The 72,089-nt window shown below is 39.0% G+C and overlaps 2 protein-coding genes and 1 pseudogene across 2 annotated transcripts in view; 1 reads left to right on the top strand and 2 right to left on the bottom strand.

The window, feature by feature from the left end:
* Window positions 1-8,762: 8,762 nt before the first annotated feature.
* Window positions 8,763-22,183, bottom strand: LOC120529907 (annotated as a pseudogene).
* A 31,635-nt stretch (window positions 22,184-53,818) lies between these two features.
* LOC120529908 (protein ANTAGONIST OF LIKE HETEROCHROMATIN PROTEIN 1-like) lies at window positions 53,819-55,511 on the top strand. Its single transcript, XM_039754117.1, has 2 exons — window positions 53,819-54,485; window positions 55,294-55,511. Exons 1-2 carry the CDS (start codon window positions 53,819-53,821, stop codon window positions 55,509-55,511), a joined length of 885 nt encoding a protein of 294 aa, XP_039610051.1.
* Window positions 55,512-56,289: 778 nt separating this feature from the next.
* Window positions 56,290-72,089, bottom strand: part of LOC120529909 (corticosteroid-binding globulin-like) — a 44,947-nt gene continuing 29,147 nt past the window's right edge. The window contains exons 7-10 of the mRNA XM_039754119.1: window positions 67,976-68,034; window positions 67,816-67,884; window positions 67,680-67,742; window positions 56,290-56,526 (exon numbers count right to left, since the gene is read on the bottom strand). Coding sequence (XP_039610053.1) covers window positions 56,290-56,526; window positions 67,680-67,742; window positions 67,816-67,884; window positions 67,976-68,034 — 428 coding nt within the window. The remainder of the gene's footprint in view (window positions 56,527-67,679; window positions 67,743-67,815; window positions 67,885-67,975; window positions 68,035-72,089) is intronic.

The following is a 72,089-nucleotide window of genomic DNA, read 5'->3' on the forward strand; positions in this document are numbered from 1 at the left end:
AAAGGTGTCATTTTGATTGAGTTGTCACTATAATTTTCTGGTAAGATATATAGTAAGTACAAATAAATATGAACACTCTGTTTGGGAAAGCCATACAGTGAATATCCAATATCCTTTTGGAGAACTGGCAGGATCAGGGCATCTGTAAGAACACCACCTTCCCTGACATTCAGGGAGTGGGTGTATTCAGCAGTTGTGAGTTTTATAGTAGCACTAAAGTTATATATTGCAACCCAGCCACAGGGGATGCACAAACCAGTGTGTTTCTTTGTGCCGGTCCCAAGCCCGGATAAATGGGAAGGGTTATGTCAGGAAGGGCATCCGGTGTAAAATTTTGCCAAATCAATATGCGGACAACAATACAAATTTCCATAACGGATCAGTCAAGCCCTGAGTTAACAATGACTGCCACCAGTACTGTTAGCCGCCAGGGTGCTGGCGGAAATTGAACTACTGTTGGCTGAAGAAGAAGAAGGAGAAGAAAAGGGGTGAGATGTGTCCAGAGGCAGGAGGAGAGGAGGAAAGTAAAGAGAATGGAACTGAGAGTAGGAACTTTGAATGTTAGCAGTATGACTGGTAAGGGGAGAGAGTTAGCAGATATGATGGAGAGAAGGAAGGTTGATATATTGTGCGTGCAAGAAACTAAATGGAAGAGGAGTAATGCCAGATAGATTGGAGGTGGATTCAAATTGTTCTATCGTGGTGTGGATGGGGTAGGAGTTATTCTGAAGGAACAGTATGTCAAAAGTGTTTTGGAGGTGAAAAGAGTGTCAGGCATAGTAATGATTATGAAGCTGGAAATTGGAGGTATGATGATGAATGTTGTTAGTGCATATGCACCGTAAGGTGGGTGTGCAATAGGTGAGAAAGAAGATTTTTGGAGTGAGTTGGATGAAGTGATGAACAGTGTACCCAAGGGACAGAAAGTGGTGATTGGAGCGGATTTCAATAGGCATGTTGGTGAAGGGAACAGTGGAGGTGAGGAGGTGATGGGTAGGTATAGTGCCAAGGAGATGAATGAAGAAGGTCAGAGGATAGTGGATTTTGCCAAAAGGATGGACATGGCTATGGTGTATACATATTTTAAGAAGAGGGAGGAACATAGGGTTACGTACAAAAGTGGAGAAAGATGCACACAGGTAGATTACATTCTATGCGGAAGAGTTGATCTGAAGGAGATTGAAGACTGCAAAGTGGTGGCAGGGGAAAGTGTAGTTAAGCAGCATAGGATGGTGGTCTGTAGGATGATGTTGGAGATCAAGAAGAAGAGGAGGAGAGGTAGGGCAGAGCAAAGGATCAAATGGTGGAAGTTAAAGAAGGAAGACTGCAAGGCTGAGTTTAGGGAGGAGGTGAGACAGGCACTGGGTGGCAGTGAAGAGTTACCAGACAGCTGGAAAACTACAGCAGATGTAGTAGGGGTGACAGCAAGAAGGGTGCTTGGCTTGACATCTGGAAAGAGGAAGGAGGAAAAGGAAACCTGGTGGTGGAATGAGGAAACACAGGAGAGTATACAGAGGAAGAGGATGGCAAAGAAGAAATGGGATAGTCAGAGAAATACAGAAAGCAGACAAGAGTACAAGGAGAGAAGGCTTAAGGTGAAGAGAGAGGTGGCGAAGGCTAAAGAAAAGGCATGTGATGAGTTGTATGAAAGGTTGGACACCTGTACCGATTGGCTAGACAGAGGGACTGAGCTGGGAAAGATGTGCAGCAGGTTAAGGTGATAAAGGATAAAGATGGAAACATATTCACAAGTGAAGAGAGTGTGTTGAGTAGATGGAAAGAGTACTTTGAAAGGCTGATGAATGAAGAGAACGAGAGAGAGAAGAGCTTGGATGATGTGGAGATAGTGAATCAGGAAGTGCAACGGATTAGCAAGGAGGAAGTAAGGACAGCTATGAAGAGGATGAACAATGGAAAGGCCGTTGGTCCAAATGACTTACCTATGGAAGCATGAAGGTGTTTAGGAGAGATGGCAGTGGAGTTTTTATCCAGATTGTTTAATGGTATCTTGGAAGGTGAGAGGATTCCTGAGGAGTGGAGAAGAAGTGTACTGATTCTGATATTTAAGAATAAGGGGGATGTGCAGGACTGTAGTAACTATAGGGGAATATATCTGATGAGCCACAGCATGAAGTTATGGGAAAGAGTAGTGGAAGCTAGGTTAAGAAGTGAGGTAATGTTTAGTGAGCAGCAGTGTGTTTTTAAGCCAAGAAAGAGCACCACTGATGCAATGTTTTCTCTGAGGATGTTGATGGAGAAGTTTAGAGAAGTCCAGAAGGAGTTGCATTGCATCTTTGTGGACCTGGAGATAGCATATGACAGGGTGCCTCAAGAGGGACAGTGGTATTGTATGAGGAAGTCGGGAGTGGCAGAGAAGTATGTAAAAGTTGTACAGGATATGTACGAGGCAAGTGTGACAGTGGTGAGGTCTGTGGTAGCAGTGATGGATGCATTCAAATTGGAGGCGGGATTACATCAGGGATCAGCTCTGAGGCCTTTCTTATTTGCAATGGTGATGGACAGGTTGACCAACGAGATTAGACAGTAGACCCTGTGGACTATGATGTTGGCTGATGACATTGTGATCTGTAGCGATAGTAGGGAGCAGGTTGAGGAGACTCTGGAGAGTTGGAGGTTTGCTCTAGAGAGGAGAGGAATGAAGGTCAGTAGGAACAAGACAGAATACATGTGTGTAAATGAGAGGGAGGTCAGTGGAATGGTGAGGATGCAGGGAGTAGAGCTGGCAAAGGTGGATGAGTTTAAATACTTGGGATCAACAGTAGAGAGTAATGATGATTGCGTAAGAAAAGTGAAAAAGAGAGTGCAGGCAGAGTGGAATGGGTGGAGAAGAGTGTCAGAAGTAATTTGTGAGAGACGGGTATCAGCAAGAGTGAAGGGGAAGGTCTACAGGACGGTAGTGAGACCAGCTATGTTATATGGGTTGGCTACGGTGGCACTGACCAGAAAGCAGGAGAGAGAGCTAGAGGTAGCAGAGTTAAAGATGCTAAGATTTGCACTGGATGTGATGAGGATGGATAGAATTAGAAATTAATACATTAGAGGGTTAGCTCAAGTTGGACGGTTGGGAGACAAAGTCAGAGAGTCAAGATTGCGTTGGTTTGGAAATGTGCAGAGGAGAGATGCTGGGTATATTGGGAGAAGGATGCTAAGGATAGAGCTGCCAGAGAAGAGGAAAAGAGGAAGGCCTAAGTGAAGGTTTATGGATGTGGTGAGAGAGGACATGCAGGTGATGGGTGTAACAGTAAAAGATGCAAAGGACAGAAAGTTATGGAAGAAGACGATCAGCTGTGGCAACCCCTAATGGAAGCAGCCAAAAGAAGAAGAAGATAAAATAACAGGCAGATGCCAAACCCTTTCTTGATTGCTTCCCATCTCACAATTATGTCCCCTGTTTAAATAAAGCAGAAACAGCAAATAATGTTGGGGCACCTGTAGGCAAACCCATATAATTGGAATCTCGAATTAGAAAAAAAAATGCGAGTGAAACCATTGAAAATAGAACTTTTTAGATGGGAGTTTGGCTTGGACTGCCAAAGATGGAGGTTCTGCTGGTTATGATGATTTTCATCAAGAAGAGATGGGCCTAAGCAGACGGACACTGGAAGTGACGTCAGTGGTGGGAAAGCCATCAATCTTCTGGGGCCTCATGCATAAACGGTGCGTATGCACAGAAATGTTGCGTAAGAACTTTTCCACGTTCAAATCGCGATGTATAAAACCTACACTTGGCGTAAAGCCACGCACTTTTCCACGGTACCTCATACCATGTCGTATGCAAGTTCTCCGCTCGGTTTTGCAGACTGCCGGCACCCAGCGTCAAAGTAGTGCTACTGTTCCTGTGTGCTTTTTTCTTTATTTTTTGAGCCACATTCCTGCCACGGCTATATAAATACACTGAAACTTACCGCATATTGTGTATTAGTGTAATGCATCTGATTGTAATTAACTTGTAACAATATAATGGTCCAGGGAATAGCAATAGTATTCCAAATACCATAACTGCTTTAACGTTGTTACTCTCACTGCACCTTTTTTTTCTTCTTTCAGCTGCTTCTGTTAAGGGTTGCCACAGCGGATCATCTTTTTCCATATTACTGTCACTGCTCCAGTCACAGTATTTATATCACTGTATCTGAGTGGGGAATCACAGCAGCAGCTGATTGGAAATAGAAATATTGGTATACTGCATCAAGCCCACCCTGACTCAGCCACGGCAAAATGTTTTCTTTGTACCTTAATAAGCTTTCATATGACACTCAGACGGTGGGCTACAACTCGCCTTTTCATGGCGACTTTGATATGTGACAACTTCTTTTTTATTTTGTGCACTGTGCGACTATGTCAGGCGATCAGCTTCCTTTTGTTCTTTATACCACTGTTTAAACCAACAAATGGTATGTTTTTCCTTGCCTCCATTTGGTATTTGCCGAAATTCTTCCATTTTCCCTCTTGCTTTTTCCATTGTCTTTTCACAGAAGGCTTAAGGGTGATTTATATTGATTTGCATATTCATAGAGGCGTAATTCTGGGAGGAGTTGGGGGCAGGACAGAAGGCGTGTGCACGAAAGATACTTTTCACGCTGACCGGGATTTATGGAGCGGAAGAACGTGGAAGTTGGAGTATGCACAGATTCCTGCATCTAGATTTTTCTGTGCGTAAGCACATTTCGTTTTTTGTGCTTATGTCATGTTATAGTGCGAATTCTACGCACGGCGTTATGCATGAGGCCCCTGGTCTGTGGAAGGAGGAAAAGAAAAGCTAATATTACATAGCACTAACTACTGGAACGGCTGAAAATTACCTGCACCAGAGCCCTTAAACTATCCCCAATGCGCATTCGTGTGACACCACTTAAAACAACACACAGATTAATCCAAACCATTTGGGCCTGTCAGCTTTCAGAATTGCATGAGTCTTAATAATGATTGTTTTACACATAATTTCTTCAATCACTGTCATGAACAGTAATAGAAGCAATGTCTTTTGGCTGGAGCACAATTATCTCTATATACTTAGTGAAAGCTGAAAACACTGGCATAGTTATTCAGGGAAGTGCATTACAAGTTGGCTTCTTTTAGTGACGGTTCAGGTTGTTTAATCAGTTCAGCAGTGCTGGGACCAAATTAATGCAGCTCAAACTTCTTCTTCCCTGAATATTTAATGATTGAGGCTGAGAATGTGTCAAAGCTGCAAGGAGAGAGTAATTTCCAGGTAGCATCAACATTTCTAGTCAGCAGGGGACACCACCAATACAACAAAGGAAAGGCTGGCACCAGGGGTGCAATGTTCAGAAGCAATTATCTAGCAGGACAATCAGAGGCCACTCTGTTTACAGGGAAAAGCAAAGATACAAAGGATCTGTCATTCTTTGGGTCTTATTGTGGGCAAATCTGGTAGATACCCCAAGTGTGAATGAACATTTTTTTGTATTTAGGTGGTGACTATGGCTTGTGATGTACTTTGTACAGACTAGTACAAGAACAGATGGAATCAGTCCTTAGGTTGTTAAGGCCTGTGCCTAACAACGTGATGGTGGTCCTCTGTCACCTATTCATTCTCTCCCCAAGGCTCCAGAAAGTGCTGCTGCTGTGGAAAACATCGTCCATTGTTCCTGTTCCAAAGAAAGCAGGCGCTTTTTCACCTGATGACTACAGATTAGTGGCATTTACATCTCACATAATGAAGACCTTGGAGAGACTGGTCTTGGACTGTATATGAATCCTCTTGTGGTAGATCACCGGGACCAACTGCAGCTTGCCTTTTGGACAAAGATAAGAATAGAGGATACAATCATCTATCTGCTTCACAAAGCTTATTCTCACCTGGACAAGCTGGCAGCATTGTGATGATTATGTTTTTTGAATTCTCCAGTGCCTTCAATACCATCCAGCCATCACTGTTAAGGGGTAAGCTTAGAGATATGCAAGTGGATGAGCCTATGGTGTCCAGGATAATGGACTATCTGCAGGGCAGATCACAGTTTGTGAGGTTCAAGGACTGTGTTTCTGATACACTAGAGCACCACATGGAACAGTCCTGTCTCCTTTTCTCCTCACTCTGTACACCTTTGACTACACATAGAACGCCAGGTCATGTTACTTGCATAAATTCTTAGATTATTCTCCACTTATAGGATGCATTGATAAAGAGGATGAGACAGAGTATAGGAGTCCAGTGGAGAAGTTTGTTTCCTGGTGCAAAGAAAATTGTCTGTATCTTAACATCAGCAAAAACAAGGAACTGGTGCTTTTATCTGTTTCTGCCGCTTGCTCCCTTTAGAGTTTATGTCCAAGGGAATAACTGTCTGAGTCTGAGGGGAGCAGGGGGCCAAACCACGCCTGTGGTTCCTTGCCAAAACACGCTGGTGTATGATGTAAGGAGAACCGACTTAAAAGGCAAGGAAGCGCGCAATTTAAAGGAAGAAGAAAGATTGTTTAAGAAGGAGCTGGGAAGGTGAATATAAAAAGAAAGCTAGCGGTAAAGCAAATAAGACTCCGTAACCAGGATGTTTGGGCGCACGGAAAAGAAGTGCAGGCTAATCAGGAAGGATCTTCGGAGCACACAGCTTTACTTTGCATTTTTGATGCAGACGTCTGCCATGGATGGACGTTAACGCCAATACACCCGGGACTTCAACTTTCAACAAAAGAGTTGTCACCAGGCCGGTGAAATCACTGCTTTTATATATATATATACAGTATAATGAGTGGAACATAACTGAATTGTACGCTGGATTTATCAGTGGACCTCAAAGGCCGTTTGGAATATAAACCGGGGAGCGTGTGGGGAGTATGTGTGTATAATTTATATGTGTGTGTGTATATACAGTATATATATATATATATATATATATATATATAGTTTGTGCTGTGAATCTGTTTGTGTTGAAAGTAGATAGGTGATGTATCCTTTTCTTTTCCTTTCTGTCTTTCTTTTCTGTTTCACCGTTTTCTGGGTGGTGTTTTATACAAGGGTTCAAGGAGGTGGGCATATTATTGTTTGTTTAGTTGGTACGGATTTGGGGAGGATTGCTTAAGGGGTGTTTATAGTTTTGTTTGATTGATTTATAATATATATTCTTGTTTGTTTAATTCATTTAATTGTTTGGGTGTTTATTTCCTTTTATACATTCATAAAGGACATCTTCTGCTGAGGAGATCAAATTGGGGCCAAGGTTCTGTCAAATCAGAAGTTTTCTGTCTTTTTAAATTTCCTTTCTTTATAGTCATTTTGGTATGTTTTCATACTATAGCATATATATGTATTTATTTATATATCTATTGTATTTAGGTATTTATTTATTCAAAGAGCTTCTGTGAAAACCCAGATTTCCTCCTGGGGACAAAATACATTTCTTTTAAACTTTTTAGATATAGTGGATTCAGAAAGTATTCAGATCCCTGTCTACATTGTTTATTGTGCTCTAGGTTTCAATTTTAAATGGATAAATTTACCACATTTTCCCATCAATCTACACTCAATAACTAAAATGGGAAAAAGAATTTGTTTTCAGAAAAGTTTACAATTTTGTTACTAATTAAAAATTGGAATTTCTCCTTTAAGTATTCAGACCATTTGCTATGGCACTCCCAATTGTAGACAGGTAAATCCAGTTTGCTTTAATTATCCTTGAGAAGTGTCTGAAACGTGCTTGGAGTCCAACTGAATTGATTGGGCATTGTTTAGACAGGCACACACCTGTGTATATAAGGCCCCACCATTCACTCTGCAGGTCTATACAAAACCAATTCATGAATTCCAAATAATACTTAGTAAACCTCTAATCAAATTGTGGTGATGCATATGTCAGGGCAAGGGTCTAAAATCCTTTGTAAAGCTTTTTGTGTTTCCAGGAGTACAGTGGTGTCAATAATTGTCAAATTGAAGAAGTTTGAAATCACCAGGACTCCTACTAGAGTTGGCCATCTAGCCAAACAGAGTAAACAGACAAATAGGTCCTTGATGAGGGAGGTGACCCATAATCCAATTATTCTAGCAGAGCTTCAGAGGTCCTCTACTGAGATGGAGGAACCTGTCAGAAGGATGATCATCACAGAAGCACTCCATCAATCAGGTGTTTATGTAAGAATGGCTAGACGGTAGCCACTCTTGAAAGGCATATGACAGACAGTCTGCTTGAAGTTTGTCAAACGGCATTTTAAGAGACAAAATTAAACTCTTTGGGTACTATACCAGGAAAGTATGAGGCCCTGCTTTATCTCTTCCTTCTAGCCATTTAGTTGTGTCCAACCCTTATATACTCTATAGGCCAGTCCTCACCAAGCTTCCCTGTTTTCCATGGCTTCTTTCAGTTACTTGATGCTCATTCCCGTGTCATTCTTGATGGTATCCAGCCAACGTGCCTTTGGTCTCCCTTTCTTCCTTTTACCACTGACCTTTCTAATAAGCACCTCCTTTTCTAGTGAATTCACCTTCATCACATATTTAAAATAGGTCAGTTGCCGTCTGATGATCTTGTCTTCCAGGGACAACTCTGGGTTTATATAATCAAGGACAACTTTGTTCGTGATCCTAGCAGTCCATGGCATTCATAGAAGTCTTCTCCAGCACCACAGCTTGAAGACATCTGCTTTTACGAGTGTCCATGTCTCGCAACCATATGTTGAGATTTGGAACACAATGGCAGTGATCAGTCTATGTTTGATGGTGACTGAGACTTCCTTGTACAGTACTTCCATATTTGGTTCATGTTCACAATGGCTGTGTGCCCCAGTGCTAATCAATGCTTGATCTCTGCTGTTGAACTACCAATATGATCAATGAGGGACCTAAGGAAAACAAAGCTGTCAACCACTACTGTTTCTTCATACTTGATCTTTATGTGGATATTCATGTTGCCGGTAGTTATGATCTTGGTATTCTTGATGTTCAGGTAAAGTCTCATCTTCACGCTTTCTTCTTTCAGCTTCAGGATCAGCTTCATAAGGTCCTTCTCACTCTCTGCCAGCAGGGTAGTATCATCTGCATATCTCAATTTTTACCCCAACACTTGAATAATCCAAGTCCAGCTTTATCACCTACCTAATAATAATAATTTCACCTGCTGCTTCATCACCTGCCTAATAACATCCCTACAGGGAAGCATGGTGGTGGCAATATGATGCTATGGGGGAAATTATCAATGGCAGAGACAGGGAGACTGGTCAAAACTGAGGGAAGGTTGAATGCAGCCAAACACAGAGAGATCCTTGAAGAAAACCTGCTTCAGAATGAATGCAACCACAAACTGTGGTAACAGTTCACCTTTGTTCATAGCATGTTTTACAGCTGTGTTAAACATATTATCTCAGTCTTCATGAGCTCAAGCACTTACTTGCAAGTTTGTCAGCATTTGTCATAGTGACCTCATGCTGTTCATATGGTAGAGCTCCGTGAGATCTGTGGACCACTGCAATGATTGTCTCACCTGTTATTTAAAGGAAATTACCAAACAACAGTTTGAGTCAGAACTGCAAAAATTACTCCACAAATTACATAGAGATTGCACTGTAACCTGAATTTTCTTTGTACCTAATGTGAAGTCACTTAATATCACATGGAAATTACTTCTCTGTAATTATGTAAAGTTACTGTTCTTGTGGATTAAAATGAAACCATCATTTGAAAAATTGTCATTTGGTATCCCTACATTACACATATGTAGTAACAAGATCAGGAGGAACAGAACATCAATTTAGAAAGAAATTAAGAAATGTAAAAATGGATAAATTCTTAGGAAAACAGCTGAATGTTTACAGAAGAATGGCACAGTGGTAGCGCCACTGCCTTGCAGTAAAAAGACCACAGTTTGTGTTCCATGTGTGGAATATAAATGTTCTCCCTGTGTCCATATGAGTTACCTCCCAAAGAGATGCATCTTACCTGAACTGGAATTGCTTAATTGGCCCTATTCTGTGAATGTGAATTTTAGGGTTTTATTTAATTCAATTAATGCATTCATTCACCCTCATTCTGTGATGGGATTAAATAGCACTGTTCTTTCATGTGAGCAATTTCTTTCATTCTTTGTCAGTAAAATTGATACAATTCGCAGTGGTATTATTCCAATTGATTATGAACTTCCTACTGTTAATCATGGTATTGTATTCAAATCTTTTGATCCTGTCTCACTTTCACAGCTAAAAAAGAACTATTGACACCCTTAAACCAGCTCCCAAGGGAGCTCGTAGTGGAAGCCTTTGATGTTTTAGGCCCATCTTTACTAGCCATTATGAATGATTCTATTAGTGTGGGGGTTGTGTCCTCATTTTTAAAACATGCTGCGTTGCGTCCCTGTCTAAAAAAGGCAGAGTTAGATCCTGGAGTTTTAGCCAATTTTCGCCCGATTTCCCAATTGCCATTTCTGGCTAAAATATTAGAAATAATTATTTATAATCAATTTGTTGATCATCTTAACTCCAATAATTTATTTGAGATCTACCAATCTGGCTTTAGGTGTTATCATGGTGTTGAGACGGCCCTCCTTAAAGTATTCAATGACATCTCTATTATTACTGACTCAGGAGGTGCTGCAATCCTTGTACTCCTGGACCTGACTGCTGCCTTTGACACTATTGACCATGAGATATTGCTGTTGTGGCATGAACATCTTGTTGGGCTTAAAGGGGCTTATCTTAACTGGTTCAGGTCATATCTAACTGGTACACACTGGGGTCTCTCTTTGAACTACCTTTCCTAAGGTTTCTTCCATTTTTCCCTACAAGGTTTTTTTGGGAGTTTTTCCTTGTCTTCTCAGAGAGTCACGGCTGGGGGGCTGTCAAGAGGCAGGGCCTGTTAAAGCCCATTGCGACACTTTCTGTGTGATTTTGGGCTATACAAAAATAAACTGTATTGTATTGTATTGTATTTTCAGTGACTTTAAATTCCTCTTTTTTTGTCTACTGCTCCTCTAAAATGTGGTGTTCCTCAAGGATCCATTTTGGGTCCTATCTTATTCTCTATATACCTTCACCCTATTGGAGCTATTTTTAGGAATTTTAACATTTCTTTTCACTGCTCTCCTTATGATACACAGGTTTATATTCCCATCTGCAACTCTGCAATAAATCAACTGCACAACTGTCTTTCTGAACTAAGACCCTGGATGGCTAATAATTTTATTGATCTGAATCAAAATAAAATGGAGGTGCTTATAGTGGGTCCATTAGCTAAAGCCCAAATTGGTCTTGGACTTCTCGGCGCTTTCTCTGTCTTTTGCAAACCTCAAGTCCACAATCTTGGTGTTATCCTTACAGTAACCTCTCTTTTGAGAAACAAGTTAATTCTGTAGTCAAGAGTTGCTTTTTCCAGCTTCGTCTATTAGGTAAGATCAAGCCTTTTCTATCTTCTAGGGATCTTGAGAAAGCTACTCATGCTTTTATCTTTTCTCTCCTTGATTACTGCAACTTGCTGTATTCTGGAATTAGCAAATCCTTGATACACATGTTACAGTTGGTCCACAATGCTGCCGCTCGCTTCCTGGTTTGGGCAAGAAGGTATGACTCTGTTTCTCCAATATTAGCTTCTTTACGCTGGCTGCCTGTCAGTTTTCAAATTGATTTTAAAATCTTGTTGCTTTTTTTTAAATCTTTACATGGGCTTGCTCCTGCCTATTTATCTGAATTATGTGTTTTACACCAGCCATCCAGAGTGCTTAGATCTTCTGGTCAGTTGTCTTTTGTTGTCCCTCGTACCAAGTCTAAAACCAAGGGGGACAGGGCTTTTGCAGCTGCTGTGAAAAGTGATGCGCCGTGAATACTTTCCGGATGCACTGTATTTAGGTGTTAGGCCGTACGTTTAAAGCTTACAGAATAAGAAACTAATAATCTTTAAGTATAGAAGAAGTTAAGAATCTTTAAGTAAAGAACAAGAAGTAAAGAACTTTTAAGTACAGAAATAACTAAAGTTTCTCAAGAAATGCTAAGTTTAGAGTTCTTTTTTGCCTTTTATTCTATGTGTGTAACTACTTTTTTCTTTATTCTTGTGTGGATAATTTGCTTTTAACTTTGATTAAATATTTTTAAATGAACTTTTAGACTTAGAGACTTTTTTCGGCACGCGTTTTATCCGTGCTTGATCTCGCGTTATACTTTGCCGACTACACTAGATTTTTAGAAAATCTTCTCATTTTTCAACATTTCTAAGATGAAAAAAAATATTTTGGATAGTTTTGCAAAGTGTGTTTTTATGGATTTGGAAATGTCAAAGATAATGCCTAAATTACAAGCTGATTCAGTAAAACTAAAGATGAATCCAACTAAGTTAAAGAATGACGGAATGTTGTTGCAGTCAGCATCATTCTCCCAAAAGGTAACATTTCTGTTTTTTCTGTATTTGGATATAAGTGTGTAGTTCTCACCCATTCCACTCCTTTAAACTCACTGACACAACAAGTTAAGGCTAGCTTTGAAGAAACACCATTAGGATCTAAAAGAAAAGTATAATTGGGAGTCACCAGCATACGAGTGAAAAATTAATGTTGTTTTCTAATGATAGATCTCAATAAAAGCATGCAATGTGAAAACAGTAAAGGTCCCAGTGCTGAGCCCTGAGAGGCGCCATATTAAAACTTCTCTATGTATTTGAATTTATTAGAAAAATAAGAACTAAATCAGGGAAGGACAGTGCCTGAGAGTCCACTGTAATTTTCCAGCATTTGCAATAAAATAGAATGGTCAATAGTATCAAGTGATATGCTTAAATCTAATAACATAATTACTTTGAAATTTCCTTCATCAGAGGGTATTAGGATGTTGTTTACATAACGGGTTAGGGCCGTTTCTGTACTATGACCAGTCCATACAATATTCTATGATCATATGACTATGAAGCCAGATTGGAATGATAATGTGTAGGGTGAAATTAAAGCTGAATGGGAACTACTTCTTTATTTTTTATGTAGAAAGGGTAAATTTGAAATGGGTCTGTAATTATTAGATGTATGTGAGGGTAACTCTGGCTTTTTTGGTAAATGTCTGATAACTGACACATTAAATGCATTAAGAATTGTGCCATTCAGTAATGAACTATTATTTGTAATGAACTGAGATGGTTTATAAATCTGGTGAGGGCCTCCCTTGTAGCAATCAGTTCTACCACCCATGTAGAGTCTCTTCCAGGCAGGAATCTTCAGCACTGCATATCACCCATCTTGAGCTTTAACATTTACATAACACCTTGACAACAGTTCCGTCCACTAGGGTTAAATCACAAACCTTTGGGACACTCAGATCTGGGGTTTCAGTGTGTATGTTCTCACCTATGATAAGGGGGTATTGGCAGTAGCAACTGTGCAGAGTTCTCATGTGGTGAAGCCACAGTGATGTGCACAATTTTAAGCTGTCTTCATATGCAACATATGCAGCATGTCACATTTTTAAAAAGTGTACTGCACTCCTCTGTGGTGATGTGAGCGAAAGGCATGATTAGAATTGATTTTGCCAGTGTGGTACAGCTTATATGCAGCTGCATTAAAGAACAGGTTTTATTTCAATATGGTGTTATTTTTATTTCACAATGCCATGTTTCCAAATGTCTCATTTAAAGCCATCACTGCTTATTTAAAAATGCCTCTCTTCATGATGGTCTTGCAATTTGTCCATCAAGACCAAACCTGTCTTCTTATATAATACGCTACCGTGGCTGCCCTTTTGTCTGTTCAGGATTTCAAATCTCCTGTAGCTCGCAAACCGTTTGACCGATTGACCTGAAATTTAGTACACTTGCTACATGACCTCTAATGTACGCTTCCGGGGTGAAGATTGACCTCCAAGGTCAACCCAGGAAGGTCAAGGTCAAAAATCAAATAACCTGTAGCCTGAAACTTGGTATACATATTTTACGCTGAAACTCTGCACTAGAGCTTTATATTAAAAGCAAAGAGTATTGGAATTATTATTCTTTTTATTTTTCTTTTATTGTAGAATGAACTCTCCTCAGCGCACAGCAGGGCGGCCGTGTGGCGCATATGTATGGGCGCCGTTCTCATCTCTACTACCTTCACTGTCACTTCCCCTACCTCTTCATATCTTAAATAATTCTTGAGGCAGATTGAAGACTTAAGTTCCAGCTTAAGTGAAAATTTAAGGAAAATGTACTAAATAATTGCAACACAAACACTGACTTAATCAGTTTTAACGTGAAAAGATGGCGACAAAAGAAGAGAAGAAGTGGGCCACTTGGGTGGAGAAAAGAAGAGCTGCTCAGGAAGCACCAATTTCATCAAACTCTGAGCAAACAAATGCTAAACGTACAGAGAAAGAGGATGAAAACTATGAATGCTCAAGTCAAGTGTATTCACTGCACATTATTGTGCAGTCCGCCGTTACTGGTTAACAAATAATAATGAAAATAAAAGGGATAGTAAGATTCTGGATATAGTCTTAAGACAAACTCACAGAATATCAGCCATGTCAAGGAGTATGGCCTGGGTGGTGTTGATCTAGCAGTCGGTGTTACTCATGAAGTGCTCTTGCAGATGTTCTGATGAAATGTCTAAATCTCCTCTTCTGACGTCACCACCTTACCACCTTCACCGTCACTTCGTCTGCCTCTTCATATCTTAAATCATTGCACACATATATGGTCAATGAAGGTCAAGGTCAAGGGTCAATGAATTATGGTCAACTCAAGTGTTATCGTACAGAGCGCCCTTACTGTCTAGTGAGAGAATAAAGGGAACCTCAAGGGGTAATACAGTTATTACTCATGAAGTGTTGTAGTAATGCAGTGTACATTAAAGAGAGATAAAACAGTTGGTTAAGTAAACAAACAGAATGTTCCATGAGAAATGCCTGTTAAAAGAAGACAGGCTGTTAGTCTATTCCACCTCCTTGATGTTTTTCTGACTTAATTGTTATATCAGATTTGACCTTGTCACTCTCATTCTGTCTTTGTCTCTTTCACACTCTCCAGTTAACCAAGAACAACTCACAACTTCTGCATGAGGCTATTTCTTCTCTCTCTGAAAGTCTCTTGTCTATTGTCTTGAATGTTCTTGGTGCTATTGAAATGTAGGTATGGCCTCCCAGTTCCTGTCAAACAGATCACTAACACTCAAGCATTTAGCCCACCAATCTGAAGAGCAGTCTGTTAACCACAATATGATAATATTTTAAGATGATTGATGATACACTGGAACTGCTTTGATGGATAATTGTTTTGTAAAATATTAATGTCGATGAAGAGGTTCAATTTAAGATCAATTGAACGAGTCACCTGGAATTTCCAGCCTATATGTTTTCTTTCAGAAATTTTCTGTGCAGACAGTCTTAAACTAATTATGACATATTCATCAATGTCAACATTTTGCAGGGCACTCATCCATCTGAACATTTCCAATATATTGTCAATTGATCTTAAATTAGCAGCATGCGTTAAATAATCTCTTTCTATTCAAACTTACCATCCTAAGGAAGGAAGGAGACGATATATGATTTTCTCGGAGACACTTTAATGAGACAAAGAAGTGAGACAAAAGGACAGATGTTGCACAGGCTTTTAAATGATCGACTTGCAGCATGACAAGCAGAACACACAGCTCAGCAGCGGCAGCAGCAATACAACAGCTGATCTGACCACATCTCCTTAGCGTGCATTCAGCCCCTTCACAACGAGCGGCAGAAACGCAAAGTGCCTGGCGCACAATGTGCCCCGCATTTGAGATTGGAGATTGTGGGGTGTGTGGGGTTTCAGCCCCCTAGTTAAGAGTAAATGACTAGCCAATTGGAAGAGGTTGATCTTGTCTTGATTGACAAGTGACGAAACCATGATGAAAAGAGGCATTTTAAAATAAATATTGCTGGTATTAACAGAGACATTTACAAATGTACTGCTCGGAGAACTCACATTGTGAAATATAAAAGGATTTTTAAACAAAACTGTGAAATTAAACATGTAATTATTAAATACCTAATTTTGTGCTAAAATGAAATTATGACATTATATTTCATAATAATTAGATAACTTTTCATTAAAATTAGAAGACTTTTTATTATGAATTTTTTCACAATTTAATGCCTCATTAAATATTATATATTCTAATACTTTTGCATGTGATTATTTATTTCATAATTACCATTTTATTTATGTCTTTTTTTTGGAAGAATAGTATTCAAAAATTGTTAGGTCTGTGTAGGCTGAAGCCAGCAAGTAGCTCTTTGTTTGCCCACTTTTCAGGCCTATTTTTGAGGTCTCACACCATTCTACCATGTTACTGTCTTCATATTACATCCATCATTACTAGTCCCACTTTAATGACCACATTACTTACTAAAGTGCCTCTGAGTAGAAATCTGCTGCATTCACTTACCTTATCTTTATTTCCTGTGACTCAATCCCATTTGAACACACTTCTCTGTCAAGCAGAAACATTTTCTAGAAGTGGTTCGTTTAAGAATATTTTAAGCATAATATATGTGCTTCAGATGTTGTGAGCATGCAACTGAATACTAGGCATCTGGATAATGTGGCAAAAGTAATTTAATTTTTTTTTGTTTGCTGTTGTTTAAGCTGGGTCTCTGTTGAAACCCATAGTATCAGAAATTTTGTGATCTCTGTTCTCTAAGAAAACATAAGATTTAAAGGATTTTTCAACCGTAATTACAAACAATGCATTGTAAGTAGCAGATACATTTTTGGTGGAGTATTCTTTTTAAAAACACCTGCCAGTTAAATGACAATGGCACTAGAATACATGCTTTATTGTCAGTATATCTCTGAATGATAATGACCAGGAGATAAAACACAGTCAGGTACAAGTGAAGTTCAAAACCAAAGGTCAAAATAATCTGACATCAAGATTTAAATCTCTAACACAAATTCGAAGAAACTATATCCAGAATTAATTTCTAAACCAAGAAAATAATGATCAAACATTTTTACTTGAATGCTAACACAGGGAATTGTGCGTAATCTCGGATACTCTGAAAATGCATGCAACGACCTTTATACCGTCGCTCTGGTGATGTCACATTCATCACACAATCCAGGAAATTCTGGGCACAATTGTTATCTGAGGGTGAGTTAAAATTATCCGCACTCTGGCTGTAGAATTAATTTTAACTTTCAGAAAAGACAAATACGTATTTTTCCACATAATCTCCCTGATTTTCAGTACACTTTGTCAATCTGTCAACAAGCTTTCATATTCCTTCATTAAAATATGTTTTAGGCTGAGCTACTAATCATGAATTCACCACTGTCTTCATCTTCATTGGACATGAATTTTCATCCTCGGAGAACTTCTTTCGAAACCCAAGTCTGTTGTGGATTATTGCATAGGCAGAGCCAAATTGTCTACTCTCACTTGACTATCCAGCAGAATCATTTCATATGCACGCTCAATGTAGTCTTCAGTCGTGAACGTAGACGGGTGACCAGCTCCTTCTTCATGGCTGAAACCTTCCTTGAACTTCTTTATCCATTCATACACACTTTTTCACAACAAACACCAAACTGTGTACAAAATCTTTGATAAATATCTATGCCAGGCATACCCTCAGACAACAAAAAATAAATCACTGCACATTGCTTTTCTTTCGTGGAAATCACAAGTGGGGCAACCATTGTTTCTCACACCACAGTTACAAATGATCTTACGTAACACATTCACATCTGCATAGCAGTGACTGGGGAGACAGGGACCTTGTATGGAAAGCACTGATAAGACAGTGCTGCCAACAGAAGCTTTAATATAACCGGAGTGTGGATAATTTTTGACTCACCCTTCTACAAACCCCTGATGCATGCACTCTGAGACGGAAGCAACTATAATGAAAAATGAAGACAAAACAGCATAACACAGACAATTTTTCAGCTTTTTCAAATCAACAATAATCAAAAAAGAAACATTATTTTCTGAATTATTTGGTTGCAAAACCACCAAACACATACATACGTATTTTTTTTTTTATTTAAGGAAATTGTGGTTCAATTCCTCCTCTCAGTCTCAAGGGTCTCCTGCCATGATATTTTACTCCTCTGTTTCCCAATACTGTCCATATCTTCTGTGCCCATCACCCAGACCAAATCAAATTTTTCTACCTTGTATCGAAAATCAATGAAATTTTGCAAAAGAGATTATCTTTGGTGACTACATTCTTTCTTAGTCCCCAGCCCACACAAGCAGGCTGCACAGCATGTCTCTCCATCTCACAGGTCTGGACCTTCAGTGTTACAAGATTTTAATTTTTTTAAATTTTGGAAAACTTGTTTTTGTATCATTATTTTTAAAACAGTTTTAGGAACTGGCAAACTATGGCAGAAGCATTACTGTAATCTGTATCAAAATCAAATATTAAATTGTCAAGAGTGAACCATTTTTAAGCATTCACAACTTCATGGCTGAAATCTGATAACTTGACTCAGGATGCTAGTTATGTTAGAACAGCTGAAGGGTAATGACTAAATCTGTTACATATATATGTACACAGCTTTTTCTGTTGATTTTAGTTAATTTTACCTACAGGCACCTGACAACTAGAACAGAGGACTGTCTACAATTACACAACAAAATGCTCAGCAGTCAACACATTGGGCTAACAATCTGAGAAATTTCTATCTCTTATGCACCATTCAAAGTGTAGAACATATTTGGGTCATTAACTCTTTAAACTCAGCCTCATTTTTGTCCATTTTCTATTATTTTGATTTAACTGGCTAGAATTTTCATCATGCCTCACTAAATATTCTACCATTTAAAATAAAAGTCAGATATTTCTCTTTCAGAATTTTTACACCCTGAAATTATAATTATGTTCACATAACACATATGTTGCAGCAGAATAATTTGTAGAATTCTTATTTCCACACATGGTGGAATAAGCTTCCAAACACTACAAAAGTGTCAATGAATGTGTCCAGAGGGGTATTGCACAAAAGTAGAATTAAGAAAGCCAGGATAACAGAACAGTCGCGGCTTGACCTAGTTTAATCAGTGCATCCTGGCTTAATCCGTTGCACGTTTGCTGAGCCAGGATGAGAACGCGCGGATATGTTAAGCCAGGTGTATATAGTTTGGATAAATGCGCGTTCATGGTATTCTTAAAAAGATCACCAAATCGATCACAGAATCACCGATGCAAAAATGGACAAAACCCGTGCGGCATACTTTTCGCCTAATGAGCAACAGCTTCTTATGGAAACGTATGAAGAAGTGAAACATATAATATGTAAAAAAGGCAATACAGCTGCTGTAATAAAGCAAAGAGAGAATGCCTGGCAAACAATAGCGGACCGATTGAATGCGTAAGTAGTCCAAATAACCAGTGCTCCACTGAAACCCTCATAATTACAATTCAAGGAGTTACTTGTCATTTTCAAAAATAATTGTATACTTTGCCTTAAATGTGTCCAGTGGACATGCATTTAACATGAAGAATAATTGCAAACACTTACCCACTATATGCATCTATTTGATATATTTAGTTTATTTTATGTCTCTAATGTGTTTAATCCTTTTACTCTTATCTATTTGTATGTAGGTTTTGTTTCTAATTAATTTGATGTAATCTATAATCAGATAATTTGCTCTATTTTTATCCATCTAATCTATTTTATCATTTGTATCTTTCTATTCCTCTTAAAGAACAAACATGTCTGGCCAAAAAAGGACTTGGCAGCAAGTCAAGATTAAATACAAGAATATTTTGCAGGCTGGTAAGTGACTTGTTTGCTGAGAACATAGGTGACATGTTTGCTGACATTTTATTATCTGTGCTGTTTTAGCCATAAAAAGAAAAGTCATATTACTGGTACGGGGTGGCCCTCCAACCCAAGACTTCACCCCAGCAGAGGAGCTGGCCCTGGACTTAAATAAAGGGAAGCCAGTGATTGAAGGGATCCAGGGAGGGACAGCCACTGACTCTGGCCCAGCAAGGGATACTGGCCTCTTCATACAATGTACATTATTGCCATACTACTGCGCATGGAAAATATTAAAATCCATTTATATTTTGTTATGTGGACTGTGTGACTTTGCTTTACCTTGCAGTGGCTGGGAACACTCTTACACTTTTGGATCCCCAGACTATGATTTGCGGTGAGTATTCTTTATTAAATCATTGGCTTTGCGTGTTCTGTCAAAAATATCAATACCAGTAATGAATATGGCAGAGGAAGCCACATCTACAGCAGTGGAGTGCACTTCTGCCGATGATGAGACCGTGTCGTTGGACTCTAGAAGGCTCGAGGTATCATGTCAATTTTGTGGAAATGGACACATTTTTAAGTTTATAATAGATAAGAAGTCAGGAAGTGGTACTAATAGAAAATATCATTTGTTAAAGGATCCTGACATTGGGCAGTCTGATAAGCAGCCTGGTAACATAGTGAGTATTGCCTAAAGTAAATTTACATTATGCAAAAATTGTGCTATGCTAACAAAAAGGTGTTCACAGAATTCACAAACTGTCAGACATCTCTACACAACACATCTTAAGAGACAGATCGAGCTTTCAGAAGTCAAGATTGATGTGAACAAAAGAAAGCTGCAGGACATGGACCTTGACATGCAAATTAAACGCAAGACACTGAGGAAACTAGAACTGGAAATCCAGAAACTACAAACAGAAGTAAGTGACTTCAGTTCATACTGTAACCATGACTGTAACCCAATGTATTAATCATCATAATTTGTTCTGTCCACAGCTCCAAGCTGACAAGTGATAACAGCAAAATAATAAAAGAAAAATATTCCAAAACCATTGTGGTCTTCTACAATTTTTATGACTGTCAGGTACACTTTATAGTGATCGATCCAGTGAAGTGGAACTAGAATTTGGGAAGATAACCACAGTGTGTGCTACTGATGCCAAATAAAATGCATGTACACATGAAAAGTTATATAGCCTACATTATCCTTTATTAAGGGATGGGCTAAATCAAAACTAAATTAACTGAAATAATTTGCAATGTATTGTTCTCTAACAAGTCTACCATTTCTGTTATCTGGGAATATGGCAGCATTGTCCCAATCAACATCCAAAGCAACTCTGGGAGCCCTTTCTTTTCTTAGGCTGGCAATATTGTGCAGCACTGTGCAGGCAACAGTCACGTCGCATGCTCTGTCTGGGAAGACCCTCAGGTGGTGCAGGCACTGAAATCGGGATTTCAGGAGGCCGAAGGTCATTTCAATTCGAGCCCTGGTTTTGGCATGGGCATGGTTGTAAGCTTGCTGTGCTGGGGTTTGGGGGTCTGTAAGGGGAGTCATCAGAAATGTCTCACAGGCATAACCTTTGTCCCCCAGCAGCACACCAGAGAACTCACCTGTGAATACAAAACATAATTCTTACAAGTACTGTACTCTTGCTGTTCAAGGTGCTTAAAAAATGGGGTGGTTTACCTAGAGAGAGTCTCTGGTAAATTCTACTGGCCGAAAGATTCTGGAGTCGTGGACTGAGCCAGGCCACTTTGCCTCTAAATTTGTGATAAGGCAGTCAGCATCACAGATCATCTGTAACAATATATAGCCTATTAAGGTAATTTAATGCACAGAATAATTATGTAGCTGACAGTAACCATTACTTATTCTTACCTGAACATTGACACTGTGGAAGGATTTCCTGTTCACATAATCTCCCTCATGTGCCCCTGAGGGGCGTTGGATACTGAATATGGGTGCAATCCACTGTACCAATTACATTAGGAAAAGCTATAACACAAAACAATGACTGTCATACTGTGACTGTGCTAATGTAACATTTTGTAGTAATCTGTTATTATTCATGTTACCTGCAATCTTGTAGAACTCCTCCTTGATGTGGATGAATCTTCTGTGGCCAGGAAGGTGATAAATATGTGCACAAGAGATTTCAATGCCAGACTTACTTTTCTTATTGTGCGGCAAATAGTGGCTTTATTGAGGTTTTCTGCATCACCGACAGAATACAGAAACATGCCACTTGCAAAGAATCGCAGTGCTATGCAGACCATCTGTGGGACAGTGAGAGCATGGCTCCGTGCGGTCCTGTGCTGTATGTTTGGACCCAGCAGCCTACACAAATATCTGATGCCATCACTTGAGAATCTGTACCTCTCAGTCAGATATTCGTCTGAAAAGGCCAATGGGTCTGCCCTATCTCGGAAGACTCTTTCATGCCTGAATGCTCGTCTGAGTATTAAAACTTCCTCATCAACTACATCATTCAACAAAGGGCAAGCCATTGTGGATAGGAAACACACAAATCTTTAGTCTATATATACTACGTATTGACCTCGTTACGGACTTAATTGAAACCACATTTGCAAATTGAGGAGCCATTTCTTATTATCTCATCAACTGCAATAAAATATAATATATTGATATTTTTATCATTCAACAATACATTTCTACTGTATACTTGCATATATAGATATACATAGTCTATATTCTATTTCTCATATTGTATAGTATAGTTCTTTTGCACTGTGTTGGCATTCATTGTGGACAGCAAAGTAATAATTGCTCAGGAAAATGTGCTTTCCTCACTGGGTGTTTTAAATCTCTTTAAATCTCGAATAATATATATTTTCATCAAACCTCTGACAGTGAAATGAACAGCAGTTTTCAATAATAACTAAAATGACAGTACGCATAAATAGATGAATGACAGTATATCTAGTTTTTTAATGCAGGACCATGAAATGACTAAAACACATTAATATCTAGTAGGATTTAGGGAGGAACTAGCCGATAAATCACTAAGATTAATCTTAGCCTGGTTGTTAGCCTGCTCTGGAGCAGGCTAGCTGCAAAGTGTAAATCTCCATAGTAACTTAATGTAGATTAATTTAGCCTCCCTTCATGCAACCGAGTCAGGGCTAAATTCAGCCCGGATAACCAGAAAATCCCAGCTTAATTCCTTATCTTGGTTTTGTGCAATACCCCCCAGAACACCTAGAAAAAAATGTTATGAAATAATATCCACAAGTAATATGTCTAGCTTCACTGTTTTGAAGAAGTACAAAATACAAGATATTCTTTTCTTTGATTTTACTGTTTTCAAACAGGCGTCCAAAGCATAAGTATCCTCAATGGCAAGGTATAATTTTGAAGGGCAGATTTTACAGTCAGAGTATATATAGTTGGTACAGAAATTATACTGTATATCAAGATTACCATAATAATAGTTGTACGATTTAAAAACACCTTAATAAAAAAAATATAAAATATAGAAAGTATATTGTGGTGTTATTTGAAAGATTAAACATCCTTATCATTTAGTAGATAACAGTCTGTCCATCAAATTATACAAATTTGAATCAGGACAATCAAGAAAGCCATGGAGGGTAGGGGTCAAGTGTTGCTGTGCTATAGCAATTTGGCCATCTTTGAATGAAAAAGGAAAAATATTGCAATGTAGTATCCAAGTATGCAATTTGGCAATTTAATGGCAAAACACCATACTTAAATTATAGCAATGAAAAATGTAATGGTTTAATGCAGTTTAACAAAAACAAAATAGCTATCTTGAAAACAGTTTGAACAGCATCTCTCATTAGGTTACACTAGACTAAGAAGTAAGTCTTTTGACTGACCTTAAATGCCGTTCTCAATTCGTAATTCCTCGCACCAGCAGGCAAATATCACTAGCTTGACCAAACTGTTATACATGGCAAAAGAATAATATACAGTATCTGCTTGGGAACAAAGCAGACAAATATTTTGTTAGTACAGGCTGAGCATTCCTAATCTGAAATGCCTGGAATCAGTATTTCAAATTTGGAATATTTTTATATTTTTAAATGTTTGTTTATACATAATCAGATATCTTGGGGATGGGGTCCAAGTCTAAATTTAAAATGTATTTATACTTCATACAACTTATACACATAGACTGAAGGTAATTTTATATAATATTTTTAGTAAACTGTGCATGAAACAAAGTTTGTGTACAGTAGCATCAGCAGAATACTTGAATCAACAGTTAATGAACAGCAACAGCAAACATTGGCAGGCTTTCTGCCTTCACCAATGATGCTGTGTTTTGATTAAAAGGTTACTGTACACAGAGAATAAGTTAAATACACTGTAAGTAATGCACATAGGTTTGTTAATAACCAACTGGTGCCAAAGGAGAGACCAAGTCAGTGTTATCTATATGCTACGTGGGAGCTGCGCAGCACTTTTGAACTGCTGCTCACTACTTCTATTAAACTGCAGTTTGGAAGTGCTGTGCAGCTGTTATTGCACCTTTCACCCTTTCATAATTCACCTGCAGCCCCCAACACCCCTCATCCCCCACTCACCATTTTATTGTGCTTTGGTGCTTCATGGTACTTGCTACCTTATGGGGAACCTTTATATATTTGAATCAAAATTCAAAGAGTGATTGAACAAATCGGTTTTTAACGGTATGCTCCAGCTCACATCCACTCATCAGTAAAAAAAATAGATATTGTACAAATTTTGGTCAGGTGCCCACATGAGCAAGAGAGATGAGATTTGGAATTTTCACTTGTGGCTACATATCAATGCTCAAATGTTTAGGATTTTGGTGCATACTCATACTGTATGATTTTTAATTAATTTCATTGAAGTTTATGGTGCTTTCTATTATTTTTGATTTAAACAGTGTGATGGATGTCTGGGGATCATGCCCTACTGGGAGACCTGGATTAGCAGGGGACCAGGAAAAGGGCAATTTATACCCTGGGACATGAGAGGCAGCCCCCCTGGATTGCATCGGGGCCACGGGCTGGGGCTTAGAAACTCAAACCTGTTCGTGTTCATGGCCACTGCCAGGAGGTGCCAGGACAGCTCTGGAAACAAGATCTGCAGCACTTCTGCCACTGAAGTTGGGTTTGAGAAGAGGAGTACTCTTGCCATTGAGTGCTGTCTAATTTTGTTTTTCACAAGTAAATGGGGAAAGGCACCCCAAGCTTTATCTTGTCTTTCTACCCATCATTACCATGAATGACCACAAAAAATATAATTTGCTGTAATAAATCTAATTATTTGAAAAAATACTTGACATTAGAACAAGGTTGCCATAAACCACATAATAAGCAGGCAATTGTAACTGCATTTATCTTTCCAAATGATGATAGATTTCTTGGTTCCAACAATGAAGTGTTCTGAAAACCCAGCATAAGTTATGTCTCTTTTAGTGTTTTTGGTTGTAATGGAAATTTATCAGGAATCAGGGTGTGTTTATGTGTGTAAATATTGACACTTGGTGATTCATGTTTGCATATGTTAATCTTCACAGAAAGACAATATGCACTCTGAACTCTTAAATGTTCCTCTAGCCATCTATTTCCACCAACCTCTTCACGTACGTGAGCTCTGACTCTACTAAACTCCTGACTCTGAACTCCTCTCTCTCAGGAAAGCTTAGTACAGCATTTCTCAGCCGTTACGTATTTGTGACCCGAGTTTTCATAACAGTTTTAACCGAGCCCCCTAACTTCTTTTGAAAGGAGCCCACTAATACCAATTTGTTCTTTTTTAATTACTAATAAATCATAGATGCATATTTTATTATACCTACTGTGGTGGATTGCCGGCATTTTACTCCGGCCCTCATCCCCAGGCCGCCAGGAGGAGCTCTCCCGACAGCAGTTCCAGCAGGGCATCATGGACTATGTAGTGTTTATACACAGCCCTGCTGGATACCTTGGGGGCCACCAGGCGTCGCTGTAGGGGGGCTCGTAGGCTCTTATGTGCCCTATGAACCGGGAGTGCGTTACGGTCACGTGACAGGAAGAAACGACGTGCTCCCGGGTTGAAGAAAAGGACTGTTTACCCTGAACCGGAAGGAATAAGGAACTGTGGAATGATTGGGCAGGAACACCTCCGGGTCAGAGGCTATAAAAGGACTATGGGCCAGTCCAGACGCTGAGCTGAGCTGGGAGGTAGGAGGGCGAAGTGTCTGGGCGAGGAGGAGAGAATATTATTGTAGTGATTATTGAATTTATGAGTGTAGAGTGCTTGGTGCACATTGTTATTATAATAAATAATAACTGTGGACATTTTACCTGGTGTTTGGAGTGGTACCTGAGGGTGTTAGAGGTGGACCAGGCCTCTATCTGCTACACTACTTAACTTTTATTGACATTTATCTAACTCTATTTATTTTTCTAGTACAAGAATGTAGCACAAGTTAATTTGTTTTGGTTTCAACAGATGTTTTTTTCATATTTTTGATTCTTGGGTTTTTTTTTCACATCTTCATGCCCCCCTTTTTTTTACTTCACGCCCCCCTTAGGGGGACCCACCCCACTGTTTTAGAACCACTGCCCTAGTGGCACTTCTGGCACATTAGGTTATACCCCCAAATCTTTCATGTTATCCAGACACAGGAACAGTGACACTACCTCCACAGAGCTCACCCCAGAAGGGCTGAAATCATCTGACAAGGTCATCTCTCAAAATAACTACGTTTGTCTTGCAGTCCTATGGAAATCCAAATTAAAGCATCACCAGAGGTGTGCAGTGATCTGGTATTCATGATGAAACACAGAGACCCATTTTGCAGTCATTATCTTCCCTTTCTGACAAAGGCGCTACATTAATGCCTGACCCGACACAGACAGACATGGGAGGCCCACTGATAAAACCAATAAATGATTTATTACTTTTTCTTCGCCTGTGGGCAACACCTTCCCCGTTGCCCACAGGCACAACACAGTCCTAAATAAAGCATGAACCCACACAATTCTTTCCTCTCTTATCTCTATCTACACCACTCTACTCCAGCAAGCTTTGTCTTCCTCCTCCCAACTCAGGCTCCTGGAGTGGTGGCTGATGGCTCCTTTTATAGCTGACCCGGAAGTTCCCCAGGTGTTTGATGACCTATTTCTGACTGCACTTCCGGGTGTAGCAGAAGAACCAACCACACGGGCTCAGGAACCACTGCAGCACCCCCTGTTGGAACCCCCGGATGCCAACAGGGTTGTAAAGTACTCCATTTCTATGCCCCTGTGGACGTCTGTGAGAGACCACCACCGGCATTTGGGGTGGAGCGCTTTGGCAACCTACACTTATCAGCCGGCTCTGCACACGCACCTCTGCCGGTCCCACCCCCACCGCACATACGGTCATCACAGCTGCGTCCCATGTAGGAATTGCAGCTACTTGGCAGCCGGACCTGATCAATACTGCCGCCATTTTGCCCTGCTCTCCTATTTCTTTATTTATGGTACAGGCGTCACTTACCTGTACTGCCACATTGCTCAGGCCAGAGAATCCAGTGTCACGCCACCTCAGCTATTCCTGTATAGCCCTTAAAGGCACGGTGACCTTCTTCTACAGCCTCTCCATTTCGTCCAGCAACATGCCCAAAACATGTAATAAAGTCTGTACAGGTTGGAGCAGTTCCTCCAGCTCCAACTCTGGTTCACCTCATCCAACCCCACCGACCGAGAGCCATCAGGGCACTATGTCTTCCTCGCAGGCCCCCTCAGGTGATCTTCTGGATTGGGGTGAAGGTTCGCCATCCCCGTCTGTATTCTTTTAGCGGCAGTGTCCTGGCACACAGCCTCTACCCCTTACCTGACTTGAGGAGTGTCTGGCTCTGCACCGCTCCTGGCGCTCCTCCCACTGCTGTTTTTCGGCAAGTCAGTGGGCCCAGATCCACTCCGCTCCTGCTCAAGCTCGCCCCGTCGTTGTCCCAGGGACTGACGTCCCCAGACCACCAATGCGGATCTGACACTGCATTCTAGGAGGTAGGCACACGGAACCGGCGAACAACACCCCCAGAACCGATCATCTCTGGGTCCAGCACCTATCTCCTTAGTAATCCCGTTTCCCGGATCTGCCATCTTCTGGGTGGCCTTTCTTCCGAGCACATTGACCCGGGCTGCTTTCGACGGTGTGTGCAGGTCCGCCTGCTGTCCTTGGAGCTCGTCTGGTCTTTCTTCTCCCTACCGGGCTGGCGCCGTGACCTAGTAAGGTTTTTCATTGGTTCTCTCCTTTTAGCAGCTTTGCTGCCGCGGGTCCATGCTTGCTTTGTGCTGCGCAGTGTGGGAACATGGGAACACGGTGGCACAGTGATTGTTCATGTCTCACGCAAGATGCTTGCTGAGCCGTGTGCGACCTTCGATGATATAATTTATTGCAGCAGTACTGTCTCTTTCAAATATACTAACCAATTCCTATTCTTCCTTTTCTTTCTCCATGTAACCAATCACCATCAGCTCTGTAATAGACATTAAGCCATTTGTAAGCTTAGAACGCCTATTCTTCAAAACTTTTAATGAACATTGAAATATCTTCGTGTACATGTTTAATTAATCCATCCATCTATCCTTCTCTTGTCACGCCAGCCCCAGCAAGAATACAGCGGGAGGAAGGAACAATCCGTGAACAGAGCGCCAGCTCCTCACTAGCGCTGCAGCACCGTGTCATCACAATTTTAATTATTAACAATATACTGTAGATTATTTAAATGAAGTTAAAATTTTATTTGTATAATATAATAAACATATTGTTCTGCCTTTCATCTTAAAAATGATATTGTTATCATATGTAAATATGTGCTTTATAAAGTGGCTCAGGTTGTGCAATATTATAACTGTATTGCAAGTTTACATTAAGGTAATTGTACTTATAAGTACAAAACGTTCTACAAGGAGCACTTGATGGACTGACTGAGTGCATTTATAGTTCTTGGGATGAAACTGTTTCTGAACCGCGATGAAAGGCTCTGAAGCATTTGTCGTATGAGAGCAGTTCAATAGACAGCATGGCTGAGGCAGCATGTGCTAGATTCTGTATACCGATAATTCTCTTTCCAGTCACCTGCTGTAGAGCTGTGATTACCCAGTCAGATACAGTGATATAAATACTCCAGTGGTGGAGTGAGAGTAATATGAAAAAAGATGATCCGTTGTGGCAACCCCTAACGGGAGCAGCTGAAAGAAGAAGAAGAAGGTGCAGTGAGAGGAACAACGCTAAAGCAGCTATTCTGTGGACCATTATATTGTTATAGGTTTGTAGCCGCCGATGTATAAGGCGAAGTCAGGCACGGGTAAGATGCATGTGAAAGAAATCTCTCAGTCCAAAAGTTCGTTTTAAAAATATTTAGTGAAAGTTAAAAGCAAATAATCCATACAAGAATAAAAAGAAAAATAGTTACACACACAAATTAAAGGCAAAAAAAAAAGAAAAAATGTATCTTCTATAAACTTAGCTTTTCTTAAGAAGCTTTAGTTTTTTCTATACTTAAAGGTTATTTATTTCTTCTTCTGTATGCTTTAAACATACGGTTCTACTCTTAAATCTTTTATTTTACGTGTTACTTCACACTCAAAAGGCCCGTTGGCACATAGACATGCGCCCAGGCACGGTCACGTGCGCAAGCAACGTGAACACAAACAAGGACACGGTTAAAAAACCGTATGCCTCTGTACCTTATACAAGGTGAGGCTAGACACTAACTTGAGAACATTGTTTACTCAAAATTATTAAGAAATGACAGGAAAATACCAACTCAATTCTATTCACGGGGGTTATAGGAACCTCTCATGTTTTATGCATTATCATAGACTTGCAGCATTTGAGGCTATGCGCATGAATTTAATGTCTTCCTGTGACATTTCCTCTTTTTCTTCACAGTCGTGTTCTGGAAAGTCTATATTGTATTGCTTGAGCAACATTTGTTCTACTTCCTTTATTGTTACACAATTGACTGAACATCTTTTTTCACTTTCGTTGTCTGACTCCTTTGTATAGCAAGTAACAGTCCATCTGAGAACTGTTCTCGTTGCAAAAGGTCCACCTCCTTCGCTATGTATGATTTCCCATGGCTCCAAGAGTTTACGAGAGTCTGTACCTATTATTAAACCTACTTCTGCGTTTATTTGGGGTAGGTGTACATCTTTAAGGTAAGGGCATTTCATAATATCTTCTTGAGTAGGAATTTTATCTTTATTTCCAGGTATAACAGTTGCTGTACGTACCTCTGGTAAGTCATAAAACGTATTTTCTTCTAACCCACAGACTTGTAACTCTGTTAAGATTTTACATTTTAATGGTTTTTCTAGATTATTTAGAGTGTTGATATACAGATGCGATTTTCTCACTAAGAGGTTTAATTGTTCTCTTAAGCTCTCTGTGCAAAATGTGGCTGTGCTACATGGGTCTATTAGAGCATATGTTGCAACATATTTTTCATTCCCTTTGGATTTGACTTTAACTGGGACCGCAGCTATGACACTATGTCCGACCCCGTTTGCCATACAAAACTCTTTCGGTGTTATGGGCGCATTCGTAGAAGAAGTGCTTTTCGGTTTCGATTTAGAGCTCTCTTCTTTATTTATATGTAAAATAGCTGGATGAAAATGAGAGCATATGCTACATTTAATTTTTTCTTCACAATTTTTGCTAAGATGTCCTTGTTTTAGACATTTAAAGCATAAGCCTTTGGATTTCAAAAAGTCAATTTTACCTTCATAAGTTAATTTCTGAATTGCGTTGCAGTCATTAAGATCATGCCTTTTGTCACAGAAAAAACAGTGCTTACCGTGTATATGCTCAGTTGTCTCCTTTTTATTTTCCTTTTCAACAGTAGTGGCAAAATTTGAGACGAAGTTGTCTTTTCTCATTCTGCCTTTCGCAGGATATTTTTCATAATCAGTCTTTTCTATCTCCCTTTTGAAGGTATAGCTTGAATAGGAAGCACCGTACATTGGATCCAGGGAAGCTATGAGTCGATCCTCTAAGAAACTACATAAGTCAGCGAGACCTGGTCTTCTTCTTTCTTTGTTTCGATCTCTGTTGCTTTATTTTGCCAGAGCTCTCGTAGTTCTTGGGGAAGCTTCGATGACATAATGCGGATATTTAAATTGTTTTCGAATTCGTGTCCGTCCTTTAAGCCCGACATAACACTTTTACAATTACCAATGAAGAGCGTGTATGTCTTTAAGCTATCAATATCTCCTGATTTCAATTGTGGCCACTTCCTTACTTTCTTCATGTAAGCATCTCCTATATGAACATGGTTTCCGTAAAATTTTTCTAATATTCTTCTCGCGGTAAGTATGTGTTATTCAGAGCAATGTTTCTAGGTTCGCCTTTGGTGAATTGTACCAAATACTCTAGTTTGCTACCAGGATCACTCACTTCTTGGTTGATGATTCGATCAAATACTCTTATAAAGTTTATAAAAGTCAATGGATCGCCTTCAAATACTGGGATCTTTTTGTGGGGAACATTAGGCGTTTGTGTTTTGTTTTGTTGCTGTTTCTGTTGATCGTAACGTTGTTCATGATGCAATTGTTGAAGAAGCGCTTCATTTTGTTGCTGATAAGACGGTTGCTGGGTATTATTTTTACTTTCATTCGTATTTGTAAAGTTGTAACTGTTCGCATCTGACGACTTTGCAAATTTCACATCTGGTTTCTGACTCAGTCTATTTGGACTGCAATTGCGCTCTTTAAGTGCTTTTAATTTTGTGTCGGATTCTGCTATAGCTGCCCCCAATTCCAATTGATCTCTTTTAATTTTCAATTGAGCTTCTTCAGCTTCTCTTTTAGCTTTTATCTGAATTTCCTCAGCTTTTCTCTTAGCTTTTAAATGCATTTCTTCCATATCTAGAGCCTGTTGTTTTCTTTGGTTCTCCGCTTTAACCAACAGCACGGCGTGTGCTGCCTCTTGAGATCTGATGGTGCTCATAGAGGTCCCGGCTGAACTTGTACTACGTTTAGATTTTGCGGAGATTTGGGAGGCTTTGGCTGAATTTGCCGCCGAACTTATATGACTTTTACTTTGAATGGAAACTTGTGAGATACTATCTTCTAGGGAGACGTCAGGAAAGTCATTCGTAGTTCTGTAATCCTTGAATTGATTAGCCGAAAAGTCGGGCTGCTGGTTGAAGCTTATATTTTGACGTACTTCAAAAACCCATTCCATCGTATTTTCCGAAAATGTGCGAACGATTTCCATTTTAGCATCAAAGTCCTTTTGAAGCATTTTCCGTATATCTTCATTGCTCTGGAGGGTAAGAGTTTGTCACTTAACCTTTTATATTCCATTCTCTGGTTAAAGAATGAGTTCTCGATGATCGATTTTATAGATTTACAATTAAATTATTTTTTTTTAAATCCTTCACTGACTTCATCACATTAGATAATTGTTTGTATTTGTAGTCCATTTCGGATTGAAGTTTAGTTGTTAATGAATTGGACGGCTTTATGTCATCATCAAGATGATCCTCCATTAAAACATCCTGATCGTCGTGACTTCCACTCACACCACTGTTACTATCAATGGGGGTTCGAAATGTTCTCTGACTCCCAGACTCAGATGCCATGGCATTCACGGGCGTTGAAAATGCAGGCTTGCTTTCTTTTATAATCCAAGGCAATTTTAAAATTTCAGTCCTAGGCTGGTTCAGATCTTAACCAGGTTTCAAAACTTCAGGCAGGTTTTTTAACTTTAGTGTAGCCACCGATGTATAAGGCGAAGTCAGGCACGGGTAAGACGCGTGTCAAAGAAATCTCTCAGTCCAAAAGTTCGTTTTAAAAATATTTAGTGAAAGTTAAAAGCAAATAATCCATACAAGAATAAAAAGAAAAATAGTTACACACACAGAATAAAGAAAAAAATGTATCTTCTATAAACTTAGCTTTTCTTAAGAAGCTTTGGTTATTTCTATACTTAAAGGTTATTTATTTCTTCTTCTGTATGCTTTAAACATACAGTTCAACTCTTAAATCTTTTATTTTACGTGTTACTTCACACTCAAAAGGCCCGTTGGCACATAGACATGCGCCCAGGCACGGTCACGTGCGCAAGCACGAACGTGAACACAGACAAGGACACGGTTATAAAACCGTATGCCTCTGTACCTTATACAAGGTGAGGCTAGACACTAACTGGAGAACATTGTTAACTCAAAACTATTAAGAAATGACAGGAAAATACCAACTCAATTCTATTCACGGGGGTTTTGGGAACCTCCCATATTTTATGCATTATCATCTAGTAAATATTCATACATTTTATAAAACTAGGAAAATGGCTCTTACAAGGTTAATTACAATCAGATGTATTAAACTAATAAACAATATGCGGTTAATTTCAGTGTATTTATAAAGCTACGTCAGGGATGTGGATCTAAAAAAGAAAGGGAAAGCACTCTGGAATAGTAGCACTGCTTTGATGCTGAGTGCCGTCAGTTTACAAAACCGAGTGGAAAACTTGCGTACGCCAGGACTGGAGCTACTGTGAAAATGTGCGTGGCTTTATGCCAAGTTTAGGTTTTAAACATTGCAGGTTGAACGCAGAAACATTCGTACGCAACATTTTTGTGCGTACGCACCATTTACACATGAGGCCCCTGGTCACACTTGTAGGTATTATAACCTAAACGCAGTTAAAATATCCAGCTATGCCCCACAGATTTATTAAGAGTCTAGGAACTCTTGAAATTATTTTAAAAGGCTAAAAAGTTTAGTAATAAAATTATTAAAGTAGATCTTAACATTGAGAACCTTTATAATTTAAAGATAATAGTATAAAGGTTTCTTTAATTTTGCGGTGAGTAAACACACAATGAAAGGCAATTTTAAGAAAAACAACTTGTATTACACCAGACAATATAAAATCCACCAAAAATATGAGTAGATAACGATATAGAGAGAAAAATCAGGACTGAAAACCTTTCAAAAACAGAGCAAACAGTACACACTCTAAAGTTTGTTAAAACATAACAGTAGAGAATACAACCTTAGAGGGTGTGAAGTCCAAGCTGCATGCTATGTTACCAAAATGATTAGCCTTCACTCTCTTCGACGATTGCTTGTTTCCCAACAGAAGCCTTGCTAACTGGCCAAAACCCTGTTGGTGTCTCATCCTTATTGAGTGAGTGTTCTCTTTCACTTCTGGGTACCTTGTGTTGCTATGAAGATGTAGGCATGCCTCGCTTCTCGGCCTCTGGCTTCACGCTGTCCTCTCATGAGTTTTCCTTCTCTTGCTGGACCTGCAACCGGCATCTCTGGTGACACCATCTGCATTTCCTGCGTCTTTTCAGCCACATAACCTGCCTATGAGTCCTTGTGCTCTGTGGAAGTGATCTTGAAAGCATTCTCTCTATACTGTCTGCCCTCTCACACCATCCTCTGGCATTCCTCTGTCCCTTCTGCTTGCACTCACTCTCTTTGCAACATTTCAAAACCACCCACTGCCCAGAAGTATAAAACTAGTTCAGTTATTGCCTAGATCAGCACAACATTCGATTAAACAATGGTACATACCAATTTCCTTTGCTTAACATTGGTTAAACTATAGTATTTGCAGCTGCACTTGTTCAAATTTATCAATTTTCTGCAGCTTTTCTTTTGCTTCATAGGACAGTTCAATAGTGTGATATGCGTTCAAATAATTCCGCAGACCAAATATCTTTGTTTTAAAAACTTTGGTAAATTCAAAGCAAAACAATTCACACAAAAATAGAGAAACAATTGATACTAAAGAAAAGAAAAGCTCTTGTTTGAGAAAAGTTCTTTTTAAGGTGTATTTATCTTGTTTCATTTTTTTCTGTAAGTTTTGTCATACAGTAATATCATGCGTAGGACCTTCATATTAAAAATGATTAGAAACTGTATGCCAATATACTTTTTGCATACTGCAAACTCATCCAGTCTATGCTAGCAGTGATGCTATTTCCTAACTGGCTTAACTATCATTCTGTTATACAGATATAGCCAAGAAAGTTCTATTTAATGCTATTTCAGGATTATTCTAAGTGATTATAAGATACCAATATTCTATTGAAATTAAACAAACACTCAAGTGAATTTAACATTAACATTACTTTTGAAGATTGACTCTTACAGTATTATTGCCAACTATCAAGAAGTTCATATACCACTGTACAGTATGCTGATGAGAAACCAGTTTCCTCAGAACATGTTAATTTTCAAACCAAGTAAATAAAATAATAAGGAAGCAGGCAGTTGTGAATCACAATATTGTATGATGTTGAAATAACAATCAAAGCAATTGATCTTCAAAGTAGATGACTCATTTGCAAGACACGTAAATATCTATGCCCTATAGATAGCCATCAACAATAACCTGTGACAGAATGATTCAGGACATTTGCCTTTTCACTTACAGCATCACAGGGTGCCTATCATCCCTTCGTCTACTGTTTATTGCATTTCTCATTTACATGTTTTTTGTCTGCGGTGGGCTGGCGCCCTGCCTGGTGTTTGTTTCCTGCCTTGCGCCCTGTGTTGGCTGGGATTGGCTCTAGCAGAACCCCGTGACCCTGTATTTAGGATATAGCGGGTTGGATAATGGATGGATGCATGGATATTTTTTGTTTAAGAGAAAAAGAAAGCCATCCATTGTACATAAATGTTCCCCTCTGACAGCAGCAATATACTAGCAACTCTCCTTTAAAGGTGAGTGTATGCTAAATACCCCCAACCACTGGTTTTGGTTAATATGCTATTATTTCTACATAAAGTTCAGCTGCTAAAATGACCTGCCATATGCTGTATATATTATAACGATGGGATGAGAAAAAAGACTAGGTCAAACTTGCCAGGGAGAAGGAGAAAACACCAGTGACACCACCAGTGAGAAAACCAGTTTATGTAGAGTATCTACGTGAGTCCACATATAACAACAACAACAACATTTATTTCTATAGCACATTTTCATACAAAAAGTAGCTCAAAGTGCTTTACATAATGAAGAATAGAAAAATAAAAGACACAGTAAGAAAATAAAATAAGTCAACATTAATTAAAATAGAATAAGAGTAAGGTCCAATGGCCAGAGTGGACAGAAAAAACAAAACAAAAAAAAAACTCCAGACGGCTGGGGAAAAAAATAAAATCTGTAGGGATTCCAGACCATTAGACTTCCCAGTCCCCCTCATATAATGGGGGTTGCATGTCCTGTAGATATGTGGAGTGTCTTAACAGTGTTGCAGACAAGAACATCAGCAAAATGGCAGAAATCTAAAGCTTGGGCACATAAATGTAGTACTAGGACGGCAGGTCGAAAATAACCTAACAGAGTTGCCTGCTCCTTTGACCAGAAGGTGGTCATATTAACTACACGGAGGGTTGGGAGTAACATGTGGTCCAATGTAACAAGTACAGCCTGTGATGGTCTTGGTTGGCTCCATACTTCTCGGTTGCTTCTGGGGGCCTCTTGAACCTGGAACCATTGGTAGCCATAAACTGAGATGAGAGTGGCAAATGAGGACACACACACAATCATCAGGTCCTTAGTCTTTTCTCTAATTCTTTACCTGAGCCCATTACAGCTTCCTCAAGGTTTCCCCAGGTCACCTAATGGCTTGCTTAGTCAAAGACTCCAGCAGCTGCAGTTCTCCTTGCTGACCTGCTTCTTGGCTAACCCCATTTGCCAGACTGCTCAGAGTTTTTGTGTTCCTGTCTTCTATTCCACTCACTTGGTGTCCCTTGGCTCTCTGAGGAGGACTCCACCATCATTAAATCTACACTTCTTTTTTTTATTGAATTTATTAAAATCATATAACATTCCAACATTCCATACAATCAACACAAACTTAACAAAAATAAAATCAAATCAACCCCCACCCATGAGAAAGAGAGGAAGGCCAACAACAAGAGCAAAACTGTTTAGAGTAGTAAAGAGAGAAAGGGGTCTTTTCCTCCAGTATAAATGCTTATTCTAAAATGTTATTAATTAGGTCCTGCCAGGTTTAAAAAAAAAAAAGTTTTGGGCAGATCCTCTAAGTGAAAATTAGATTTTTTCCAATTTCAAATAGTATATAACATCAGTTACTCGATCATGAAAAAGGTGCCTTAGAATTCTTCTAGTTGAGCAAGACAGGTCTACGTGCCAATAGTGAAGTAAAGGCAATTACAGTTTGCTTGTTTGTCCTTCTCCACTTTAAGACCCTCTGTGAGCCCACAAAACACAGCTGTTAATGGATTGGAAGGGATTGTGACAAAAAGGCTGTCTGAAAGGCATTTAAAGATTTTTGTCCAGAATGATGTTAATTTGGAACACACCCAAAACATGTGACCTAGTGAAGCTGGAGCTCGACTGTAACATTTGCAGGTAGGATCTTGCCCATGTAACATCTTGGACAATTTCAAATGAGACAGATGTGCTCGATAAAAGATTTTAAGTTGAGTAATTTAACATTTTGCACATATGGCGCTAGAATGAATAATCTGTGTGGCTGCCTTCCACTCCATCTCTGAAATGGGTTTTTATATATTATAGAAATGCTGTCTGAGTCCCCAAGACTGTTCAATATCTCTTCTGGAATAGAAACAGGTGGGAGGTGAGGAAAACTGGGAAGATTTCGTTTAGCAAAGTTTCTAATTTGCAGATAATGGGAGACTACATTTGGAGTATAATTGTTCATAGGATGCAAAGACATTATTTATTTACAAATCTTTAAATGATTTAATCCCATACATTTTACAAACATTAAAAACTGTGTAAGTTCAAAAGGGTGGAAAAAGGAGGTTATCATGAAGAGGAACCACAGATAAAATATTCTCTAACTTAAAGTGCTTCCTACGGTGGTTTCATATTCTGAGTAAATAAGGGACAAATGGGTTGCTATATTGGCGATACCTTGTATTTACTGGTGTATAAAGCAAGGAATATAAAGAAGTACTGCAGAATTTCATTTCTATTGTAGACCAGGCTAGTGTGTGTTCATCTGTTTGTGTCCATATCCGGGTTTGTTTAGCTTATATGTTTGCTGTCCAGTAATAAAACTGAACATTAGGCAGAGCCGTGCTGCCTTCTGAAATAGGTTATTGTAGGGTCACCTTTTGAATGCATGGATTGTTCGAATTCCAAATAAATGAGGTTATGATTAAATCTAATTTCTTAACAAAAAGATTTGTTAATGTAGATGGGTAATGTTTTGAAACAAGAACAGAAGCTTAGGGAGGATATTCACCTTGACACTGTTAATTCTCCCTGCTTAAGTAAGATGGAGGATAGACTATCTATGCATATCTTGTTTCATTTTATCTATGCAAACACCAACATTTTGTTGTAAAAGATCTTTATATTTACTTGTGATGTTGACCCCTAGGTATTTAAACTGATCTGCAATAATAAAAAGGAAGGTGTCCAATCTAATGTTGTTTGCTAGAGAATTCACTGGAAAGAGCACTCTTTTGTTCAAATTAATTTTCTTATATCTTTTGAAATTCTGCTAGTGTTGTTAGGGCTGTAGGCACAGAATTTTAAAACTTATTCTTCCAATAAATCAGTGTTGATGGTCTACCCCTAGAATGCCAATGTTTCTCTATTCCGTAGGGCTAATGACCACTCTGTCCCCCCCTCTCTTTCTTTGGGCACCAGACTCTGTGCTCACTAATGGTCTTCTGTTGTTCTCATTTGATCTGTTTCTCCTCTGTCTCTGATCTGTTTTCATCTTGACCCCTTCCTTTTACCATGCAGGCTCCTCTTGTACTGCCTGGTTAGGTGTAGGTGCTATCCTCCTGCCACTCCGAGGTGTGAATGAGGCACCTGACTGACCCGCTGGCATTAACACCATTCATTGATAACATATATACTTTGTTTTCCCAATCCTACACCAAGTATTACTGGTAAACATTTTAGTGGAAAAAAAATTGGAAAGCTTATTGATAAAGGTTCTAAATCCTATAGCTATGAACTTAACTTCAAATATACAGTATGACTGATATCAATGACAAATGGGGCCAAATTAAAAAAACTAAATGTTTATTTTATGCAAATTTAATATAGCACAATGATGATCTCTGAAAGAACACAACATTACAAAAGAAATGTAACAATAACTAAAACTAAACCCTGTTGCCTCTCTGGGCCTTCACATAGAGGTTTGCACCCCTGTACACTGGGCACTTGTTAACAACAACATCAACGACAACATTTATTTATATAGGACATTTTCATACAAATAATACAGCTCAAAGTGCTTTACATGATGAAGAAAGAGAAAAAAGACAAAATAAATAAGAATTAAAATAAGGGAACACTAATCAACATAAAATAAAATTAAGGTCCGATGGCCAGGAAGACAAAAAAACAAAAAACTCCAGACGGAGTTACCTTCATCTCTCTCAATTCCCTTAAATTCTTTTTTGCCACTGGAATCCTCACTTCTAGACTCCAAGAACATCTGTATGTTGGCTGGAAGGAGCATTTACGCCATGGAACTATCTCTAGAAATATCACTGTAGCCTCCAGGGTGGCGAACACCTGCTTAGAGCTCTATCAAGAAAATCCAGTTGTCCTTGAAGACTCGACTGTTAGCTCACATCCCAACTTCTACTTAACACCCATGTGGAGTTGTAACTAACAATAGGGGTCAAGGTATAATGCATTTTATTTCCCTGATGGTACTAACCACACTTAATAAATTTGAATCTTCCAAGCATGTTCTAAAGTCTCTGTCTCCTGGAATAGAAACTTCATTGGTACACCTCACAAAATTAAGAGCTTCTTCTTTTGCTGTCATGGCCATTTTGTCTTTGAACTATAGTGCTTCCTGATTCCAGTCTTTACTTGGCATCCTTCTACAGCGTCATCAGAACTGCCAATTTCAAAAGGTGATAGTACAAAGTATTCAATGAAGGCTTAAGACCAAATACATAAAGAATTACATCTTGAAAACCAAACGTGTGCTCACTTTATCCACTTTGGATTGAATGGCTAGACAGTACAACACGTATGCCTCAGTCAGTCCTAGTGGTCTATCTAATACTACTACAGCTAACACAATTTTGCATTCTGACCTGGTTGAGATGACAAGGTTGTGTTCTGCTAAACTGCCTATTATGACTTCTGTTTGCTTCCATTACATTTTTCGAACCAGCTGTTGAGGGTGATAATGGATTTTTCTTTCATAGCTGAAATAAACAATGAGAATTCAACAAGTAAAATAATCAGGCTAAAACATACTTTACTGTCTTTATTTATTGTAAACATGCCAAATGCACAATGAATCCTTAGCTAAGGTTCAAAACAAGGTAAGCTATTCCATTGTAAAGAACAGCAGAATGATGGGGAGCATAGCAAGAAAAATACACATCCTTGACAAGATGTTTGATGCTATGTCATGGCCGATGACACTCTCTAAAGTAACTATAAATCTCTCAAGTCATTAGTAGCCAACAAATTGTTCCTCTGCAATGGTTCATAGTCCCTCAAAAAGTCTTGGGAAGTACAGCCTGTGTGAGAGTAGAGGTACCTCAGAAGTGCTTTCCAGTGGGCTAACCTGACAATAGAAACACTCCTAGAAGTAGCTTTATTAGGACATCTCATCTCCTCTGCCAGCTAGGATTGAAGTCAGAGCAGGAGCAGAGACATTGGCTTGCCAGCCAGATAGGATGAGGAGACCAGTGTTGAAAAGGGAGTGTATTCCATTTAAGAGCTGGATGGTTCACCCAGGTGTAATTAGATAGGCCTAGCACGGCATAGTGTTTGTTGTTTAGATTACAGTCTGTGTTGCTTTGATCCTTAAATTTTACCCTCATTAGTTATTTGATTTTATCTTATATATAAATGTCTACACGTGGAAGTGTGTGTGTGTCTGTGTAGCCCGGAAGTGACAGGTGGAGTCAGAGTAAGGGTTCCACCTCTGAGGAAACACACTCACTGAGCCACTAATACAGAAGCGAGGCAAACACATAGACAAAATGGTATATCCCTTTTACTTTTTCTCCTGTCACTAGTACACAAGCGATGCGAGCACGTCGGCAAAACGAAACCTCCTAGGAGAGAGATGCCCAGAGTAGTTCCTTTTAATTACCTGGCATTTATACATTTAAATTTTTTTCAGATGATTTCAATAGTTTCTAGGACCTCGGGCTTTTTACAACATGGGCTTACACAGCTAGTACTGTACAAAGTATAATAAACTACTTTTCTAACCAAAGACTGAACTGGGAGGTGCCTTTCTGGGACTGGGGATTGCTTCAGAGTATGCCATCTTATCACACAGCATAGAGATTGTATTGACCATTTGCATCTCTTACTGGTATGGGGACTGTACTGTCTTTACTCTTCTCTTTATGATTTTAAATATCAGAAGCGAATGGCACAAGTTTTTTTTTGCATCAACTGTAAAACTACTTAGGATGCCTCAAAATGAAACACAAACCTAGTTCCTGCTTTTATGTTCACCTATCTACTCCAGTTTGTATACTGTCCTAACTACTCCACCAATGACGTCATTGCCACTGTACTCCACCTGAGCCTGGCCCATCTAGAGGATAGGTGCACATATGTGTGGATGCTATTCTTTGACTTCAGTTCTGCATTCCTCAGCATTTCACAGACAAGCTTGTCTTATTGGGCCTCGACACCCTCTTCTGCATCTGGGGCCTCATGTATAAATGGTGCGTACGCACAGAAATGTTGCATAAGAACTATTTCATGTTCAAATCGCGATGTATAAAACTTACACTTGGCGTAAAGCCACGCACTTTTCCACAGTACCTCATACCTTGTCGTACACAAGTTCTCCACTCGGTTTTGCAGACTGGTGGCACCCAGCGTCAAAGCAATGCTACTGTTCCTGTGTGGTTACTCCTTATTTTCCTGATGTGGCTTTATAAATACACTGAAACTAACCGCATATTGTTTATTAGTGTAATGCATCTGATTGTAATTAACTTGTAACAATATAAAGGTCCAGGGAATAGCCATAGTAATCCAAATGCCATAACTGCTCTAGCGTTGTTACTCTCACTGCACCTTCTTCTTCTTTCAGCTGCTCCCGTTAGGTGTTGCCACAGTGGATGATCTTTTTCCATATTACTCTCACTGCACAACTTGGAGTATTTATATCACTGTATCTGAGTGTGAATCACAGCAGCAGCTGATCGGAAAAAGAATTATCGGGATACAACAAGGACACGCTGTCTCAGCCACGGCAAAACATTTTTCAAAGACTTTCCTGTACGGACCTCGCGGTTCAGAAACAGTTTCATCTCAAGAACTATAAACGCACTCAATCAATTGCTCCTTGTAGAACTGTTTGTACATATAAGTACAATTACCTCACTGTAAACTTGCACTACAGTTATAATATTGCACAACCTGAGCCACTTTATAAAGCGCTTATTTACATTTGATGACGATATCATTTTTAAGATGAAATGCAGCAAAATATGTTTATTATATTATACAGGTAAAAGTTTAACTCATTTAAATAATCCATATTCTTCACAGGGACTGGCGTGAAGGATAGAATAATTAAACATGTACTAAGAAGATATTTCAACATTCCTTAAGCGTTTTGAAGAATCGGCACTCTAAGCTTACAGTTGGCTTAACATTTATTACAGAGCTGATTGTGTGGCGATTGATTACTTGGAGAAAGAAAAGCAAGGATTGCAGGGGTGGCCACGCCAATATACTGTATATTGAATATAAAACAGAAAGGGAATAACGGCACAGCTAAAAACGCAGCGGCAAATTTCGACAAAAGTTAACGCTTGTGTCATGAGCACGAGGCGGCTATGCAGTGTCCATAGCGGACGTGGCCGTCCACCATACATAAGATACCATATCGACATTGGCGGATGAAGGGGCCACCACTTTTTTTTCTGCCTAGAGCCGCCCATCGGTACTGCTGCAATAAATAATTTCATTGACTGCGCTGTGAAACCCATATTTAATAACGTGCTTTAACTCCTCCTCCATGAAAATGATATCACTTATACATCTCATTATTTTACTTATTCAGAGAGCTGTAATATCACAAATGTAATGGATTCTGTGTCCAGTCGGAGGAAGAGAGCCGGTTTAAGAAGCAAGTAGTGATTCACACACTTAGAGCACATAGAAGATCACATGCAAAACAAAGCATTTAACGTGCTACTTTAATTACGATGTGATTTGAGAAACTGGTTAATTAAACAATTTTAAGGCGCGTTTATGATGTTCTACTTTAATGACAAAATAAACTACGCGATTAAAGTGGAAATTTCGAGATTAAAGTTGACATTTCGTGCTTTCATGTCTGTACCCTAATAAGCTTTCATATGACACTCAGATGGTGGGGAACGACTCGCCTTTTCACAGCAACTTTGATATCTGAGCTTTCAAGTTTCTCCAACACGCTATGTCACTCGATCAACTTCCTTTTTTTGATTATACCACAGTTTATTTGAACAAATAGTATGTTTTCCTTTGCCTCCACTTGGTATTCGCTGAAATTCTTATATTTTCCCCTGTGCTTTTCCCATTGTCTTTTCACAGAAGGCTGAGCTTAAGGGCGATTTATATTGATTTGCATATTCAAACAGGCGTAGTTCTGGGAGGAGTTGGGGTGGGACATAAGGCGCGTGCACGAGCGTTAGTTATCACGCTGACCAGGATTTATGTAGCGGAAGAACGTGGAAGTTGGATGCGCACAGATTCCTGCATTTGGAATTTTCTGTGTGTAAGCACATTTAGCCTTTTGTGCTTACGCCATGTTATAGTCGAACTCTACGACGGCGTTATACATGAGGCCCCTGGATATTACAGATTTTGACAGACAGAGTCATTTAGAGTAAGAAATAATACATCAAATAACATCTTTCAGAGTAATGGTGTAGGCCAAGGCTGTGTCTTGAGGCTTTTAATTTTCACCCTGAAGACCCATGACTGTTGTGCCAGGTATAGCACAAAGCACATCATGCAGTTTGTGACCAATACAACAGTGATATGCCTCATCAGTGGTGATGGTTTACAGAGAGGAGGTCAGACAACTTGTGGACTGGTGTAAGAACAACAAACTTTCCCTGAATGTTTTAAAAACAAAAAAGATCACTGTAGATTTCAGAAACAACCATGCCATCCACCGTCCCCCCATTGTGTATTCAAACCTACATTTTAGTTCCTATGTGTAATACTTTACATTTAGTGACATTTCTGCCACAATCTGCCCAAGTCTGTATGCTATCCAAGTCCTTCTGTAATGAAATAACATTCCAAATTATCTGCTAATCCACCTATCTTGGATCAGCACACTTCACCAACTTGTTTCTTATATTCCTATCTAAATCATTTATATATATTAAAAATAGCACCAGCCCTAGCACTGACCCCTGTGGAACACCACTCTTAACATCGTCCAATTCTGATGAAGTTCCTCGCACCATCACCCTCTGCTTCCTGTGTCTGAGCCAATTCTGCACCTATCTAAAACATCACCCTGAACACCCACTTCTTTTAGTTTGATGCTCAACCTATCATGTGGCACCTTATCAAATGCTTTCTGAAAGTCAAGATAAATAATATCATATGCTCCACTTTGATCGTATCCTTTTGTTGCCTCCTCATAGAATTTCAGCATGTTAGTAAAACATGTCCTCCCTCTTCTGAACCCGTGCTGACTGTTCAGAATAACTCCTGTCCTTGCCATGTGTTGCTCAATCTTATCCTTAATAATTCCTTCCATTAATTTTCCTTTGATGCATGTTAAACTTACTGGCCTATAGTTGCTTGGATCTGCGCTGTCACCCTTTTTATATAATGGGATCATATTTGCCATTTTCCAGTCCTTCAGAATCTCTCCAGTGAGTAGTGACTTCCTAAAAATATGTGTCAAGGCTTTATATATATATACTCACTAGACTCCTTAAGAACTCGAGGGTAAATATTATCTGGTCCTGGTGATTTGCTTGATTTCAGCTTATTTAATCTGAGCAGCACTTCTCCCTCTACAATTTCCAAATCCTCAGTATCTCCATAGTAGTCGCATTTACCTCAGGGAGGTTTTCTACTCGCTCACTTGTGAACACCTCAGCCTCCCTGATATATTTTTAATGGTTGCTCTCATGTTCTCATACACTCTATGATTCACTTTGCAGTTATTAGTCTTATATGCCTTATAAAGCAGTTTTTTCCACTGCAACTTCTTTTTAAAATCTTTATTAATCCACTGTGGAGTTTTAAAAAATTTCCTATTAATTCCAAATTTAGGTATGTATCTGTCCTGCATTACATGTAAAACTTTGTTAAACCTGTTCCACTGCTCTCGGATTGTCTCCACACTTAAAAGCTTATCCCAGTGTATCCTACTTAGACTTTTGTTGCATCTGGTCAAAATTTGCTTTTAGTCTTTGCATCTGCACTCTTACAAAATAAGAGAATTGAGAATTGTATTATAATATGGTCACTTGACCCTAGTGGTTCAATCACCTCTTCAATTCTGTCTTGAATATTGCAAAATACTAAATCCAGACAGGCTTTACCCCGTGTTGGTGCTTTAATATGCTGTGTTAAAAAACAGTCACCGATTACTTCTAAAAACTCCTGCTCTTGCGTTCCTCCATTTGCAAGGTTATCCCAGTTAATATTTAGATAATTAAAGTCCCCCATGACTATAATATCTCCCTGTAAACTTGCATTTTTGATATTACTAAAAGATGTCTGCTGAAATTACTGTCTGAATTGGGTGGTCTATAACACACTTCTAAAATAAGACCTCTTTCCCTAATATTTTCCAAGCAAAGCCACATGTCCTCACTAGAATGGGGCTCATCATCCTACTGAAGAGGACTTACATTTAAATTCTGTTTGGCATAAACAGCAACCCCACCTCCTTTTCTGTTCTGTCTATCCAGTAGTGTAGTCCAGGGTATATGCAGGTATAGGGTATACCCACTTCTTATTAGATCGTCACAGCGTATACCCACTTCAAAATCCCCTTTTACAGGTATACGCTGCAGTGTACAGCTCCTGCTACGCAAGCGTTGAAGTGTTTATACTTGCAGCACGTCTTTACGTAAATCTGGAGGAGTCCACCAGGTGGCAGTGTGAAAAATCATTATATCACAGCGAGTAAACAACGCCCGGTTTCATTGTGTTGTGAGTTGAGGGAAAGAAGATGTCAGCGGAGAAACTTCTTTGTATTCTCATGCTGTGCGAAGGATGAAAAAAAGACAGAAACAAAGACACAATAGATGGAATGTGAGGCCTTTAAATTAGGGATGCACCGAATGTTCAGCAACCGAAATTATTCAGCCGAAAATAGCCAAAAAGCACTTCGGTGTTCGTCGAATAAGTAAAAAGGCGAATAAATTTTGCGAACAATGCGTTTTTAATGCAGCGATCAAATAGTAACCTGCATAGAGTGAGAGGCTCACGCTTTATGCAGCAAAAATGTCAGCAGTGTGGAAGCACTTTAAAGCGTCAGAGAAAGAGGCAAAAACGGCCGTTTGCAGACACTGTTCTGCTGAATTGTCCAGAGGGGGTACATCTGCAAAAGCGTACAGCACTTCAAGTTTAATTTATCACTTAAAATCAAGACACCAACATCATGCAGAGTACGAGAAAGACATGGCGCTGCACGAAACGAGCAGCGAAAAGGAAAGTAGCTACTCCCAGTCCTAAGACACCCACTCCATCTGTGGCTGACTTCTAGAAAGGCAAAAAGTTTGCCAATGACAGTGCAAAGCTAAAGGTATTACTAAAAGGATAATGGAATTCATCGCATTGGATGATCAACCATTCTCTGCTGTAGAGGATGTTGGATTTCGCAGGCTTATAGACCATATTGAGCCCGTTACACCATGCCTAGTAGCGGCATTTCTCAGGCGTGTGCTTACCTGGATGTATAACGTCGTTTCAACTCACGTCCATGAGCTCTTGGCTACAGATATTACAGCCCTCAGCTTCACGACTGATATTTGGAGCTCGGATGTGAGCCCCACCAGTATGCTGAGTTTAACTGCGCAGTGGATCGACACAGATTTCAAGCTACAAAGATTGTGCTTCACTCACAAGAGTTTAGAGGGTCCCTACAGCTGTAGCCATATCCGGTTCGCCAACATGTTTGACACTTGGCGTATCGACCGATCTAAAGTGCATGCGGTAGTCAGTGACAACGCAAGAAATATGGCTAAAGCCATGGAAGATAGTGATCTGAAAGGCATACGGTGTATGGCACACACAATTCAACTGGTGGTCAATGAGGGATTGTTGAGTCAGCGCAGTATAGCAGATGTGATAGCGATAGGCAGGAAAATTGTTGGCCATTTTAAACATTCACCGCTTGCCTATGCGTGGCTACAATCTATCCAAGAACAGTTGAACGCCACAAAATCGTTTCAACAAGATGTGAGCACAAGGTGGAACAGTACATATTATATGCTGGAAAGCCTTTTGCGAAAAGCAGTCTTGGCTACATACATAGCAGATCATGACCTGCCGCGACATTCACCGCATACCAGTGGGTGTTAATCGAGACGTTCTATCTCTTCTAGCCCCTTTGAGCAGATAACAAAAGAGATAAGCTCATCTGATGCATCTGTGGCAGCGTCATACCTTTACTTGCAGCACTAAAAGCGTCTTTTAAACAAAGAGGCTGAAACAGACCACGGAGTTAAAACAACTAAAAGTGCGCTCTTGGAAGCTGTCAGAACACGATTTAGTCAGGCGGACTCAGAACCCCTGTACTGCATCGCGACTGTGCTTGATCCCGATATAGAGATCATTACTTGGATGTGGGGAAAAAGCTGCGCACATGAAAAATGATCCAGGCTGAGTTGGATTTGGGAAAGCCGCTAGGTGATGGAGATGGTCAGGTGATGCACAGCGCAGGAAATGAAAACAGCGCAGAGAGTAAACGGGCTCGTACTACAGATGAGAGCGCTAAGTCTCGCTTGTCTGACATGTTCGATGAGATCCTCCAAGAGAATAACCCATTTGCAAGACAGAGGACAAGCTCAACCGCTCAACAGTTAGATGGTTATTCTCAGAAGTCCCATCCCCAGGAGCAATAACCCACTCAATTTTGGAGGACCAATCAAGGCGCTTTCCGACCTGGCGAGATGGCACGCAGGTAGGCTATGGGAAATTAATTTAAGATTTTATTTATATTTTGGATTATGGTAACACTTTATAAGTAGTTTCTATTTTTAACATTAACTAACAATGAAAAACCCTTATTAAAAGCATTTATTAATCTTAATGTTAACATTTACTAATACAGTATTTACAGTAATTTTTAATTAAAAGTATCAAAAGTGGTAGACCTATTTGTTAAAATTGTTAATGCACTTATACTAACATGAACTAAATATTTTTTATTATCTTACATTAACGAAGATTAATAAATACCATATCAAATGTATTGCTCATTGTTAGTTGCAATAATGTTAACAAAAGGAAACATTGTAAAGTGTTACTACCTATATTTTATATTATGTATTTTGTGAAAATGTAACTATTTTCAGTGTAGTAAAATAGTAGGCCTACACTGGGTTTCAACCATTTCATTATCTTGAAGACATTGTTCGTTTTGAAATGAGCAACTGTCAGAAAACTGCAATAAAAATTTCAACTATTCTGCAGGTACTTGTCTGCTCCATGCACAAGCACCGACAGCAGAGACTGTTTAGTGCTGCATCTCATGTCATCGATGAGAAGAGGAACCGACTTTCATGTGAGAAAGCAGAGAAGCTACTTTTCATAAAGAAGAACCTGCCACTTTTCCTGAAGAAGCAGGCTAAGTAGGCTTATGTCTAGGACAGTTATTCATTTGTTGTGGGTTCATCCACATTTTTTGCACTATTCAATGCACATTTGTTTGTTGTAGACATACAGAGTTACATTCTTTCAGCAGTCAGTTATAGGCCTAACATAGGCTATTCAAGAAGGGGGGCTTCAAAGATGGCCAAATAAAAATATTTTTTTATTTTACTAATTTATTTATTTTAAGTTATATTGTGCTTTGTTTGTATAATATCTGCTGGAATGTTAATAAAATGTTCAGTGTTAAATAAATATTTTGAAATTGTTATTTTTGTTATTTGATTTATTTCTCTGAAAAGCAACACAAAATAGTAAAAGCAAATTTTACTATTTAATTATTGTAATGGTGAAAAATTGGCAAAATAATGGAAAAAATCGAAACACAGCGTTCGGTATTGCCTTCGCCAAGCATTTCATTATTATTACGCGCTTCGCCAAGAATTTCATTGTTGCATCCCTACTTTAAATGTTTAAATCACGTTATTATGATGGGGAATATTCATCGCTTGTATTTCCCATGCGACAAATGAATGCGGAAAAACACCCGAATACTTTCATGTCAGCTGTTAAGTTTGGCGATTTGCTTCACCGAATCAAGCCACACATCAAACATCGAGCGTCGCGACATTGATCCTGTTGGACCTGCAATCCGGCTTGCTGTTATGCTGCGTTACCTTGCAACAGGCATGAGTCTACGAGCATTAGCAGCCAGCTACCAGCTCGGCCCAGCAACAGTTTGTAAAATCGTGGCGAGGTCTGCCAAGCCATATGGACTGTCCTAAAGGATGAGTTTGTGGCTTTCCTGATACAGATCAGTGGAAGAACATAAGACGGATTTCTGGGATTTCTGGAACTTACCAAACTGCCTTGGCGTAATAGATGGGAAACATGTGAGGGTACGTGCACCATGTCACTCTGGAAGCGCATTTTTAATTACAAGGATACTTCAGCTTCATCCTATTGGCTGTGTGTGATGCCAGATACAGATTCACTGTTGTGGATACAGGAGCATCTGGACGTGACAGTGCGCAGGAGTATTTGTGAGAGCAAGTTTGGCTCACAACTTATTGAAGGAAACCTGTCCCTGTTGCCTCCATCTACTCTGCCTGGCAGTGAAGTGCTGAGCCTCCATGTCTTACGCAGATGAAGCATTCCCTTTGAAGAATAACCTGATGAGACCCTATTCAGGTCAGTATGAACAATTACAGATGATATGATATTCATACCTAATCCTAATTAGTGGATGGGGGAATGATAGATTGGATGTAATAATAATGGTAGAAAGTATGATTGATATGGATTTGAAAAGGGAGCAAACAGAAAGAATTAGGCCTCTGGATGTTCTTGTTCCACAGCCTGATTATTATACAGTTTCTCCTATAAATGTCCAGCTTACAGATATTTCAGTGGTGTTTACATTTTCTTCCCAAACACAACATGTTGTGAGAGTTATACTTTCCACTTTCAAGAATTACAATAGACCTATTCACCTTTACAGAATTTCAAATCAATCAATGCCTACAGGAAAAACAAAATTTTAAAAGATATTGAAGTGTATACCTTATACTATGTTAGAACAAGATTACTTATAATAAAGAAAATCCAAATGTAAACTCAAAATTGTATCAATGCAATTTAATTTTGCACACTGTGGAGCAATATACATAGAAGAGATAAAAATGTCATTAAAAGCAAGGGTTACCCAGCATCTCAGGTTGATGTAGAGCCAAATTAAAAATACAGCTCTCTATCAAATGTTTCAGATAGTACATTTTGAAAAAAGAGAGAGTGGATTGAGACATTAAATGTTTTTTTCTCAGTTGCCTAAATGAAAAATAATATTAGGACTGGGAAAGTGTTTTTTGTATCTCTCTCTCTCACACACACACACACACACACACAAACAGTTTCCTTTTTTGGTGTGTTTTGTCTTTTTAACAGAGATACTTATATAGAAATGTAATCATGAATTTGTTTCATATTTTATTTACAGGAACCAATCTCACTCCTGAGCAGCGCATCTACAATTATCGGCATTCCAGAGCAAGGCGGGTTGTAGAGAATGCATTTGGAATTCTTGCTGCTAGGTGGAGAATTTTTGAAAGGCCATGGAGTGTTCAGTTGACAGAGCACAAGACATCACCAAAGCGTGGATTTGTCTACACAATTATCTCTGCACTGGTGACAGTATGGAGCCTGATGGGACATGATATGTGTCCAGACACCTGGTGGATGAGGGCAACATCCCAGGAGAATGGAGATGCACAGTTGAGGGTGATTCCAACTTAATAAACCCAGGACGCCTCACTGTCAGCCGGGCTACAAGGACTGGCACACTTGTCCGTGACTGTCTTAAAGAATTTTTTCAGACTGTTGCAGGGAAAGTGACTTTCCAGGATGCTGTGCTCCACCGAGGCACAGTCAATTAAGGGTATGTTTATGCTCTTTGTCATAATTTGGCCCTCAAAGGTGTAGAATGTAAATATTCAAGATTTTGGGAGATTGTAATTTTTTTTTTTTACTTATGTGGCATTTTTGGAAGAAATACTGGAAGTTACTTTTTATGCAGTAATGCTAAACAGTTCTGTAAGATCTGTAACATCAATTTGTTATATGTGTAAATCTTTAAATAAACGATTTTTTAAAGGAATGTGACATGCAAAAAACATATGTAAACAATCAGAACAGTGTTTATTTAAACATAAACCAATAAAAGTAACAGTCCAATAAATGAAGACAAATATATATATACAGTTTTCAAAATATAACTATTATATAAATATAACTATTTCAAATATCAATATATAAAACTCAATAAGAACAAAATAGAAATGTGAAGTATAAATACTGTTTGCACGTTTCAATTAACAATTATTTTTGCAAAATATTAATGAGTTTATAAAACTACTCATATGAAGCCATCAGTTGCTTTATGTCCTTTACAAGTTTTTTAGCATCTGGTTCTGGAAGTTGCAGAAGGAACTGTTCCAGTTACCCACAAAACGCACTATACACGTTTGGTGCTTTCTCACTTTTGTTTTGCAGGCGAGACAAAGTCTGCAGAATAGCAACATCAACAGGATCCATTTTGTCTCGCTTTCTCTTCCCAGATTGTTCCGAAGCTGCTGCTGACGACTGACTGGACTTGGAAGGGCATGGAGAATGTTGCTCAACTGTTGGTGGAGGCACATGTATTGTGCTTGGTCCTGGGATTTCCTGGTTGCTTGTCTGTAACCATAATAAAAAATACAATTTATTTCTATCAACAAACTGTACTGACTGCAACATGGGGCAAAAAATATTTGAGGCAATATACCTTTACATTTATATTTTGTCCAGCAACTTTAAAACACAGTTGGCCACATTTCTTTTTTCATTTCCAGTCGGAGCACAGGTGGGTGAAGTGACCTGATTTGGGGCAACACAGTATCAGTGTCATTGAACGTCATTGATTGATGTTCAGACCCATAGTGCCACACTGCATATATACACAACTTGTGTAAATATAAAGTATCACGTTCTTAAAAAATAAATGATAAGGATAGTATACATGAAGAAAACAGAGTAAACAGAAAATTGCTCCGTGATTAGGTAAATCACATTAACGTAAAATATGCTGTATTATTTTTATATATTAAGTACGAAGTTTTAACACCGCAGTATCGAAATTTGTGTCGGTTGTACGATGGCTGACAAAGTTATGAAGCCATGCGAGACGCCTGACGATCTCAGGACAAAACGCAGAATCGGTCGAATCGCCACTTCTTTCCCGGCCATTTTCCGCCTTGCACGAACGTATCTGTCCGAATTTGTTTCCACTTCGTCTTGCATGTTTCAATGTCTGCTTCCAAAGACATGGCAATTTGATGCCAGCTGTTCTGGCAAGCGTGTTTGTCACTGTGGAGAGGGGTTGTAACATCATATAGATGACGATATTTTCTCACCTCCTCTATTAAATCTTCCTCAAACCGTTCAGCCATGTTGATTAAACAAAAACTCTGACGTCACGTTCCAAATTGAACACACGGCAAGTGATGGGCGGAGTGAAGCCTCATGAAGCATCAAAACGTTTGAAGCAATTGTGTCGGAAATCGTATCGAAGCTTCGAAGCATTTGACACTCACCTCTTTAGTGACCCTCCTGGCCATTTTCATTAACATTACACAAACTCATGATCCACTTCAATGACGTCTGTTATAACTCTTATTGCTTTTATTTTTCGCTGCTACAGACTGACAACGAAGAGAAGGGTTCGTCAGCAACTCTAGTGTCTGATGTCTAAAAAATATAAATATATATAACTAACGCCGACAAGCAGAATGCACTATACGATAGCAAGAGTTAAAATAAGACGCCTCACGCATGGTTAATGCACTTATACTAACATGAACTAAATATTTTTATTATCTTACATTAACGAAGATTAATAAATACCATATCAAATGTATTGCTCATTGTTAGTTGCAATAATGTTAACAAAAGGAAACATTGTAAAGTGTTACTACCTATATTTTATATTATGTATTTTGTGAAAATGTAACTATTTTCAGTGTAGTAAAATAGTAGGCCTACACTGGGTTTCAACCATTTCATTATCTTGAAGACATTGTTCGTTTTGAAATGAGCAACTGTCAGAAAACTGCAATAAAAATTTCAACTATTCTGCAGGTACTTGTCTGCTCCATGCACAAGCACCGACAGCGAGAGACTGTTTAGTGCTGCATCTCATGTCATCGATGAGAAGAGGAACCGACTTTCATGTGAGAAAGCAGAGAAGCTACTTTTCATAAAGAAGAACCTGCCACTTTTCCTGAAGAAGCAGGCTAAGTAGGCTTATGTCTAGGACAGTTATTCATTTGTTGTGGGTTCATCCACATTTTTGCACTATTCAATGCACATTTGTTGTTGTAGACATACAGAGTTACATTCTTTCAGCAGTCAGTTATAGGCCTAACATAGGCTATTCAAGAAGGGGCTTCAAAGATGGCCAAATAAAAATATTTTTTTATTTTACTAATTTATTTATTTTAAGTTATATTGTGCTTTGTTTGTATAATATCTGCTGGAATGTTAATAAAATGTTCAGTGTTAAATAAATATTTTGAAATTGTATTTTTGTTATTTGATTTATTTCTCTGAAAAGCAACACAAAATAGTAAAAAGCAAATTTTTACTATTTAATTATTGTAATGGTGAAAAAATTGGCAAAATAAATGGAAAAAAATCGAAACACAGCGTTGTATTGACCTTGCCAAGCATTTCATTATTATTCGGCTTCGGCCAAGAATTTCATTTCGGTGCATCCCTACTTTAAATGTTTAAATCACGTTATTATGATGGGGAATATTCATCGCTTGTATTTCCCATGCGACAAATGAATGCGGAAAAACACCACGAATACTTTCGCATGTCAGCTGTTAAGTTTGACGATTTGCTTCACGAATCAAGCCACACATCAAACATCGGCGACGCACATTGATCCTGTTGGACCTGCAATCCGGCTTGCTGTTATGCTGCGTTACCTTGCAACAGGCATGAGTCTACGAGCATTAGCAGCCAGCTACCAGCTCGGCCCAGCAACAGTTTGTAAAATCGTGGCCGAGGTCTGCCAAGCCATATGGACTGTCCTAAAGGATGAGTTTGTGGCTTTCCCTGATACAGATCAGTGGAAGAACATAAGGCGGGATTTCTGGGATTTCTGGAACTTACCAAACTGCCTTGGCGTAATAGACGGGAAACATGTGAGGGTACGTGCACCATGTCACTCTGGAAGCGCATTTTTTAATTACAAGGGATACTTCAGCTTCATCCTATTGGCTGTGTGTGATGCCAGATACAGATTCACTGTTGTGGATATAGGAGCATACGGGCGTGACAGTGGCGCAGGAGTATTTGTGAGAAGCAAGTTTGGCTCACAACTTATTGAAGGAAACCTGTCCCTGTTGCCTCCATCTACTCTGCCTGGCAGTGAAGTGCTGAGCCTCCATGTCTTCGTTGCAGATGAAGCATTCCCTTTGAAGAATAACCTGATGAGACCCTATTCAGGTCAGTATGAACAATTACAGATGATATGATATTCATACCTAATCCTAATTAGTGGATGGGGGAATGATAGATTGGATGTAATAATAATGGTAGAAAGTATGATTGATATGGATTTGAAAAGGGAGCAAACAGAAAGAATTAGGCCTCTGGATGTTCTTGTTCCACAGCCTGATTATTATACAGTTTCTCCTATAAATGTCCAGCTTACAGATATTTCAGTGGTGTTTACATTTTCTTCCCAAACACAACATGTTGTGAGAGTTATACTTTCCCACTTTCAAGAATTACAATAGACCTATTCACCTTTACAGAATTTCAAATCAATCAATGCCTACAGGAAAAACAAAATTTTAAAAGATATTGAAGTGTATACCTTATACTATGTTAGAACAAGATTACTTATAATAAAGAAAATCCAAATGTAAACTCAAAATTGTATCAATGCAATTTAATTTTGCACACTGTGGAGCAATATACATAGAAGAGATAAAAATGTCATTAAAAGCAAGGGTTACCCAGCATCTCAGGTTGATGTAGAGCCAAATTAAAAATACAGCTCTCTATCAAATGTTTCAGATAGTACATTTTGAAAAAAGAGAGAGAGTGGATTGAGACATTAAATGTTTTTTTCTCAGTTGCCTAAATGAAAAATAATATTAGGACTGGGAAAGTGTTTTTTGTATCTCTCTCTCTCACACACACACACACACACACACAAACAGTTTCCTTTTTTGGTGTGTTTTGTCTTTTTAACAGAGATACTTATATAGAAATGTAATCATGAATTTGTTTCATATTTTATTTACAGGAACCAATCTCACTCCTGAGCAGCGCATCTACAATTATCGGCATTCCAGAGCAAGGCGGGTTGTAGAGAATGCATTTGGAATTCTTGCTGCTAGGTGGAGAATTTTTGGAAAGGCCATGGAGTGTTCAGTTGACAGAGCACAAGACATCACCAAAGCGTGGATTTGTCTACACAATTATCTCTGCACTGGTGACAGTATGGAGCCTGATGGGACATGATATGTGTCCAGACACCTGGTGGATGAGGGCAACATCCCAGGAGAATGGAGATGCACAGTTGAGGGTGATTCCAACTTAATAAACCCAGGGCCTCACTGTCAGCCGGGCTACAAGGACTGGCACACTTGTCCGTGACTGTCTTAAAGAATTTTTTCAGACTGTTGCAGGGAAAGTGACTTTCCAGGATGCTGTGCTCCACCGAGGCACAGTCAATTAAGGGTATGTTTATGCTCTTTGTCATAATTTGGCCCTCAAAGGTGTAGAATGTAAATATTCAAGATTTTGGGAGATTGTAATTTTTTTTTTTACTTATGTGGCATTTTTGGAAGAAATACTGGAAGTTACTTTTTATGCAGTAATGCTAAACAGTTCTGTAAGATCTGTAACATCAATTTGTTATATGTGTAAATCTTTAAATAAACGATTTTTTAAAGGAATGTGACATGCAAAAAACATATGTAAACAATCAGAACAGTGTTTATTTAAACATAAACCAATAAAAGTAACAGTCCAATAAATGAACACAAATATATATATACAGTTTTCAAAATATAACTATTATATAAATATAACTATTTCAAATATCAATATATAAAACTCAATAAGAACAAAATAGAAATGTGAAGTATAAATACTGTTTGCACGTTTCAATTAACAATTATTTTTGCAAAATATTAATGAGTTTATAAAACTACTCATATGAAGCCATCAGTTGCTTTATGTCCTTTACAAGTTTTTTAGCATCTGGTTCTGGAAGTTGCAGAAGGAACTGTTCCAGTTACCCACAAAACGCACTATACACGTTTGGTGCTTTCTCACTTTTGTTTTGCAGGCGAGACAAAGTCTGCAGAATAGCAACATCAACAGGATCCATTTTGTCTCGCTTTCTCTTCCCAGATTGTTCCGAAGCTGCTGCTGACGACTGACTGGACTTGGAAGGGCATGGAGAATGTTGCTCAACTGTTGGTGGAGGCACATGTATTGTGCTTGGTCCTGGGATTTCCTGGTTGCTTGTCTGTAACCATAATAAAAAATACAATTTATTTCTATCAACAAACTGTACTGACTGCAACATGGGGGCAAAAAATATTTGGAGGCAATATACCTTTACATTTATATTTTGTCCAGCAACTTTAAAACACAGTTGGCCACATTTCTTTTGCATTTCCAGTCGGAGCACAGGTGGGTGAAGTGACCTGATTTGGGGCAACACAGTATCAGTGTCATTGAACGTCATTGATTGATGTTCAGACCCATAGTGCCACACTGCATATATACACAACTTGTGTAAATATAAAGTATCACGTTCTTAAAAATAAATGATAAGGATAGTATACATGAAGAAAACAGAGTAAACAGAAAATTGCTCCGTGATTAGGTAAATCACATTAACGTAAAATATGCTGTATTATTTTTATATATTAAGTACGAAGTTTTAACACCGCAGTATCGAAATTTGTGTCGGTTGTACGATGGCTGACAAAGTTATGAAGCCATGCGAGACGCCTGACGATCTCAGGACAAAACGCAGAATCGGCCGAATCGCCACTTCTTTTCCCGGCCATTTTCCGCCTTGCACGAACGTATCTGTCCCGAATTTGTTTCCACTTTGTCTTGCATGTTTCAATGTCTGCTTCCAAAGACATGGCAATTTGATGCCAGCTGTTCTGGCAAGCGTGTTTGTCACTGTGGAGGGGTTGTAACATCATATAGATGACGATATTTTCTCACCTCCTCTATTAAATCTTCCTCAAACCGTTCAGCCATGTTGATTAAACAAAAACTCTGACGTCACGTTCCAAATTGAACACACGGCAAGTGATGGGCGGAGTGAAGCCTCATGAAGCATCAAAACGTTTGAAGCAATTGTGTCGGAAATCGTATCGAAGCTTCGAAGCATTTGACACTCACCTCTTTAGTGACCCCTCCTGGCCATTTTCATTAACATTACACAAACTCATGATCCACTTCAATGACGTCTGTTATAACTCTTATTGCTTTTATTTTTTCGCTGCTACAGACTGACAACGAAGAGAAGGGTTCGTCAGCAACTTCTAGTGTCTGATGTCTAAAAATATAAATATATATAACTAACGCCGACAAGCAGAATGCACTATACGATAGCAAGAGTTAAAATAAGACGCCTCACGCATGGATTCCCGGCTCTTTCAATTAGTATTTACCTTTGCACTGTATCATTATAATCGCTCCTGTTATTAGTATTAGAATTAACCCTCATCTTTTCTTGAGATCACATTTAATAGCCTTAAATGTTTTCCTTGGTTTGACTTAATTAAAATGGAGTAGACGGAAAATAATGGTTTATCCCTGTACTTTGCCATGATATAGGTAAGCACATTTGAGAAAGAATAGGTGAAATCCTTAAATCAGTTGTTATTATTCGATCAAGTATTGAAATATTTCATTTATTAGTACTTTACAATATTTTGTGGAGCACGAAAATAACGAATTAGCTACAACGAAATGACGCCGTCAATGGCACAATTAACTAAGATGGTTGCTTTTCAAATTCTGAACGTAGTGCTAGCCCGAGTTCGATCCCACTTAAAGACTCATCAAAATTAACAATAATAAAAAAGGATCAGAATTGAAATCTTTATAACCAATTTGAACTAAATAATTTTGAGAGATACTGTGGAAGGATCACATAAGAGATCTGTTCGGGAATCACCAAAATCGTCATCAAAATGCGATGTCTAATTGCGGATGGCAGCTCACGTATTTACATTAATCCATTTCTATTCACTGCCATTTGACGTCCATGAACTCCTCCATTGAATAAGGCAATGGTTCTCAACCTGTGGGGCGCGAAGTAACAAAAAGGGGGGCGCGAAGATGTGAAAAAGAAAACATCTGTTGGAACCAAAACAAATTAACTTAAACTACATTCTGATAATAGAACAATAAATACTGTATAGAGTTAGATAAATGTCGATAAAAGTTAAGTAGGTATAATCAAATATGCATCTACATTTCAAAAATGTTGGGGGCGCGATTAAAACTGTTATGAAAACTCTGGTCGCAAATACTTAAAGGTTGAGAAACGCTGGAATAAGGTGATAACAAACCCACTGTGGTAGATCAGGTTGAATTTGCTCTGCTGCACCAAACATTCAAAGGTGTCAATCCAGAGCACATCAGAGAGGCTGAGAGACACGGCGCAGATCAGTCACCGGCACACAGACACACACGGGACACTCCAATGTGAGCAGTGCACATATCAAGGTCGGCATTAAAGATTGAGTGCTGAGGCAACAAAAAGCTGCGGGATAAACACACCTGGACCTTCTGTTGAAAAAACATTTGCTTTTAACAACAGCATCCCTCCCTCGTGAACACATCTTCAAGGTCCGGACAGGTGATCAGTAAAAAGTTTTTTAGTCACAGCACAGTGCAATAATAAAACATTTCCTAAAACACATAGTTGTCCAGTCTGTATCATTCCTAAGCAATCTTCCAGTAATAGAGGCGCAATCCCAGTTACTAACACATTAACACTCAAAGCAAGAACACATTCCACCTTATCAATTTAATATTTAAAAATTTAAACCGCTAAACCCGCCATCAACAACTACAAAAACAGTTGAAATCGTTACTCAAATATTTTTTTTGTTATAGACATAAAACAAGATGCACGTTTCCATTTGATATATCCTTACTAGTGTTCTCGCCTTGCTCGCTTCCGGTCCACGCTGGAATTTGCTGTTTAATAAAAAAAAAGAAAATCAGACTCTTTTGGGTCATAATTTACAGAGGGAGGACGTGGGACCCGAATCCACGTATGCTTTAGTATGAAGCGGTAACGCTACCGCTGCACCACTACTATTTTCAGGAGGATGGTATATAATGTATGTTTTTTAATGTATACATGTATGTATGTAGTGAAGACGAAAACAATTATATATAGATGTATACTATATGACATACCTTCAGTGTTGCATGAAAACGTTGCATGAGGCGAAGAATGGATATTTAGGAGAGTATTATAGTGAGAGATGTGTCGTCACCCGTATTGCTAAAGCTCTTCTTTGCAGCATTATGCATTCAACAAGTCGGCGTTTGTATGATGTATAATTTATAATTTTATTTTTTGCCACAACGTATTATCGGGCACGATCATTTAACATGTATTGATCATCTACAAACTTTCATTTCAATGGGAATTCTGTTATTAACTCTGTTGATGCCATATGTAGCCTACTTCAAACGGTAGCTCGTTGAACAAATAATGAGTGGAAGCTTTGCGCAGAGTACTGAGATTGCGTCATGACGGGCTTTGAACGGGTCTCCGAAGCCTCAGACATGCGTACTAGTGAGATGATGACGGAGCTACCGAAGCCTCAGACATGCGTACTACTGAGATGATGACGCGGCTACTGAAGCCTCAGACATGCGTACAAATGAGATTGCGTCATGACAGGCGTTGAACAGGGCACCGAAGCCTCAGACATGCGTACTACTGAGATGATGACGCGAGGCTGCTGAAGCCTCAGACATGCGTAGTACCGAGATTGGATCATGATAGGGCTTCGAGCAGACATGGTCACTGGTTACTGAATCTTTGTAAAGCCTCAGCACACTGAAAGGCATTGACCTCTTAATTTTGAGAGTCTATCTGACACTTAACTTTCTAGTTATATTTTGTAATTCGTATTGACATTACACATTTCAGTTGATATGGTTAAGCTACAATTCAGGTAGTTGCTGAGAATTAATTATTGTTCTTGTGGATTGCTGTGATTTCCTTTGTCTGATACATAGTGTCAAAGATATATTGTCATATATTAACTTTATATATATATGAAAAGATTGGGTAAATCGTTCAACCTTTTATGGAACACTTAATTTTGTTCAAAACCGTCGTCATATAGTATACATCTATACATATAATTTTTCGTCTTCATTAGGAGAATACAACAATGATACTCTCGTATCAATTAAACCATTTTAACGTGCATATGTCAAACAACATATTTCATCCGCCGCAGTAAGAACAGTAGTAGTAGTTCAGTTGTGCAGAGCTCGTTAATTATCCGGATTAGGTGGCTCAGTGGTGTTGTCGCTCAGGTTCGTCGCTGATCCTCCTCTTGTGAAAGTTTTTTCTATTCCTCCATTTAACAAGCTTGGACGGATAGCGAAATCGAGCTATCGAGGGAAGGTTGGGCCACCGTAGTCGGGCAGGTGGCACACGCCCCTAATTATATTGTGTATGTAAAGAGTTTCACTGTAAAATGTAATAAGCTTCATATTTGTGTGTTTGGAGACCCAGGTGTCGTACTGAATTTGTATTGTAGAAAAATAAACTACTGTCCATTATGCCTAAATGTGTCTTTTCGTGTCTGATCGCTATATGGCACTTCCAACTTGGGACAATTCGCTATAAACAGTTTCAGCCAACCAGCGCCTTCTAAACATGCAGGATGACAGTGTGATCCTTTATTATTACGGCGCAGCATCTTCGTTTCAGTCAGTCATTGTCCTGTTAGACTATTTACTGTTAAGTGCTGCTTGAGCTACCGTTTATAGTACAACAGGTGGCCTACGTAGTTCTTAAATCGATATTGAAATGCACACACAAGTCTCCTAAATTATTTATTGAAATGCCTACATTTACAGTGTCCGTTTTAGGAAGTCGTAGTTTTACTTGTTCCCGTTATTAAAATTATAATTTCTCAGTGTCACATATTATTCGTTACTACTCGCGAGTCCCGTATCATTGAGATTCTGTTTTATATTCTGTATAAGGAAACTTTTTAAAAGTAGCGTTGATTAAACTGACTATAGCAGACTTGTCATCTTCTTAAAATGATTTTATCGATTTGATATTGACAATTAATCATTAGGTCAAACATCAAGGAGGATTTGAGTTAGCATGGACTGCGCTGTTTCTTTTTTTTCGTGACATCGTCAGTAGAGAGTGCGTCACGTTAACAATGCATTCTGTCCTAAGTGACAGCGCACACGCTTTTTTATATTTCCTAAAGGCCAATGTGTCTCAATTTTCTCATTAATATATTTTGACAGTGTCTTTTAGTGAGAATGATTATAAACATATTACCTGTGTTCATTTCCCATGTAGATCTGTAACGTTTGGTGAGTATAAATAAAAGTAACAACACATATAATAGTTATGTTGCATTGTTTATGATTAACAAAATTCATCGTTTATCTGAAATGTTCTACGTATACAGTCGATTTATTCCACTTCTGAAGGTGTACATTGTCGGTATTACTTTATTACATGTTATTACTTTAACATGGCCTTTTTATAACTTCACTTTAACTTAATCCTGATACTCTGTATGTTCAATTCTTCATAATAACTATTCATGGTGGCTCCAAAATCCATACTGACCCCTACTCTCTCTTCTGTTTCTTTTTCCGGTGGCCTGTGCCACCACCACCTACTGAAACATCATGATGCACCAACATTGATGGACTGAAAGCCAGAAGTCTACGTGACCATCATCATCAGGTCCTTCCATGAAAACCCTAAATACAAAGAGGACTGTTTGACTTATGTTAGGTAGATTGCCCAGAGGGGACTGGGCGGTCTCTTGGTCTGGAACCCCTACAGATTTTATTTTTTCTCCAGCCTTTGGAGTTTTTTTTTTTTTTCTGTCCACTCTGGCCATCGGACCTTACTTATTCTATGTTAATTAATGTTGACTTCTGTTTATTTTTTATTGTGTCTTCTATTTTTCTATTCATTTTGTAAAGCACTTTGAGCTACATTTTTTTGTATGAATATGTGCTATATAAATAAATGTTGATTGATTGATTGATATTCTCCATTGCATTTGCTCCAGAGTGTAACGTGTGCCAGTGTAACCGAGGGATGGCAGACGAGCTCACGTAATGGGTGACAAGGCACATTCTCATCCTGATGTCCAGGCTCTTGTCATAAATATTCCCATCTTGTGCTTTTCTCGTTCCTGCAAGTTTACTATTATTATTGGACATGTAGAGGAAATGTGTTTTATTTTATGTCTATGAAAGGAAGGACGGTAAAGCCTTGAATGAAACTGAGTGTTGATGCTTTGGGTAACAAGACAGGTTAAGGAGCAGAGAACATTGAATGTGACATTGACTGCGGGGGATTGTGTAACTGGAAGATGGTTTAAGAATACAGAAACGGCAAAAACTTAGTCTTTCAGTAATTCTATTTACATCAATTATTTACTCTGTTGTGCTGCACTTCGGAAGATTACTTATTTACCCCCCAGCGCAGCCTTTGATAAGATGAATTCACAACTAAAGGAATGTTCATGACAAAGTCAGGTGCTTTTTTGAAAGTTTGGCTCCAGATGTGCTTATCCAGCTGCTCCTTCTTCTCAGTACTTGAGTGATCTTTACGTTCACCTTTGGATGAATTTGCAAAGTTTCTTTACAACTTTTTTGTCTCATTAACGCAGAAATCCCGAGGCTTTCCTAAAATTGCAGAAGACACTGTTGATGGCGCTGATTCTGTTTTAAAGACAGTTGTGATTAGTTATGCAGAACACGCTTTTACTCACATTGCTTTTTGGAAATCAATAATACAAATCAGCAACAGATCTGGGAATCACTGAATAGTAAAAACGTTTAATGAGGAATGTCTTGCGCATATACTGGTGTAATGACCACGTCGGCTTTAGTGAAGCATTTCTTAGCCTCTGTGATATGATCGACATGGGGTAGAATAGATTCTGGATTGTTACAATACGTGCTACCTTACGCAAAATATGCTCATCGATTTGTTACAGATTCTTGGTGGACACAATTCCACACCGAGGAAAAAGGTGCCCCATGTAAATCGTTCATAATGTCTCCAAAATATATTTGTTAACTTTCAAACAAGTACTACTTAACTGTTTTATACAAAATCCTCATTTCAACATATGCGAGCCCCAACTAGGATTTGAACTCGGGTTAGCGTATTTTATCAATATAGCACAGACAACCGCTTTTACGCTTTCAGCCAAAGCACTTCAGCAGACTAGTTACTGACCAAATCGACTGCTGACTGCGCGGATATCAATGACGTCATTACGCTAGCGTGCTCAAAATCACGTGACGGGCGCATTTGAAGCAAGCCTCGAAGCGGTGCTTCATCTCCAGTGCTTCGATAGCTCGACACAGTGTCGAAACCTGAGTATCGAGCCGCCCATCACTACACACGGCGCCCTCCGACTTTTTGCTGGTACTGCAAATCACGGACCTGCTCAGAAGACGCGTGAAATGAACGCTGGGAACGGCTGGCAGCCATGATGCGGGCGCATACGCTTTCTGAGCGTGAAGTATAAATGAGCCCTAAGGCCGGAGTTATACTTCACGCGACGCAACACATGCTGCAGCGGACGCTCCTGCTACGCAAGCGTTGTAGTGTTTATACTTGCGCGCGTACTTTACGTAAATCTGGAGGAATCCACCAGGTGGCAGTGCGAGATATATCGCGGTGAGAACATGTTCGACTTCTCTGTGTTGTGAATTGCCTAAAACACCTATTAAATTCTGATAACACCTTACCGCAATATCTCTGAAAAGGATGTTTATTGATTAAATTCATAAATCTAGGGATGTATGTGTCCATTCCACGAAGCATTGGGCACGAGTGAGAAACAGTCTCTTGACGAGGCCTCAGCTCATTGCAAGGTGAATACAAGCACACACGTACACTAGCGTCATTTTAGCGGCACCAAATCCCCAAATCTGCATATCTTTGGAAGGAAACCGGAGCACAGTGTGGAATACAAGCAGGAAATACCAGCAACATAACTCCCTGCGAGACAGCAGTGCTATTGCTCCGCCACCGTGACACGCCCATGTGTGTAATTATTCCCCCATGTGTGTATTTATTAACAGTATTAATTATTTAAACGAAATTATATGTAAAATGTAACATACACATTTTAATGCATTTCATCATGAAAGTGATATCAAGTATAAATCTAAAGATTCTAAATGTGGAGAGAGTTGGAATATCATACATTTAATTTGTTCTGTTTGGCGATCTATTGCTGCTTTCCGCTGCTGAAGCAAAATGCCGACATACAGATGCATTCATGGTTCTTTTATATTCAAGCGTTGCATATTTCCGATCGTAATGACACGATACATTTTAAAAGTCTTACATACTATCTTTTGTGCCATCTATTTTTTATTGTTTTACTTTACCTGCTGTCAGGTCCAAGAAGCTCGTAGCAATTAAAAACTGGGATGACGTTTACGACCGTCTGCTTTAATGATAAAGTAAACTACGAGGTAAAAGTGGACATTTCGAGATTAAAGACGAAATTTCCACTTTAATTACAAAATACACGTTTTCACCGTGTCCTTTATTTTTTTCTCAGTGACTCAAATATAACGCTATACATTATGTTGCTGTTGTTAAGTTGCAAAAATTTTAAAATAAAAAAGACATATATAAATGACACGATCCATTTTAAAAGTCTCACATACCATCTTTTGTGCCGTCTATTTTTTTTTTTTTTGCAACTGCACATTGGCTACATAATGTATAGCGGAAATGCGTAAATAAATAAAAGTACTGTGAAATGTGAGCATAAATAAATAAATGTGTCATGAAATGAGAGCCTTAATAAATAAATATGTCATGAAATGAGAGCACAAATAAATAAATGCGTCACGAAATATGTTTTTCGTTGCTTATTTATTTATTTCATTTTGTCCGTAACATTCCTGCAAACCGTCATGAAATACGGCTTGAAATAAAATTTCTTCCGATAAATCTTCAATTCTCTCTCTGAAATACGTAATATCTTCGGCAGAATCCATTTCATCGGCAGTAGTAAGCATTTTTCGAATGAATTCTTGTGCTATCGATTCACCAATCAGTAACTATAGGGCGTGTTAGAGCCCACCCTCACAACTTTGACGAGTGAAAGTGACAGTTTTATTTCAAGCCGTATTTCATGACGGTTTGCAAGAATGTTACGGACAAAATGAAATAAATAAATAAGCAACGAAAAACCTATTTCGTGACACATTTATTTATTTATGCTCTCATTTCATGACATATTTATTTATTAAGGCTCTCATTTCATGACACATTTATTTATTTATGCTCACATTTCACAGTACTTTTATTTATTTACGCATTTATTTATTTATTTCATTTTGTCCGAAATATTCCTCCATACCCCGAAGGATCTCCATAGAGGCTTGCTGTCACATGTAGATAGTAAACAGAGACTCTGGAGGGTATTCCAGAAAGCAGGTTATGTGACATACCCGGGTAAGTTTAAGGGTAAGTTAGTGGATAACCTCAACTTTCGGTTCCAAAAACGGAGGCAACTTTCTGGGTATGTATGTAACCATAGCAGCTTACTCTCTGAAGATAACCTGCCACCGAGCAGGTTATGTTCCAGGGTAAGTTTGTTTCAGAAGGTTACTGAGCATGGCGTGCCCTTTTGATGACGATCCTGTGGACGTGGAAGCACAAATTATCCGAGGTTTTTTCCCCCGGGAGAGTAATAAGACCGCGTATTGATGTCTTTTCATTTCCAAATGATTTTTTAAAAGAGCGTTATCGGTTTTCAAAATAATCGTTAATTTACTTGACCCATCTCTTGGCACCGCATATTGCACATGTCACAAACCGCGGGTCTGCGCTTAGCACAGAAAACATTCTGTGCATAGCACTTCGGTTTTTTGCCTCAGGGCATTTTTTGTATAATGTGGGCGATGCAGAGCATGTGGGAAAGGCAACTGTGTGTAGAGCCGTTCGCACAGTATGTCTGGCACTGAAACACTTCTTACACACGTTTGTACAGTTCCCTGGCCATAAACCTCTGCGTGTAATTAAAGAGGAATTCCACAGAGTGGCAGGTTTGTCCTTTGTAGTAAAATTCATGACGCATATTTAATATGTAGTCATACTATTTATATCTATAGATGTATTCATCCTGCACACACAATTGATACTTCCCTATATGACTTTCTATTTCAGGGTTTCCAAATGTAATTGGGTGCATTGACGGCACCCACATTCCTATTAAAGCTCCTTCAATGAATGAGGGAGACTATGTTAATAGGAAATCCATTCATAGTATCAATGTGCAGGTAAGAACTGGATTTTGTGTTCTTAATTTTTTGCCTTTTTAAATCAGTAAACTCATCACAGTTTTCCACTTTTCAACCACAGGTAATATGTGAGGCAACCCAAATTATTACTAATGTTGAGGCAAAATGGCCAGGATCTGTGCACGATGCCAGAATTTTCCGCGAGTCATCATTATGCCAGACATTTCAGCAGGGTATGTTTAAGCTTTATGAAATATTGTTTTTTCCTTTGCACTATATTTGTGTTGTACACTTGAATCATTACAGGACAGTACAATGGTTACTTGCTGGGGGACAGAGGATACCCTTGTCTGCCCTGCTTAATGACACCCTACCCTGAACCTGATCCTGGACCACAGACACGCTTTAACCTGGCTCACAGCCGAACACGGGCCAAGGTGGAGATGACCATAGGGATCCTCAAGTCTAGGTTTCAGTGTCTGCGTGGGCTCCGGGTCAGTCCAGAGAGGGCATGCGACATCATAGTGGCTTGTGTTGTGCTTCACAACATTACCACTATAAGAGGAGAGAGCCACCCTCCTTGTATTGAAGAAGATGGCCCAGAGGAACCCCTACAGATTTTTCCATACAACAGAGATGGAAGACTTTTGAGAGACAGGATTTCTCAGAATTACTTATTAAATTGTGTGCAGTGGTCTGCGGTGTGGTTCATTTCTTTATTTCCTGAAAAACAATGAAAGTGAAATAAAATGTGTTTTTTGTATTACATTGCTTTATATATATATATATATATATATATATATATTTATATATATATATATATATATATATACACACACACAAACATTTAACATGCAACAGATTAATAATCACACAAGTTCTCACCTTAAGGCGATGCTCCAGTAATTCTATTTCTAATGTTCATTTTTTTATGGATAGCCTTTTTTGCCTCCATTTGAAGCTGTATAAGGTCTATCTCCATGTCACTTTTTCTTATTTGTTTTTGAAGATGGACCTTACACAGCTCCTTTGCTGGCAACTAGGAAGCCAAAAATAATTAAATGAATGAGATTCTGTCAGACAATAACATTAAAATATGGACAAATGCACATAAATTCTTACACTGCTTAGATCGTGCATTGAGGTTGAAGGACCGTCATCTGTGGGCAAATCCCCAGGTATGTACTGTGAAAGGACAATGACAGTTTGTTACTCTAATGTAAAAAGGGGGCATGCATTATAATGGTATGCATCATACCTCAGTGGATCCACCAGCATTGTCCACTTCTGTCACAGCAGATGTGGTCTCTTCATCGTCATCTTCAACCTATAGAGGAAATATGCAAGTATACATTATCTGGCAAAAAGAAAAAAAATATCTAAAAGCAACTAAAGGTACCTGACAACAAAACACTTACAGCTGTGACAGACTGTGTCCTTTCTGTAGGGTCCAATAATACAATCCCTCCATCAGTATCTATAGGAAAATACAACCCATAAAATTCTCAATATTATCAAAGAAAAACCAAAAATGCAGGAAAAAAACATGTCACAGTAATACAACTAAGCACACAGTAGCCTACACAGCATATGCAGTTCAATAAAGTCAGCCAGCATAAAAACATTAAGCATGTTGAAGAAGCCTTTAAGTGACAGAGATAGTAATTTATTAAGTCATATAATGAAAACAAATCATAGTGGTAAACTTACATTTCACCATGCTACTTGTGGTGCATGGTGTGTGTGACGAAGTGCCCCCTGGAATGCCAGCAACCACTGGTCGGTTAACTCTGGGTAACCAGTAGGAGGTTGATTGAACTTACTCTTCTCAGGTGTTTTGGAACCGACATACTCATGGTATGCGGGTTTGGGAATGGTAAATTAACCAAGCTTTCTGGAATACCCCCCTGACGTCACGTTCCGACTTTTAGCACACTGCACCCCCCGACTTTTTGCTGGTACTGCAACTTGCGCACGCGTCACGTTAATTTCTGAGGACCTACTCAGAGGACGTGTGAAATGAACGCTGGGAACGCGTGGCAGCCATGATGCGGGCGCATATGCGTTCTGAGCGTGAAGTATAAATGAGCCCTAATACGTGGGTATACGGCACTTTTCAGTCCACACACTCTGACAGTCTACATCTATACTGACACGCTGATACGCATGTATGTGCTGCAGGCACGTCAATTTTTTTCTGCCATTGTTGTCTGTTTTGGTTATGTTTTGGGAGAAGTAACGATTGGTTAGGGCAAACAGATTATGCCAATCAGAGGCAGACTAGGGCGAGACATGCCATTCCTTTGCTAAATTGGGAAAAATATCCTTTGCCGCCACCTTCCTGTCGGTCAAATGTTACACACCAAGATATGTCCTCACGTGAAAACTTACTTTAATCAAGTTAATAGTGAAAATGAAGCGAACCATACAAACAAAAATTAGCTTTCAGAACAAACGACCTTGTGAAGCTAGATTATTGCTACTATCCAGCTGGACAGGTAGCCACAGCCCAACGCCCACAGACTCTCAGTCCCCAACCCCAGTCGGAGGGGGTGCTGACGGTAGAGGCGCTAAATCTCCGATCGATGTTGCAAGTTCAATAGAAGAACACGTCAACCATGGTGAGTACTTTATAATACCAAGATTTGTAAATTATGTTAATACAGCGTTTCTGCAGCATTAACTAGCAGCTTTTTTATTTAGTTTCATTTATTTTTTGTTGTTCCAATTTGCCCATGCTGTGGCTAGTGTTAAGTTAGCTTTCCTGACTTTCATTAGCATCAAAGCTGCTAGCTGTCAACAAATTCCGGTTGGTTGCATTTTAAAACGCAGATATTTCAACCTGACTTTCACATCAGGGCTCATTTTTGAGTATAGACAGATTAACAGGTGTTGGGGAGAGTTTATAACATTACACTTACACCATTTTCTCCAAGCACTAGCCGGTGTCCAAACGGCCTGGACATTAAAACATTTCTATCTTAGGTACGCTATTCTTTCTGAGAAATGCTGATTTTAAACTTGAAACTGTGTTAGTGTGTTGGTACCATTTTCACGCCAATAATTTTATGACAAATGTTGTTTTTTTTTTTGCAGACACCAATAATGAATGGCCACAGCCTTGTTATTGCTCTCTGTTGTCATAGTTAATGAATATTCAAAATGGTCAAATCCAAGTATTTTATTTTGAAAATCAGCTGTTTAAATTTTGTAAAAATAAATGTATCTCTGACTGAAAAGGCTTTGGCTTCATGTTAAATGTACAGGGTGGTCCAGATCTAATTATGCAGATCAGATCGTCTGGATGACTTTGATTTATGCAGAGACGATTCCTGTTTGGCGCAAAGGCGATTCTTTCTGTCGTCAGTTCGTACACTTCTCAATGGTCCGGGATTTTTCGGGTGATTTTCTATGTAATAAACTTAATAAGTTATAGTGTAATGAAAATTGCATAATTAGATCTGGACCACCCTATATCTAGTATTAATGAAATGGGCCTCTGTACCACCAGTAATTTTCGCATACTGCCACTGACAAATCATTTTAATTTTATAATTGTGTCACTCTCTGGCCTTCACTATCTGTTGCAGATTAGATATTCTAAGACACTGTTTACAAAAGAGTCTACTTTCCCCATGGACTAAGAAAATGTAAGCATTATGCAGTTGAATCACTCTGTAATCTATTAACCAGACAGATCTGCAAAATCTGCATTTCTGGTTTGTTGATCTCATAATTATCCTTGATGTGAATGAAGTCAGGCAGCAGATGTAAATAGTATTGTCCCTTTCTAGTGGGAACTAAATATGTAAGACTGTCACTATTAATAACGGGGCACTTTTTTCTTTAGCTGTGTAGGCCGCTAAAAAATTTGGGGGCTAAATTTACAGTATACCCACTTCTCCAGACACCACTACAACAATGTGTCTATCCTTCCTAAAAAATGTATATCCCTCCATGTTATACTCATCCCCATCTTTGTTATTTAGCCAGGTTTCTATTATTGCTACAGTATAATATCATAATTATGCTTTGCTACATACAACTCCAACTCACTTACCTTATTTTTGATACTTCTAGCATTAAGGCAAGCTATTTTTAATGTGTTACTCCTTCTACATTTAAATGTTTGCTTAAATTTTACATTACTATGCATTTCTATTTCTACATCATTGTTTGTTCTTCCATGTATAGATCTAAATCTGGCCTGTCCTAAACTCCCTGCCCCCCCCCATTCCCTAGTTTAAACAATCCTCAACTATCTTATTCATATGCCTTCCCAATAGATTGGTGCTCCTCCAGTTCAGATGTAACCCATCATGGTGGAACAGGTCCCATCTGTCCCAAAAGGAGTCCCAATGCCCCATAAACCTATACCCTTCTACCCTGCACAAAGATTTGAGCCACATGTTAAGCCTTCTAATCTCCTCAGTCTTACCTGGACTGGCATGTGGCACAGGCAGAACTTTGGAGAAGACTACCTTATCAGTTCTGCTCCTCAGCTTGGCACCTAAGTCTTTGAATTTGGATTGCAGAACTGACAGACTACCCTTATATATGTAATTTGTTCAAACATGGGCAATGACAACTGGATCCACCCCTGCTCTGGCCAAGAGCTTATCCATACCGTGTAAGACTCCCTCTCTCTGGAGCACACCTGCGCTTCAATCCCCTTAATGATTGAGTCCCCAACTATCACTACCTCTCTCTTTCTTGGAACTGGTTTTGAGGTGGCCCGTTGGTGCTCCTCATCCCTGCCTGCCACCTCAGAATCATCAGAGACACTGTTTAGCTCCGCAAGGACATGATAACGGTTTGACTCTTCTAATTCTGGGGTTGATGCCCCAGATGCCCCACAGTGTGCACTCTTTACCTTGTCTTGTGACTGTGACCCACCTATTTCTACCTGTCTGGTCTGGAATCTCCTTCCATGCCACCTTAGGGGTGAACACTATCTCTCTAAAGAACACCTGGGCCAAGTCTGCCAATTCTCTATTACAATGCAGGTCTGCCAACTCCTCCATTTCAGCGACCCTGAATTCGAGGTGCTGGATCAGCTGGCATAAACACTTCATGAATATATTTAGAATGGCTTGGAGGTGCAGTGGTGCTAGATTAGGACCTGGCTCTTGAATAAGTGGATTTATGTACATGTACATGTAAAATAATACTGAAGTCTTTATCTTTGACATTTCTTTCTCAGCAAATTCTCATTTCTGAATGTATGTACTGTAATCAACAAGAGATCTCAAGTAACAGGGCCATCATTTCAAACAAAATTGATTACACATATACAGTACAGTATATTGTTTTCTCCAAAAGACCACACACTAAGGACCGCATTTCAACTTCACATTGCATCTTGTCTGTTTGTTTTTTCACCAATCAAGCCAAAATGACTGAATCGATTTTGACAAAATTGTGCATGTAAGTCGCTGTTGGTCCAACTTAAAATACAGGCTGTATGGCATTTCAAAAATTTAATTGTGGAGGGGGACTATAACTACCCATTATTCCAAAAACATATTCTTG

The sequence above is a fragment of the Polypterus senegalus genome, chromosome 5 (assembly GCF_016835505.1).
Source record: "Polypterus senegalus isolate Bchr_013 chromosome 5, ASM1683550v1, whole genome shotgun sequence".
Classification (NCBI taxonomy): domain Eukaryota; kingdom Metazoa; phylum Chordata; class Cladistia; order Polypteriformes; family Polypteridae; genus Polypterus; species Polypterus senegalus.

Excerpts from the sequence above, each read along its gene's own strand:
- LOC120529908 (XM_039754117.1), top strand. The coding sequence starts at position 53,819 with ATGCGGAAAAACACCACGAATACTTTCGCATGTCAGCTGTTAAGTTTG. Across the intron at positions 54,486-55,293 it reads CCTGATGAGACCCTATTCAG|GAACCAATCTCACTCCTGAG; the intron begins GTCAGTATGAAC and ends TTTTATTTACAG.